The sequence below is a fragment of the Elgaria multicarinata genome, chromosome 8, assembly GCF_023053635.1.
Source record: "Elgaria multicarinata webbii isolate HBS135686 ecotype San Diego chromosome 8, rElgMul1.1.pri, whole genome shotgun sequence".
NCBI lineage: Eukaryota > Metazoa > Chordata > Lepidosauria > Squamata > Anguidae > Elgaria > Elgaria multicarinata.
Window position 1 is genome coordinate 17,937 of NC_086178.1, and position 69,532 is coordinate 87,468.

The following is a 69,532-nucleotide window of genomic DNA, read 5'->3' on the forward strand; positions in this document are numbered from 1 at the left end:
CACGGCCAGTTAGAGTTTAATTCTTCAATCTTGACTGTTTTATTGTATTTTGCTGTAAATCTATTGTTATGCAAACCGCTTGGATCTTTTTATTGGAAAGCGGTATAAACATCTGCATAATAAATAAGAAATTAATATATTGTCTCCTCTCTTTAGCCAAACAGCCAGTAGAGAAGAGCCACTGACCTCATTTTCCTCCACCCAAGTCCCTTCAGACGAAGTCCATTTATTCTGTGAAGCAAAGAAGAGCAACCATTAAATCCATAGGGTTTACATTCACATCCACCGTGAATTCACCACCCATTTTGATTTGCATCTTGAGGAAAAGCCCCCCCTCCCTGGGGAAAAAGGGGTCTCTGGGCTGCTGCTAGCACTAAGAAATGGAAGGAGGCACTTCTTCAGCCTCTGCCTTCGTCGGCTGCCTGCCACGCCACCCCTCCCCGCCCCGCCCCTGCTCGTGGCACTGCGTGAGCTTCTTTGTAACCTGGTTGCACCCAAAGGAGCTGGGCCCAGTGGCGGAGGGTTGTCAGGGGAGAGTCCTCTGGACTCCCGGACCCAGTCCGACACTCGTAACATCCTACACTAGATCGCCCCCATTCAAGGCCTTCCTCCATGGCCCTTCGCTGACTCCCTCCTCCACCATCCACCAGCAATGTTAGAGCTGAAGAAAACTTACTTGCAAGGCTCTCAGGGCCGCTGCAACTGCCTGGGTTTGTTCACTGCTCGGGACAGATGTTTCCTGGAACAAGTCAGTCAACAGATCAATCCTGCATGAAATTTCCTAACCAAAGAGCCTGATTCATCATGCAAACTTTCCAGTTATACTTTTAGTGATCAACAATGGTTTTTTTAATTGCATTCCAATGTAATACTATTACTCTGTCAACTGATCTGATAATTCTACTAGAAAGTGGTATACAAATCTGCATACTAAACATCCATAAAGAAATGAATCCCCCCTCCCTTTAACACCACCCTGCAGCAAACACAACCTGCGCTGGCCACTGACCTTGTTTCCCAAGCAGGTTGCTTGCTGGGGAGGGGAGGAGACCGATGGTTGTGCCTGAAGGAAAGGGAAGAATAGGGAGTACAGTAAGCTACAGTGAATCCTCCTCTGATTTGACTTCCCCAATCTGATGCCCTCCCGATGTCCTGGATTACAACTGCCAGCAAGACCCAGGCGCCTGGAGAAAGCTGCATCGCACGTAAAGACTCTAGTCGGGATTTGGTGGTTTCTCAGAGGGAGGGACAGTCCTGAGCCTCCCCCTCTGCTGAGCTGGGCCTCCTTGTTCCCAGAACAGAAACCTGGAGTTATTCCGAGCGCTCTGCTCTGATGACAGAGGGAGCTGAGAACCCTCCCAGGAGTTTGGTCCTTGGGGAGAGTCCCGCTCCCCTCCGGAAGTTACATTGGACCTGAAGAAGAGTTGCGTGCAGAGCTTCCATCATTAGGGGCCTCTGCTGATACACAGGGCTTCTCCTTACTGGGTGGCCTTGTCCTTGCCTGGCTCACATGCCCTTGGATGACCTCAGTGACCAGGCAGGTTGATGGGGAGAAGGTGCTCTCTCACGTATCTTGGTCCCAAGTTATTTAAGGCTTTGTACACTAGTACACAAACCTTATACCTGGCCTGAATAGGTAGCCAGTGCAGTTCCTTCAGCATGGAGTTACATGCTGGAAGGCATCAGCTCTGGACAGCAGCTGAGTTCCGGAGAAACTTTAAGGGCAGCTCCACATAGAGCACATTGCAGTAATCCAGTCTTGAGGTTACCTATGCCTGTACCACCGTGGCCAAGCTATCCCTGTCCAGGACAGGCTGTAGCTGGTGATCCAGCTGAAGCTGGTAAAAAGCACTCTGAGCCTGCAGCGACAGAGATGGACATAAGAGTACCCCCAAACGAGGAACTTGATCTCTCAGAGGGAGTGCGACCCCATCCAGTGTCTCCTGTTTGGCTGTTGCTTCTGAAAGAGGCACAGAGTCAGATTTTCTCTCTCTCTCTCTCTCTCTCTCTCTCTCTCTCTCTCTCTCTCTCTCTCTCTCTCTCTCTCTCCCTCCCTCCCTCCCTCTCCCTCTCTCTTCTGGGATTTGGGACTTCCTACCTGATTTTTCCTCCCACCTCTACAAGAAAGTTCAGAATTTGGGGAGACTTACAGGCAAATTATGTTCCTGTGGTTCTGTCTCCTCCAACCGCCTCCGCTTCGCAGGGACACCCTGGGCCTGCAATAGAAAGGTTCACCAACAGGTCAACAACTGGCAGATCAAATCCAGGATGACTGAGAACGTGTCAACATTTTAGGGGAGATACAGAGTGGGCAGAATGGAAGAGCACTGGCCAATTTCTCCCCCTGCGGGAGCACTGGCTAATTTCTCCTGAGGCACCTAGAGCACACCATGGTAATTGATCACCTTACCTCTTCGTCTGTTATTGGGTCTCCTCTCCGTTTCCTCGACCCCCTTGATTTAATGTCGGGGAGGTTCCCTTCAGTCTAAAGCGAAGGAAATAATGAGATCAGGCAGGCAGTCCGCATTCCCCTCGACTGTCCCTTCATGCTATTTCCTATCTTCGTTCCTCTCCTCTCCTCTCCCTCTGAACTGCCTGTGTTCCCTCTCATTTAATGACTCTGGGGAAGATGGAGGTGGGAAAGGAGATGGCAGAGAAGGTGATCTTACCTGTGAGGACTCTGCCCCAGTAGCCTCGCCTGATGTTTCCAGACTTGGTGGTGGAGACGGCCTTGCAGAAGGAGATGATGATCCCGAGTCCTGTGAATATACCAGTGCAGAAACTTTACTTTGGTCTAGTGTATAATCGATCACTTCCCAACTTTCACCACTCAAGCTCCACTACCTGTATGTTCATTTGGCTTAGGGGCTGCCCTTGGGAAAGTCAGGGAACACATTTGGCCAACACATTCATCAATCCCCCGCCCCCCTGGAAATCCCTCAGCTTCCTTCTGAGCCATAATGACCAGGGAGAGGGGAGGAAACACCCGCCCTCCCACCCACAGACCCCATAGCTTATGCAGGAGTACACATTTCCCCTATCCCACATTGTCAGACAGGTGACGTAGATGTCAGTGGCATAAAGGTTCTAATTCTCGACCCAAAAGCCTGATGAATAATGAAAACCTGCCACAAAATAGAGCAGCCAAAAACATCACTTTGCTAATTTCTGCTTCCTGCTCATCTCCAAACCACAGCCAGTTAGAGTTTCATTGTTCAATCTTGACTGTTTTATTGTATATTGTTGTAAATCTATTATTATGCAAACCGCTTGGATCTTTTTATTGGAAAGCGGTATAAACATCTGCATAATAAACAAGAAATTATTATATTGTCTCCTCTCTTTAGCCAAACAGCCATTAGAGAAGAGCCACTGACCTCACTTTCCTCCACCACCGTGGCCCAAGTTCCTTCATATGATGTCCATTTATTCTGTGAAGCAAAGAAGAGCAACCATTAAATCCCAAGGGTTTACATTCACATCCACCGTGAATTCACATCCACCGTGAATTCACCACCCATTTTGATTTGCATCTTGAGGAAAAGCCCCCCCTCCCTGGGGAAAAAGGGGTCTCTGGGCTGCTGCTAGCACTAAGAAATGGAAGGAGGCACTTCTTCAGCCTCTGCCTTCGTCGGCTGCCTGCCACGCCACCCCTCCCCGCCCCTGCTCACGGCACTGCGCAAGCTTATTGTAACCTGGTTGCACCCAAAGGAGCTGGGCCCAGTGGCGGAGGGTTGTCAGGGGAGAGTCCTCTGGACTCCCGGACCCAGTCTGACACCCGTAACATCCTACACTAGAACGCCCCCATTCAAGGCCTTGCTCCTTGGCTCTTCGCTGACCCCCTCCTCCACCATCCACCAGCAATGTTAGAGCTGAAGAAGACTTACTTGCAAGGCTCTCAGGGCTGCTGCAACGGACTGAGTTTGCTCACTGCTTGGGACAGATGTTTCCTGGAACAAGTCAGTCAACAGATCAATGCAGCATGAAATTTCCTAACCAAAGAGCCTGATTCATCATGCAAACTTGCCAGTTATATGAATCCCCCCTCTCTTTAACACCACCCTGCAACAAACACAACCTGCGCTGGCCACTGACCTTGTTTCCCAAGCAGGCTGCTTGCTGTGGAGGGGAGGAGATCGATGGTTGTGCCTGAAGGAAAGGGAAGAATAGGGGGTACAGTAAGCTGCAGTGAATCCTCCTCTGATTTGACTTCCCCAATCTGATGCCCTCCCGATGTCCTGGATTACAACTGCCAGCAAGACCCAGGCGCCTGGAGAAAGCTGCATCGCACGTAAGGCGAAGCACTGAAAGACTCTAGTCGGGATTGGGTGGTTTCTCAGAGGGAGGGACAGTCCTGAGCCTCCCCCTCTGCTGAGCTGGGCCTCCTTGTTCCCAGAACAGAAACCTGGAGTTATTCCGAGCGCTCTGCTCTGATGACAGGGGAGCTGAGAACCCTCCCAGGAGTTTGGTCCTTGGGGAGAGTCCCGCTCCCCTCCGGAAGTTACATTGGACCTGAAGAAGAGTTGCGTGCAGAGCTTCCATCATTAGGGGCCTCTGCTGATACACAGGGCTTCTCCTTACTGTGTGGCCTTGTCCTTGCCTGGCTCACATGCCCTTGGATGACCTCAGTGACCAGGCAGGTTGATGGGGAGAAGGCGCTCTCTCAGGTATCTTGGTCCCAAGTTATTTAAGGCTTTGTACACTAGTACACAAACCTTATACCTGGCCTGAATAGGTAGCCAGTGCAGTTCCTTCAGCATGGAGTTACATGCTGGAAGGCATCAGCTCTGGACAGCAGCTGAGTTCCGGAGAAACTTTAAGGGCAGCTCCACATAGAGCACATTGCAGTAATCCAGTCTTGAGGTTACCTATGCCTGTACCACCGTGGCCAAGCTATCCCTGTCCAGGACAGGCTGTAGCTGGTGATCCAGCTGAAGCTGGTAAAAAGCACTCTGAGCCTGCAGCGACAGAGATGGACATAAGAGTACCCCCAAACGAGGAACTTGATCTCTCAGAGGGAGTGCAACCCCATCCAGTGTCTCCTGTTTGGCTGTTGCATCTGAAAGAGGCACAGAGTCAGTTTATGTCTCTTTCGTGTGTGTGTGTGTGTGTGTGAATATGCGTTTATGTTTTCTGTGTCTATGCACTGCATATTGTAAAAGGAGAAGGTTGTGTTTGTACTTGAGTTTTCTACCATGGAAGAGATTTCAGTCTTTTGATTGCAGGAAAGCAAAGAAGATGATTTCCATTCAAATATGTGGTGAAATATGTTTTTGCATTATTATTGTACATTATTGACTCTCTGTGTGTGTGTGTGTGTGTGTGTGTGTGCGCGCGCGCGCGCGTAATGTGTGAGTGTTCAGTATTGGGGGCCGAGTAGGAGGCTGACTACCGACCGTTACTTTGGGGCTTAGCCTGGCCTTCAGCTGGCTTTGCTGTGTGGCTCTGAGGAGAGCCTCATTAGCAGGGGAAGCATCATGATTTTGTGGTGTGTGGCGCACCTGCACACCCCATCCCACTGTTCACTCATGATTCTCTGTGGAATGGAAGTTGTCCCTGGGACAAGAGAATGTGGGTGCAGAGAAGTGTATTTGTGAGGCTACAATGTCCCCACACTGTCCTTTGTCTGTGCAATCTTAATGTTCATGTGCCTCAGTTCTCCCTTTCTGTGGTCTGCATTGATTGCTGTCGGGGATTCAAAGATTGTTCCGCCTCCAGGACCCCTTAGTTCCGCCTCTGTTGACCTGTCTTAACCTCAAAACTCAAGTTAGCCAACAGGCTCCACTACTCAGGCACAAATGTGAATTCTGGGGAAGACACTGAATCATCAACCCCAAAAATAAACTCAGTGCTGGGGTCAGAATGCAGCATTCCATGACTCTGCCACAGCTAGATGCCTGGGTGGTGTTTATCCTAAACCCTGATACTGGTGTGAACTTAGTATTGCAAGCCTATCGGGATATATGTTCCACACTAGACTTTTTATTTTAACAACTGGTGTAAGTTTCAATAATAGAAAGGCAATACTGTGAGTATTATTTTAATATCATTTCACAGATAAAATCTCTCGGATAAGAGCCAATTTAGATGCCGTCGTTATAACAGAAGCTGAAGCCGAAGTGTCCAGCAACTCTGTGAGTAGGATTACACGGGATCAGTTCCAGTTGGTGAGTACTGAGAATGTGGACAAGCTGCTTGGACGAGTAAGGAAGACCACTTGTCCTCTCGATCCCTGTCCTTTTGCACTGGTCGCCCAGGGAGGAGATGCAGTTAGATTATATCTACAACATATTATTAATGCATCTCTCAGGGAGGGGAGTTTTCCACCATGTTTAAAAGAAGCAGTGGTATGGCCGCTTTAAAAAAAAAACACTCCCTGGACCCCTGGACCTTAATAATTACAGACTGGTATTAAACCTCCAATTCTGGGCAAGGTGATTGAGAGGGCAGTTGCCTTCCAAATCCAAGCAGTTTTGGATGATACAGATTTTCTAGACCCATTTCAAACCGGCTTTAGAGTGGGATATGGAGTTGAGACCGCTATGGTCGCCTTAGTGGATGATCTCCGCCTGAGTATTGACAGGGGGAGTATGTCCCTGCTGGTACTTCTGGACCTTTCAGTGGCTTCCAATACCATTGACCATTGTATCCTTCTGGAACGCCTGAGGGGTTTAGGGATCGAGGGCCCTGTGCTCCAATGGTTCCGGTCCTACCTCTCAGGTAGATTCCAGATGGTGATGCTTGGGGTAGTTGCTCCTCAAAAAAGGAGCTATTGTCTGGCGTACCACAAGGTGCCATCCTAACCCCAAGGCTGTTTAACATCTACATGAAACCGCTGACTGAGATCATCCAGAGGCATGGGGTGGGGTGTTATCAGTATGCTGATGACACCCAAATATATTTCTCTATGCCTTCAATAACAGCATCAGCTAAGGATAGTGTGTCTCCTCTGAATGAATGCTTGGAGGTGGTAATGGGCTGGATGAGGAAAAGCAAACTGAAGCTGAATCCAGACAAAACAGAGGTGCTTGCTGTAAAGGGCTCTGACCTAAGTTTAGAGGTGTGGCAACCACTTCTGGATGGGGCTACACTCCCCCTTAAAAACTGTGTTTGCAGTTTGGGGCTGCTCCTGGATCCATCACTGCAAATGACAGTCCAGATAGATGCGAAGTTCAGAATTTGGGGAGACTTACAGGCAAATTATGTTCCTGTGGTTCTTTCTCCTCTAAACGCCTCCGCTTCGCAGGGACACCCTGGGTCTGCAATAGAAAGGTTCACCAAAATAGAAAGGTGTCAACATTTTAGGGGAGATACAGGGTGGGCAGAATGGAAGAGCACTGGCCAATTTCTCCCCCTGCGGGAGCACTGGCCAGTTTCTCCTCAGGCACCTAGTGCACACCATGGTAATTGATCACCTTACCTCTTCCTCTGTTAATGGCTCTCCTCTGCGCTTTCTTGACTCCCTGGATTTTATGAAAGGGAGGTTCCCTTCAGTCTAAAGAGAAGGAAATAATGAGATCAGGCAGGCAGTCCGCATTCCCCTCGACTGTCCCTTCATGCTATTTCCTATCTTCGTTCCTCCATCTCTATCACCGCCCCCTCCCCACCAGTCTGCAGATCCATGCAACCTTATTTACTTCACATAAATTTTTCTAAACTTGCCTTTTTGGTCTTCGCTCCTGACCTGGGGCCAGTCATCCACCCTGTCCAACTAACCTACTTCAGGGGCTGGTCTGAGACTCAATTAGAAAGTTGGAGGGGATGGAGAGAACCATCTATGCCTCAACAAGATATTTGGAAGAAAGACTGAGGCCTTAGCTAGACCTAAGGTTTATCCCAGGATCGTCCCGGGGTCATCCCTGTTCATGTCAATGACGCAGAGGGGATCCCGGGAGCAGGCAGGGACGACTCCGGGATGATCCTGAGATAAACCTTAGGTCTAGCTAAGGCCTGAATGTGAATGTAGTAAATAAATGTGGAAAATAAGATACAGACATTTTTAACCTTATTTGGAGGATTCATTGGCCATCTTTCTCTTATTGGTCAAATGGCCAACTCTTCAGCTACATGTTTGTAAAACTGGAATTCAAACTGAAAACAAGAATGGACTACTCAACACAGCCCACTTGTGTCCTCGAGAAATGGGAGAGGGGGAGGTAGATCATGGTCTGCCTGGGGGAGACTGGCCCATTTCCAGTGGACCACCTAGGGCCTGGCTGTGCTTCTGACTCCTGCAATTCACAGGGCCCAGGGATGAACAGATTTTGTCCAATCTTTCTGCCTACATTTTGTGGATGGTCAGGGCCGGATCTACACTACTGCTTTAAAGCGCTTTATAACAGTTTTATAGCACTTTAAAGCAGTTAAAGCGCTGTATAACTGTTATAAAGCGCTTTAAAGTAGGGGTGTGCACGGACCCCCCCGATCCACTTCTCTTCCAGATCCGGAACTTCCGGATCGGGTCTGCTTCGCTCCGCCTATAGTCCGCTCCGGTTTGCTGCGAAGCTCCGGATCCGGATCGGAGCTCCACTTCCCCCCCCCCTTGGGCTTGCATTGAAATCCAAAAAAACCTACAACTTTTTTTCTGTTAAAGTTAGAAACCTCAAATTCAGCACCATGATACCTCATGCACGTATACACACACATGCCAAGACTCAAGCCAATCCAAGCCTCCCCTGATTTGGGGGCAATTTTTGAAAATCGGACACCCCATTTTCAGACATGGACTGTTCTCTGACATTTTGACAGATAAAAACTTGGAAGCAGGCACATCCATATTCATGGCAAGTTTCAAGCAGATTCCATCATCCCCTGATTTTGGGGGGGCTTTAACCTCCAACGCAGCACCCCTAACCCCAATTCAAACACCCCTTTCTATATCTCTATCAATTTTCATGTTAGAAACCTCAAGTTAGGCACCACGACACCTCATGCAGGTATACACACGCATGCCAAGACTCAAGCCAATCCAAGCCTCCCCTGATTTTTAGGGATTTTTTGAAAATCGGACACCCCATTTTCAGACATGGACTGTTCTCCGACATTTTGACAGATAAAAACTTGGAAGCAGGCACATCCGCATTCATGGCAAGTTTCAAGCAGATTCCATCATCCCCTGATTTTGGGGGTGGGGCTTTAACCTCCAACGCAGCACCCCTAACCCCAATTCAAACACCCCTTTCTATATCTCCATCAATTTTCATGTTAGAAACCTCAAGTTAGGCACCATGACACCTCATGCATGTATACACACGCATGCCAAGACTCAAGCCAATCCAAGCCTCCCCTGATTTTGGGGGAATTTTTGAAAATCGGACACCCCAGTATCTCTAGGATTTAAAGCTGCAGACAGCTCAATGGGGCCATTTCAAAGGAAATCCCAACACGCCATGAACTGGGGAGTAGATATACCTAAATATGAATCTTCTTCCACACTTGAAAAATTTATTTGGAACTTCAAAAAGTCTAAGAGAGCGCAGGAAGGACTTATCCCATGAGTCAAAGCAAGACACACACAAACCATCCCTACGAGGCGGGCAGGGGAGGAGGGAGGGAAGGCAGGCAGGCAGCAGACATTTCTGGAGGCACAAGGAAGTGCGGCAAGGATGGCTTGTTTCTAAGCCAGCAGTAACGAATTGCAAACCAACCCTCCGAGGCGGGTGCAAGGAGTGAGCAAAGGATGGCTTGTTTCTTTCTAAGCCAGCAGTAACGCATTGCAAACCAACCCTCCGAGGCGGGCGCAAGGAGTGAGCAAAGGATGACTTGTTTCTTTCTAAGCCAGCAGTAATGCATTGCAAACCATCCTTGCAAGGCGGGCGCAAGGAGTGAGCAAAGGATGGCTTGTTTCTTTCTAAGTCAGCAGTAACGCATTGCAAACCATCCCTGTGGGGCGGGCGCAAGGAGTGAGCAAAGGATGGCTTGTTTCTTTCTAAGCCAGCAGTAACGCATTGCAAACCAACCCTGCGAGGCGGGCGCAAGGAGTGAGCAAAGGATGGCTTGTTTCTTTCTAAGCCAGCAGTAATGCATTGCAAACCAACCCTGTGAGGTGGGTGCAAGGAGTGAGCAAAGGATGACTTGTTTCTTTCTAAGCCAGCAGTAACGCATTGCAAACCATCCCTGTGAGGCGGTCACAGAGGAGGAGGACAGGCAGGCAGAGAGCCAGGCAGAGATATGCTATAGATCTAGTATGGGGGAATCAGTCCCGGCAGATGCCCCACCACAGCAGCACCCCGGGGGGAAGGCAGGCAGGCAGCAGACATTTCTGGGGGCACAAGGAAGTGAGCCAAGGATAGTTTCAAAGCCAGTAATGCAAACCATCCCTGTGAGGCGGGAGCAGCACAGAGAGATACCTTTTCTTTTGCATCGCATAACTAGGAGGCTAGGAGGATAAGAGTAAAGCTTTGTGATCCTTGCTTCAGAGTTGATTGACTGCACTGTGATCACAGCCATTATTAAACAACAATAGTAACGTTAATAATAGCAGTACTAATTAATATTAATAGCAATAATAATAATAACAACAACAACAACAATAAGGAGTTGAACCACAATGAAAGCCTGCCTGACTTCACTGAAGAGGAAAAGCCAGGAGAGCTTGGGCTATGGGGTGTAAATATAAAATGGAATAAATAAATAAACAAAGGAGGGGTGGAATTAAAAGCAGCAGTGTTGCTGAATAAACAACAAGAAGAATTTTTTTTAAAAAGGCTATGTCTGTCTTTTACCAGTAAGAGGAACGTGGATGTGCCCAGGGGGAGTGGAATATGCCAATTTTTGACTGGCCCTAAGTAAGTACCAGTCTTAAGAAGCTACCTGTCACTTCAACTCATGACAGGCATTAGCTTCAGTCTCTCCACTGGGCTACTCTTTGGAGGGCTCTGATGACACTCCAGGGTGGAAGAGTGTGTGCACTGGGCACGTCCACATGCCTTAGGGGACCTCATCCCCTTGCACCACATCTATTCAGTTGTTCACCAAGGTTAGGGTGGGTAACAGTGCTGCGCTTCCTATCTGTTATTTATTTGCTTAGTATATGATTTCAGGTTGTGTTTGTGCATTTGGTGGGGATACAGTTTGAAAAAAACATTGGAAAAAGTCCGTTCAGACTAAGAAAGAGAAGTTTCCCAGTATCCCAAGTTACTAAGTATCCCATTTTTCCTATCCCCTCCTCCAACTTTGGGATCATGTGATCATGACTGGGAGTTGAATCTGCCTCTCAGCACTTCAAAAAGGTACCTCTCCCGCTTTTTTTACTCGCTTTTAAAAAAAAATAGCAAGCGAACTGCACCCCGCAGAGCGCTGAGAGTAGGCTCAAAATGACCCCCAGCCACAACTCTCTAAGCACAAGAAATTTCAGAAAGATAGCTTTAAAAACAACACAGTTATGCCTTAATCTTTTCCGCAATGCAATCCTATGGGCGAAATTATCCAAAATGGCAGGCGGATCGCTCTGCAAAAAGAGAAGCGCTTCTCCTATGGCCGCTTCTCTTCGCCATGCTTCTAAGGGTCCCCGGTTCGCTTCTACTCCGCCTCTGGGCAAGGCGGAGCAGGCCAATTCGCTTCTGATTCTTCGATTCTAAGGGGAGCGGAGCACATCCCTACTTTAAAGCAGGAGTGTAGATCTTGCCCAGGTGTCTTTTGTTCCGTTATCCATTCACTGAAAGAACTACAAGAATTTCATCCCATTTTCACTAATGCACATTAGCATAGATCTAATTATGGGCATCAGTACGGCCCGTTCGTGGAAGTGCGGTTTAGCGCCAATCCCCCTGAAAAGTAAAAAAAGAAAAAAGTCCATGGAATCCACATGGTTTTTAAAAGTTAGTCCTCTGTGGAATTCGCAAGTCAGTTTCCTAGAAATCCCAACTCATTTGATTCTCCTTCATTCCTGGCTGGGCCTTCCTGTGGCCCATTGGGACAGTTTGGCATCGTATCTCGGCATGTCTTTCAGATATCTCAGCTTGGCTGCTTCATCGTCGCTTGAAGCTTAACATGGCAAAGACTGAATTGCTTGTTTTTCCTCCTAAACCTTCTCCTCATCTCTCATTCTCTCTTACTGTCAATGATGTTACGCTTACTCCGGTCAAGGAAGCTCGTAGCCTTGGCTTTATCTTCGACTCCTCGCTCTCCTTTATTCCTCATATTGAGGCAGTAGCTAAATCTTGTCGATTTTTCCTGTATAATATTGCCAGGATTGGATCATTTTTGTCTGTCTCTTCTGCCAAGACTCTTGTTCATGCACTGGTTATTTCACGGTTGGACTACTGCAACCTTCTTCTCTCTGGCCTTCCTTCTTCTCACATCAGTCCGTTGGTTTCTGTTCACCACTCTGCCGCAAAGATCATCTTCTTGGCTCGCCGCTCCGACCATGTTACTCCGCTTCTGAAATCTCTTCATTGGCTTCCAATTCACTTCAGAATCCAATATAAACTTCTCCTGTTAACCTTCAAAGCTTTTCACGGTCTAGCTCCTTCCTATCTCTCCTCTCTCATCTCACACTATTGCCCCGCTCGTGCTCTTCGCTCCTCTGATGCCATGTTTCTCGCCTGCCCAAGGGCCTCTACTTCCCCTGCTCGGCTTCGTCCATTTTCGTCTGCTGCCCCTTACGCCTGGAACGCTCTTCCAGAACATTTGAGAACTACAAGTTCAACCACAGCTTTTAAAGCTCAACTAAAAACTTTTCTTTTTCCTAAAGCTTTTAAAACTTGATGTTGTGCAGACTTCTACTGTTACTTTCTACTGTTACTTTCTACTGTTAGTTTTTCCCTACCCAGTGCCTGCTTACCCTACCCTGTACCTGTTTGCATTCTCTTCCCCTCCTTCTTGTTTTACTATGATTTTATTAGATTGTAAGCCTATGCGGCAGGGTCTTGCTATTTACTGTTTTACTCTGTACAGCACCATGTACATTGATGGTGCTATATAAATAAATAATAATAATAATAATAATAATAATAATAATAATAATAGCCAATCAACTCTGAAGCAAGGAGCACAAGGCTTTACTGTTGTCCTGCTAGCCTCCTATTGTTTATGGGATGAAAAGGCATCTCTCTGCGCTGTTCCCGCCTCACAGGGCCAGTTTGTGTTTCTGCCTTTGAATGGCCTGGAAAACAATCCCTGGCTCACTGACTTTTACCTGCAGAGTTGTCTGCTGCTGCCTCTCCTCCTCTGTGCCCGCCTCAGAGGGCCGGTTTGTGCGCGTCTTGCTTTGACTCAGGGCAATTGTCCTTCTTTGTTTTTACAATTATTGGCAGGGCATATCCTGGAGTGTGTGAATTGTGGCGGAGCCTGAAAGGATCGTCTATTCAATGGCATCTCTGTTTGATGTGTGTGCATTGCAGCGTCTTGAAAAGCAACGTGTTATAGCACTTTGGAATGAGTGGATGGCATGAAAGAAATGTACTTTTTAGAAGTATTGCGACTCAAGCGGGGCAACGCAAGGTCTGAGATGATTATCCCATGAACAGTATGCTGTACGCTCACCCAGTTTAATAATTTTCTATTTTGAAGTTCCCTGTGTTAATTTTTAAAGTGGTTAACCTGAGAGGAAGATTCTGATTTAGGTTTAACTTTAAAAATTCACCAAAAATCAGGGCATGATCTGATTTCTTTCAAAGTGGCCATGACTAAGGACCTATGTGGAAGCTCTCATGGTGCCCACTTGCATGTGTGTATCTGGAAAAATGATGGCGATAACTGCATTTCTGTAAATCGGGGAATCTTTTAAATATTCCCCAAAAATGAGGGCACGATCCAATTTCCTTCAAAGTGGCCATGACTAAGGATCTATTTAGAAGCTCTCCTGGTGCCCAGTTGCATGTGTGTATCTGGAAAAATGATGGAGATAACTGCATTTCTGTAAATGGGGGGGGATCTTTTAAATATTCCCAAAAAATCAGGGCATGATGTGATTTTCTTCAAAATGGTCATGACTAAGGATCTATTTAAAAGCTATCATGATTCCCATTTTGATGTTTCTAACTTGAAAAATGGTGTGGATGTATGCAGTTTTGTACATTGGGGTTATAGTTGACGGTTAAGACGTTAAAAAATCGCTAAAAATCAGGGCATCATTCAAAATGGGCATGACTAAGAATCTATTTCTGTAAATGGGGGGGGGATCTTTTAAATATTCCCAAAAAATCAGGGCATGATGTGAATTTCTTCAAAATAGTCATGACTAAGGATCTATTTAGAAACTCTCCTGGTGCCCATTTTCATGTTCCTAACTTGAAAACTAAAAAAGTTATAGTTGTTTGACATTTTCAATGCAAGTCTATGGGGGGGGGGGAAGCGGAGCTCCGGATCTGGATCTGCCACTGAGTGGAGCAGAGGCAGATCATCCCAAAGCAGAGTGTATCCAATCTGAAAGTTGCGGATTGGGATCCCGAGTGCATTGGGGGGTTCGTGCACAGCCCTCTTCAAAACAACATCCACAAGAATAAAAGAAGGCACTTTAAAATGAATCCAGTAAAGGTATTGGACACCAGTTAGGCTGGCAAAAATTAACAAGACCTCGATACCTTCCTGCTGGAGAGGATGTAAGGAGAATGGAACTCAAATACATATGTGGTGGGACTGTGAGAAAATAAAGAAATTTGGGGACAGGTTCTTTAGAGGAATTGCGGGGGGAAATACTGCATATATATATATATATATATATATATATATATGGCATTATTGAATTATTTTATCAAAGAAAATAAAGAGATAAAAGAAAAACCATTTATTGGATGTATGCTGACAGCTGCAAGGCAATTAAGAGCAAGTAACTAGAAAACAGCAAAGATGCTAACAGTAGATATATGGAAAAGGAAAATTTGGGAAATACCAATTAGTGAAAAATGGACACAGAAATTACCATTACAAAGAGGAATAAAACAAAAAGATATATTTAAGAGAGATTGGCAAAAATATATAGAATATATGACGAAAGAAATGAACAGAACAACTCTGGCAGAGGCCTATAGGACACTCTGTGACTCCTGAAAAGAAGTAATGTTAGTAAATAAATATCAATACAATAAAGGAAGAGATAAACAGAAGTGATATAACATCCCAGAAAAAGAAATGGGACAATTTATGAGAAATGTACCAGGCTGGGGGGAGGGAACAGGCTAAAAGGGCTAAAAGGGCTAAAAGATAAAACCTGAAATGGAAAGTAATTATGCTTATAACTTTGGGTGGTAAAAAGGTTACTGTATAATGCACATTCATTTATTTATGAACATTTGTTTATATATATACTGGAAAAATAACTAAAATTATTTCCCCCCCCCCCAAAAAAAAATCCAATGCCTGTGGGAGAAGCAAAGCCCCGATTCCCTGCTGGCTCTCTCTCTCCAGGGCCACCAGCTGACACTTCCCAAGATGGGACCCTAAATTGTTGTTACGATATGAGACTGAAGATGAACAAGTAAAAGACTGTATGACAAAATGGGCACAAAATATTGGGCATAATATCTTAATGGAAGAATGGGAAAATATGTGGAGAAAGTGCAAATCTTAAAGAGAATTTTTATAAGATGATGTACAGATGGTATATGTCACCTGTAAAATTAGCTAAAATGTTTATAGAGGCTTCAAGTAAATGTTGGAAATGTAAAAAAGACGAAGGAACCTTTTATCATCTTTGGTGGACTTGTAAAAAAGCCAAGACTCAAATACACTCCTTAATCCAAAAAATATTAAAGACAAACATAGAAATGAAACCGGAAACTTTCTAACAAATAAAAGAGAAGGGGGGAATGTTGTTTTTGTATATGGTGACGGCAGCAAGATTGCTATTCACACAGAACTGGAAAAATGAAATAACACCAACAATGAATGAATGGATGTTGAAGATGTTGGAACTTGCAGAGATGGAAAAACTTACAGCAATAATGAGAGAAAGGCAACAGCTATGTTTACGTTGGAATGGAAACCTTTGATAGAATATTTGAAAGAGACTGAGAAAAAGGATGCATTTGTTTGTGGATTTTAGTATTAAGGTGGGGAAAGGGAGGAAAGTGTTGGAAAATCACAGACCGAACCAGTGACTAGTAGTAGCAGCGGCTCTCAGTTTAGGACGCAGCAAAGACCAATGAGGCAAAGGATTCCTTGTAAGTTAAAAGCAAATCCTTTACTGACACTTGTAATAATTTTGTTATGGCAGCACATATACAAATACCCACAGACGGTCAATCAATACAGCATACATCAAGTTGGGGTAAGATGAGGGAATAACAAACATGCAAAACACAGCTACTTCTATAGGCAGACCTGTACACTGATGCAATCACTAATTGATTAATTACTGAAAACACATTCCCCACAATAATTCCACAACTCAATAAGTGTCCAGCTGAAATGTTGACCTTTAAGTGATTATGTTCTGCTGACTCCTCACTTCTTCCAGGTCCTCAGGTAATTGTAAAAACAGTGGAAAAATAAAAACCAGGATCCAATCCAGGATCCAACAGAAAGAAGCATGACTCTGTGAATCCAATGTAGGAGATTCAGATAAATTATAAGATTATAAGAAAAATTGAATTGGATCTATAAAGGGTAATGAAGAAATTAATCCGCATTTTTGGCATGAACAGGGCAACATAAAAAAATATACTTTACCCTCACCCTTACGTGTTTTTAGTGTAATTGTAGTTGTGATATGTATACCCTTGTTTGTATGCACCATGTGTGATGTTTGCTTGGATGTTGTTGGGGGGAAATAAAAAACTTAAACCACCAAGATGGGACCCTTCTTACCTTGTGCCGCGCTGGGTTGTTGTTGCTGCTCATTGTGGACAGCGGTGGGTGGAAGACGGTGTGGGGAGGGGGAAGGGGGTCGGCTCTCTGGGATGGGGGGAGGGGAGGGCAGGGAAGGGAAGGCTAAACTATTAAACTATGAAGTCCTCAACTATTAACCTATTAAAATATTAAACTTTAACTTTAGAATTAGTAAGAAAAATGAACAATAAATACTGCTAGCGCTAAACAACCACACTCCCACGCCAATCCGCCGCACTCCCACACTGCTCTCAAGAAACCAACGGTCTCTCGGGGTTGGAATCCTGCGTCACCACGGCTGCTAGAACTCCGGCATTGTGGAGAATCCGGCTCTGGACTGGATGGGATTGTGATATAGGCAGTGAACACCATGGGCAACCACAGGGGGGTGAAGGGGGCCTTCTTCCCCACCCTCACTCCCCCATGAGCCATAATCTTAGCTGTCTATATGTCTTCTTTGCCCTGTAGTGGCTGTGCAGTGGTGCTGCATTGATTATTCAACGCAGTCACCGACATCACAAGCACAGCAACCCTTCGCAACAGCAGTAATTGGTGATCATTTATTCAGCACTGCTAAGATGATGGTGTTCATATCTGCAGGAGTCCCTATGCAGACCTGAATGAATGGAATTCAGCTGCCTGATGAGTGAGTCCAGGAACTGCTATCTGAGGGTGACACTTCATTCAGCTGATGACGTGCATCCGGAAGCCCACGTTTCTTATGCTATACAACACTTGTTACTCTTTCAGGGGGCCCAAGACTCCTTACGACAGGAATCTGGTTGATCGTGAGCCTGTACCTTCCCTTTCATACAATTTTACGACTTTTTACTTATTTACATTTTCAAATTCTGAGTTATTTATCATTAAACACCTGTCATTTGCATTTCATCATAAGACCTCTTACATTGTCTTAAGACAGATGGCTTGGTCTTGTCAGAATCAGCTGTTTCCAACAAATCCAGGAGACTAGGTCTATAGCCAGCTGGATTTTCTCTTCTCCCCCCATTTTATATATGGGGACCAATATTGCCCCCTCCACTCTGTTGGGACTTTTCAGGAACACTTCAGTATAAATAAAGTGTGATGCCAGTACTGGTGCCCACCATTCAACAACGGCCTTTAATTAATGCGGGGGGGGGGGGGATATGCTGGGCTGCGTTGCTTTTCACTGGCACAATGAGTGACTTAATTCCATCTGCTATCACAGACGGCCATTGGCCAGCAATGGAGGGAGCAAGTCAGTCCGTTCAAAATCCTTGGACTGTTGCCCCCATAAGTCCTCCCACGTTGTTCGTGTAACACGGCAGTCCAGTTCTTGTGAGGAATGACCCTCCCTATCATTCACCGCCTGATAGTGAGATCACGAGCAATGCTCCTGCTGACTCTATCCAGCCTTCCTTAATAAAAGCCTCCTCCTCATATTTTATCAGTTTATAAATCATTATTACTTATGTCTAAAAGAGGGCAGGGATATTTACTTGATTGGCATTCTGAACCAGCTTAAACCACTTCCAAAGTTTTCTTTTATATTGCATAGAGTTTTATGAAGTATTTCCATGCACAGAATCTACTACTTGCGCTCTGAACACTCAGACAAGGTGTTCACTTCCCCACTAATGCCATGAATGTCTTCCGGATTGCAGAAAGAACGTCTTCCCTCACTGCCATTAAGGCCGGACGTTTCAGCTGAGATTCCAACGTCTTTTCAAGGGGCATTGAGGCAGTGTGGTGTAGCGGCTAGAGTGTTGGGCTGGGACTCAGGAGATCTGGTTTCCCCACTCGGGCATGAAACTCACAGGCTAAGTTTGGGCCAGTCCCTGACTCTCAGCCTGACCTACCTCACAGGGTTGTAGTGAGGATAAAATGGAGAGGAGGAGGAGGACTATGTGAGCTGCCTTGGGTTCTTTGCAAGAGGAAGAAAGGTGGAATAATAGTAATAATAATAATAATAATAATAATAATAATAATAATAATAATAATTTTGCCTGGTTTGAACGGATTCAATTCTATGCCTTTGTTCAGGGGTCCAAAGTCATGCTAAGACACCATCCCATCCGTTCCACCCTCAATGTTCGGAAGCCTCTGAATGTGGAAGCTCACAAGTATCCCATGGAGGGCCAGAGACATGGCGGGAGCAATCTCCGCCTCCCTCTCCTCCCGCTCAGCCCTTTCATGAGATCGGCTTGTTTGCCTGTCTAGCTGGGAAGATTTGGAGGGGGTGGGAAGGAGGCTGGAAAAGCCTCAGGGTAACCCCCATCCTGGCCTCCCCAATTCCCTCCCCTCTGCCCTGCCCACTGGGGGAGTTCCTGACCTCAGAGAGGCATCAGTCATGGTTCTTTCTGTGTTGGCTGCAAGGAGGAGGAAGGCGGCGGGGGGGGGGGGCAGAAGACTGATTCCCAGATCTGTCGAAATGGTTGGCCATGCGCTGAACCACGATGGGCGTAACTCAGGGGAATTGCACACCCACCGTCCCTCTTTCGTGGGGGTTGTAGCTGCATGCTGGTCTCAAAATGATGAGACATCTGACTTTCCCACAAGGCAAAGCCGCAGTTCTAGATGCCGTCACAAACTGCCTGAATGTGACTCAACTGGTGTAGCCTGAACAATTCAGGGGATGAACCCATGTGCTTCAAATTTGGCATACCTAAATCCCTACTTAGGACCTACCATGGTGCTAATTTTTATGTTTGTTTAAGTAATTTCCTTCCCTTTTGGGAAAACTTCTCAAGCCTCTAGTCCTCAACGAGGTTACAGAATTTTTAAAAAAACTGAAAATCTGGGGATGAACCCATACGCTTCAAAGGTGGCATACCTAAAGCCCTGCTTAGGGCCTACCATGGTGCTAATTGTAAGCCTGTGGGCAGGGACTTTTCAAGAAATACTTTTGTAAGCCACCGTGAGAGCCTTTTTTGGCTGAATGGCGGCATAAAAATGCTTAAATAAATAAATATTTTTTATGCCTGTACCTGTAATTTCATTTCTTTTTTGGTACATTTTCAAGCTTCTAGTTCTCAACAAGGGTTGAGAATTTTAAAGAACTCCTAAAAATCAGGCGATGAACCCATCTGCTTCAAACTTGACATACCTAAATCTCTACTTAGGACCTACCATAGTGCCAAGTTACATGTCTGTACCTTTAAAAATGGCAGCGTATTTCTAAAAAAATAAATTTAAAAACTCAAACTTTTAAAAATTCCTAAAAATCAGAGGATGAACAAATAGGCTTCAAACCTGGCATGCCTAAACCCCTACTGAAGCTCTACCATGGTGCTAATTTTTGTGTCTGTATCTGTAATTTCATTTCTTTTTTGGGAAACTTCCTTCTCAAGCTTCTAGTCCTCAACGAGGTTTGAGAATTTTAAAGAACTCCTAAAAATCTGGGGATAAACCAATATGCTTCAAACTTGGTAAACCTAAATCCCTACTAAAGACCTACCATGTTTCCAAGTTACATGTCTTTATCTCTAAAAATAACAGCGTATTTTAAAAAATAATTTTAAAAACTCATTTTTAAAAAAAAAATCCTGAAAATCAGGGGATGAATCCATATGCTTCAAACTTGGCATCCCTAACGCCCTACATAGGACCTACCATAGTGCTAATTTTTATGTCTGTTTCACTAATTTCCTTCCCTTTGGGGGAAACTTCTTAAGCCTCTAGTCCTCAACAAGGTTGGAGAATTTTAAAAAAGTCCTAAAAAACTGGGGATGAACCCATACGCTTCAAACCTGGCATACCTAAAGCCCTGCTAAGGACCTACCATGTTGCCAAGTTACATGTCTTCACCTTTAAAAATGACAGAGTATTTAATATATATATTTTAACAAGAAAAACCTCACTCAAAAAAAAAATCCTAAAAATCAGAGGATGAACTCATAGGCTTCAAAGCTGGCATGCCTAAACCCCTACTGAAGCTCTACCATGGTGCTAATTTTTGTGTCTGTATCTGTAATTTCATTTCTTTTTTTGGGAAACTTCCTTCTCAAGCTTCTAGTCCTCAACGAGGTTTGAGATTTTTAAAAAAAACTCCTAAAAATCAGGCGATGAACCCATATGCTTCAAACTTGGCATGCCTAAACCCCTACTAAGGGCCTACCATGGTGCCAAGCTACATGTCTTTACCTTTAAAAATGACAGCATATTTTAATTTTTTTAAAAAAAACCTCCTGAACATCAGGCGATGAACCCATATGCTTCAAACTTGGCATTATGCAACGTGGTTAGCAGCACTTTTAGTTTTACCCTACCCAGTGCCTGTTTACCCTACCCTGTGCCTGTTTGCATTCTCTTCCCCTCCTTATTGTTTTATTATGATTTTATTAGAATGTAAGCCTATACGGCAGGGTCTTGCTATTTACTCTTTTACTCTGTACAGCACCATGTACATTGATGGTGCTATATCAATTAATAATAATAATAAATAATAAATAATAAAGTAATAATAATAATAATAATAATAATAATAATAATAATAATAATAATCATGGCTAAAAGTGTCTCCTGACACGTGTCTGTGGTTAACATGCTGAAATAATAGAGCCTCAAGTACAGAGTGGCCAGAATTGCCATGGCTGCTCTATACTGCGGGCAATTTCACTGCTCCAGACGGCTGCTTTGCCGAAGCGTCTGCAGAGGCCACCATTTTGCATCGTCGGCAAAGATTTTGATGCTGTTACGTCTGATTTAACAGGCGCGTGTTAAACTCACATTTGCTTCCTCATTGCCCGGCACTTCTTCCCTTTGTTGTCGCTTGTTGATGAGGCGTCCCGTTTGCTTGCTTTGGCCCGCTTATTCCAATGGCCGACACACTCAAAATGGCCGCTGGAGCTGTACTATAAAGAGGAGTCACCAACATGGCGGATGGCATTAGCCGGCACAGCAGACACACTCAAAATGGCCGCGAGCATGACAGGCCATGAACCACGAGACGAACGGAGGATTTCCCCATAGAAACGTAAGTGTACATGCTAGTCCACGCTAAAAGGGCTGGCACTACAGCACGGGCTCCTAATGCACAGACTTCTGGGATATGGGGCGGAGCAGTTGGAGGACTCAGGTGCTCCACTAACCTAGTGTGACCATGTGGAAAGGAGGACCGGGCTCCTGTATCTTTAACAGTTGCATAGAAAAGGGAGTTTCAGCAGGTGTCATTTGTATATATGGAGAACCTGGTGAAATTCCCTCTTCATCACAGCAGTTAAAGCTGCAGGAGCTATACTAGAGTGACCAGATTTAAAAGAGGGCAGGGCACCTGCAGCTTTAACTGTTGTGATCAAGAGGTTCTCCATATATACAAATGACACCTGCTGAAATTCCCTTTTCTATCCAACTGTTAAAGATACAGGAGCCCTGTCCTCCTTTTCATAGGGTCACCCTAACTAACCACTTTGTGGTTAGCGTGTGGTTAACGAAAACTTAACCACAAAAGGGTTAATGTGTCTTCTACTCCCATTTTGCGTGTGGTTAGCGTAAATAGGCAACTGCTATTTTGGGCTGCATTAATAGAAGTATAGCTTTCAAATCACGTGAGGTACTGGTTCCTCTCTCTATTCAGCCCTGGTTAGGTGTCATCTAGAGTATTCTGTCCAGTTCTTGGGCACCACAATTGAAGAAGGATGCAGACAAGCTGGGACGTGTTCAGAGGAGGGCAACCAGGATGATCAGGGGTCTGGAAACAAAGCCCTATGAAGAGAGACTGAAACAACTGGGCATGTTTAGCCTGGAGAAGAGAAGATGGAGGGGAGACATGATAGCACTCTTCAAATACTTAAAAGGTTGTCACACAGAGGAGGGCCAGGATCTCTTCTCAGAGCCCTTCCACACGCTGTAGTGAGGCGCGTGCATGCGCCCCAACTACGGTGCCAAAACGATAGTGTGTACCAGCCTGAAGAGACGGAGGCGGCGGCAGCGGCGGCTGGGGAATCCGGGCGCGTCTGCCGCCGCCGCTGCCGCCCTCCTGCTGCCTGCTGCCTGGGTAAGAGCAACCCGGGTCGAAGAGCTCGGCTTCCGCCTCCGCCGAGCTATCCGACCCGGGTCGCTCTTACCCCGGCAGCGTCTTGGGACCCTGCTGCCGCCGCCCTCCTGCTGCCGGGGTAAGAGCGACCCGGGTCGGAGGGGGGAAAGCCCGCGAGGGTCGGAGAACTCGGTGGAGGCGGAAACCGAGCTCTCCAACCCGGGTCTTACCCAGGCAGCAGGAGGACGGCAGCGGCGGCGGCAGACGCGCCCGGATTCCCCAGCCGCCGCCACCTCCGTCTCTTCAGGCTGGTGCACACTATCGTTTTGGCGCCGTAGTTGGGGCGCATGCATGCGCCTTCACTATGGCGTGTGGAAGGGCCCTCAATCATCCCAGAGTACAGGACACGGAATAATGGTCTCAAGTTACAGGAATCCAGATTCTGGCTGGACATCAGGAAAAACTCCCTAACAGTTAGAGCAGTATGACAATGGAACCAGTTACCTAGGACAATGGAACCGGTTACCAGTTAACAAGAGGCAGCTGGACAACCATCTGGCAGGGATGCTTTAGGGGGGATTCCTGCATTGAGTAGGGGGTTGGACTCGATGGCCTTATAGGCCCCTTCCAACTCTACTATTCTATGATTCTATGATTCTAAACACAGATGGCCATGGTTAAGTTAACCACAAAACCCAGAGTGTTGTCTGAACTGGGCCAATATGATAGAAGCATCCTTGGCTGCAGTGTTTATATACTCTTTGACTGATTTTCTTTTCTTTTTTTAACAATGGGGGGCTCCAGTTTTTATGGAGAGCCCCCACCTGGGAAAGGTGGTCTTCTTAATCCTCTCAGTAACTGTGATTTGCCTCTCAATTCCTCTGCCATTGGAGGTCCCGGTGCTGCATTTGAAGTCTCCTCCTCCGTACACTGGGAGTTGAGATGGTCACTTGCTACCTCGCTTTGCTCCCCCACCCCAGACATCCACGCCGGGTTTCTTTTCCTTTTTGAAATTGCAAAAATTAAGACTGCAAAATGAGGGGCTCGAATGCATTCCATTGAACTCAGTGGGATTGATTTACTGAGTAAGCATGCAAAAGATTTGAGGGCAGTCTTATGCAACGTTCTGCTTTGGTGTTCAGTAACAAGAGAAGCAAATCCCAATCCCTGTTGTCCGAGGGGGAGTTGTCCCCGCTTCAAACAACCAATAAACGGGAGGAGGAGGAGGTACAAAGAAGATCTGGGGGTGGGTGGGGTTAAGAACACGTGTGAGTGAACCTCAACGGATCTCCCCAAATGCGCTACAGCAGAGGTGCAAGTTTACAAGTTTTCATATGCTATGTAAGCGCTATGTAAGAACTATATAAGTGAAATGAGCTAATTCGAGGGTAAACCAGAACAAAAGTGTACGTGGGATGAGGCTTTCAGCCTCAGAACAGGGGTTCTCTCCAGAGGTGATGCAGTTCCTGTACTCAGCTGTTCTATAAGATTGCCAGAGTAGGGCCCACCCAACCAGAGTCTGACAGGGGCTGGGGCTGGGACCTCCTCTTTGCCTATTCATGACCTTTCGCTGTAGTCATGGCCATTCAAAATATGATCTGAGAAGTGCCCCTAGAAGTGCTCCCTTCCTCCCTTGGAGGTACAAACTCTTTGCACAGACAAGCATTTCAGCGGTTTCCTGGCTTAGCATGGCTCTGGGAATGGCTGTGATTTGTTGCCTCCCAGAGTACATCAACTTCTAGATCAGCTCAAAGGGTCCCTGAGAGACACAGAACTCTGAAGTCCACTTCTCTGAGCACCTTGCAGCAGTGGCGATCACCCACCCCGAAAGAGAGACCAAAATGGGGTGGGGCAGCTGAGAGAAGTAAGAGCCTGAGGAAATATTATAGGCTCTGGTGGTTCAGTCCAATGCCCTGGGGTTAGGTGTGGCTCAGGATTTCATGGACGTCGTGGCAATCATGGGCCAGTAGATGATGGTTGTCACACAGCAGGTGAGGCCCATATTGGACTGCAGGGCAAATGAGTGGAGGAGATTAAGGATACGACTGTATCATTGACAGATCACAACCTGGTTGGATGAGGGTAAATGAGAGGAAATTAAGGACAAGAAATACTTGGTATTTGTTCAGGGATCGGATGTCATCCCCTTCTGGATGAGGTTCCCCTCCCCTTGAACGATCAAAACAGCAGTTTGGGGATACTCCTGGACCATACCTGCTCAGGTGATGGTTGGCCAGGTGTGCTTTTCCTCAGCATAGAACACTGCACCCATAGAACGGTGAGCTCAGCATAGAATGGTGCACCCTTGAAAGATCAGGACAGCAGCTTGGGGATACTCCTGGACCATACCTGCTCAGGTAATAGTTGTGGCCAGGTGTGCTTTTCCCTGGAATGGAATGGTGCACCCATCCCTGGTTCAGTTGGACCTCACCGTAATGCTTTGTGCATGGTGAACATCATGACTAGACTACTGTAACATGTTCGATGTGGGCCTGCCCTTGGAAAGCACTTGGAAATGTCAGCTGGTGCAGAATGTTGCACCAAACGTTTTGATAGGGGTCATATCATGTGACCAGGTTTTTATACCAACTGCACTGGCAAGGAGGCAATTCAATGGCTGAAGATACTTGAAATGCTGTTTCCTCCCAGGTGGACCTGCCTGCCTCTGGAGATCAGCTGAGACACTTCCTACTTTTCAGTACTTTCAACCTTGCCCCATAGTAGCACAGCTTCTGACTGGGTTCATCCCAGGAACTTAAAAGGAGTTTGACTCTGGTTCTAAGCATTTTTGCTTCTAGAGGGAATCTCAATCTTCCATTTTCTTTTTTAGAAAAAGTCAGCTCCATATTGAGAACTTTGAAATAGGTGTCATTTTTTCATTCGCAGCATTTTTATACCACTCTCCAGAAGAAAAGATCTCAGAGAATCAATACTTGATTTTCTTTATTTAAAACATTTCTTGGCTGCCTTTCAGGGCAAAGGCCTTCACAAAGTGGCTTACAACAACAAAATACATACAATATTAAAAGCAATAAAATATTAAAAGCAATAAGAATATGATCATAATAAAATAGTGGGGGAAAACCACAAAACCAACAATAAAGCCAGCAGTAACAACAAAAACAGCAATAACGGTATTCATCATGGGAAGGCCGTGGTTAAATAAAATGTTTTTCAGGCCTCCTGGAAAGCCTGCAAGGATAGTGCATGGTGGACCCCTGATGGAAGTTTGTTCCAGAGGTTTGGGGCCACCCCAGTGAAGGCCCTCTGCCATGTTGAGATGATTTACTTTCTTTAGTTCTTCCTGCAAGGACTGCAAGACCACTGTTGCTAGCACACTCATACCCTGTAGTAAGGGATAAAGAACTTGGATCACTGGGAAGTAAAGGTGGGAGTTGAATCTGCACCAGGCTGTGGCTGTCCCATTTGGGAGCTGTAAAGGGGGACTTTTTCCCTTCCCTTGTGGCCATTGAGAGCGGGGGAGGACACACCCGGAGGTCAGAAACATGGGGAAACAATAGATCATGTATTGCCCCCTCTTTCCCTCCCTCCCCTTTTTGGCTTAAGACAAGGTTGAAACATGAGCTCCAGATAAGAAGGTATTAATATTTGCAAGTTGGCAGAGAACATGGCCCATGAGCGGGAGAGTGTCTTTTGCAGCACAGAATTCAGACTGAGAGCTTGTGCAGCGGCTGGGATGACTCCGGGTTATTTTTCCTTCACTGTGGAAGGGCTTCTCCCTTGTTAATCTTTCTTCTTAAAGTCTTGTTCCTTGCTCTTCACTGGCTTCTTTGCTGCTTCCATGGAGGCTGATGGTCTTGGCAGTTCGGGAGCACGTGGTCATCCTCACTTTGGAGCTGCCCCATGCATCGTGGTTGGAGCTCCCATTGCTTGTTGCTGCGAAGCGACAGGAAGGGAAATCCCCGGGTCTGAGGGAGCCCATCTCTTTCTGTGACTGCTTTGAGTTGCTCGCCATAGAGGACTTTGTTGTCATTGATGGCTCAACAGCTTCAGCTATTGTGCTGTTCAGAAAGGTAATAAATGGAAAGGACAGGACAGGACAGGCAGAGAGACAGGGAGAGCGAGAAAGAGGCTGAAGCCTCAGCTGCTGTGAATGACGCTGCTGCCCGAGATGTGGAGCGGATGAAGCAGGAGGAGAAGCTGCAACTTCCCTTCTGAAACTCACATTAAACTGCGCTCTCCTTCTACTGGCCCTTGGAAAGGGACTTGGTGGGATTCTGATCAACACTCCGCTGTCCTTTGGAAACGACACTCTTAAATTAAACAGTGTCATCAATAAAGCAACAGAAGAGAATGGAAAAGAGAAGACTGAAGTTCTGAAATGTGGTTGCTGTTTGTACCTTAGAAGTCACAACTAAGAAGGTACAACCCCAATTAATCTATGGGGACTTGGGAATAAACTTGCAAGGGCAGGAGTACTGACTAGAAGTGCCGTTCGTCTGTGATCGCTGGCGTTGGAAGAGACTTTATGAAATGGTGCTCTCTGGAAGGGGATATAGGACCCTGAGAATTGCACCTTCTCCAGAGACTATCCCCCCAATGGATGGGGAAATCAAACCAAAATCACACTGTTTTCTTTACAGCAAGGGAGGATGTGGGAAAGGAGGGAGTAGCTGTGCCATCTCAGTTCCTGAATTCTATCTTAGATTGGTCTTTGGACCTTAAAGGAAACTGTAATATATGTTATGTGTTGGCACCTAGTGGCAACGTAGCAAAAGTGTTTGTCTTCGAGTAGTTGGAACTGAGCTTGCTCCAGGCCTGATTTCCTATCTACATGCTGGCAGTAGAAACTAAAGGGAGAGGAGTGTACTTTGGTTCAGTTTAATTTCTGCCTTGACAAATGTGAACCGGTCTTGAGGCAAAACCTCAAAATTTTAATAAGAGACACTCTCCTAGTTACAACTAGGTCTGACCAAGCCTCGGGCCTCAGAATTTGAAATCCAAATTACGATGGTCATTTTGTAAGGGATCTGCCATTTTATGATGGAACCACCTTTTTAATGCACAGCCCTAGGCCTCCGTAAAGAAGAAACAGCCTACAACTTTTGTATATCGTCCAGAGAGCTTCGGCTATGGGGCAGGATATAAATGTAATAAATGAAATAAATAAATAAATAAATAAAATAAAATAAATAAAACTCCCGACATGCATTGCCTGGGAGGGCTGAACCTACCAGAGCCCAGGGTCAGTGGGCACTCGTGTCCTCCCTACTGCTGCTTCAATCCCCACTCACAAACATGACGGCCCACTCCCTGACATGGTCCAGGACACTCCAGTTCCTGGAGGAGTTCTCGTGTGTTCTGCAGGCGCCCCACAGCCAACTGCTTCTCCCAAAAGCTGAAGCAGGCATCTGCGTGGTGCCCGTGGAACACATGAGGACCCCTCCAGGAACTGGAGTATCCTGGACCACGTCAGGGAGTGGACGATCATGCTTGCGAGTGGGCGATCGCAGCGGCAGCAGGGAGGACACGAGTGCCCACTGACCCTGGGATCTGTTAGGTTCAGCCCTCCCAGGCAATGCATGCTGTATAGGTTGTATGTGTTTTCCATTAAAAAAGAAAAAAGGAATGAGAGAGAGAGAGATGAAAAAGAAGGAAAGAAAAAATGAAAGAGAGAGAGAGAGGAAAAGGAAGGGAGGGAGGAAAAGAGGGCAGAAGCGCTACTAGAATGAGGTTCTTTCTATTCTCATTCTGCAAAAACAGAGACATTAGAGGAATTAGTCCAAGTGGTTTCTATGGGGTACGCCACCGCCAGGTGAGCGCCTCCCCCACTTACCTGTGTTCAGAGCTCCAGATGGAGGCGAACCACTTCACCTCGGTCCGCAGCTCCCTTGACCCGATTCGAATCCGCCTTTGGCGAAGACGGACCGGGTCACTACGCCCCGGATTCACGATCCGAAATGGAGCGGAGTACAGCTCTAGTTCCTACTCATCTCTATACATGACCAGGGCATGGTGCCACACCACAGAACCCCATCCCCAATGTTAAATTTCCCACCAGCATTTCTGAAACGTAGAAGCAAAAGAAAATTCCAAAGCTTTTCTTGTTGGGCCCCTCATTTTTTGGCTTCCGAATCTGAAAGAGTGTGTGTGTGTGTGTGTGTGTGTGTGTGTGTGTGTGTGTGTGAGAGAGAGAGAGACTTTTGTAATGGCTGATGAGGGCCTCCGTGGTTTTCTGACTCTTAGGGACCCCCGTGGGAGGGGAGCCCGAGGGGCCAACAATCCCCCTTTCCATGCAACCTCATTTAGTTCATGTAAAGTTTTCTCAACTTGCCTTTTTGGCCTCCCCTCCTCACCTGGGGACAGTCATCCACCCTGTCCGACTAACCTACGTCAGGGGCTGTCTGAGACTCAATTGGGGAGGGCGAGGGGGCTAGGAGAGAACCATCTATGCCCCAACAAGTTATTCGGAGGAAAAACTGAGTCTAAATGTAGTAAATAAACGTGGCAAAGAAGATACAGCCATTTTAAACCCTATTTGGAGGATTCATTGGCCATCTTTCTCTTCCTAGTCAAATGGCTCCCTATGAGCTTGGAGGTTCGTTCTTTGGGGTCCTTCCTACCACGGAACACGCCAGCTGCGGTGAGCCCCTGGTGCCGTGGGAACTGCCCTAACAATGGGCGTCCGCAGGTCTTTTATCTGAATGACCGAAATGATCATTACCGGGGTGCTGGAGCATGGACCGGTGGTTTTCAAAGTGCAGAGCCAGGCCCCTAGCAAAAGCCTCCTCCTTCACAGAGGACAGTCCTCTCCCTGAAGGCCGCCTCTATTGTTAAGGACACCCAGTGCAAGTCTGGTTAAACATAAAGAACTGAAAATAAAGGAGGGGCAGAACTGAGTGGTGTTTCAGCAGGGCTCCGAATGTGGAAGCTCACAAGTATCCCATGGAGAGCCAGAGGCATGGCGGGAGCAATCTCCACCTCCCTCTCCTCCCGCTCTGCCCTTTCATGAGCTCCACTTGTTTGCCCGTCTAGCTGGGATGCTTTGGAGGGGGTGGGAAGGAGGCTGGAAAAGCCTCAGGATAACCCCCATCCTGACCTCCCCAATCCCCTCCCCTCCACCACCACCCCACTGGGGGAGTTCCTGACCTCGGAGAGGCATCAGTCATGGTTCTTTCTGTGTTGGCTGCAAGGAGGAGGGAGGTGGGGGGGGCAGAGGACTGACTCCCAGATCTGAGGTCAGAGTGCTGCCTTCCATGAACCTGGAATCCTCAATCTCCTGTGGCCCCCAGATGCTATCTAGGGAGCATAGAATTGTTCCCTTACACTACTGCTTTGTAACTGTTTAAAACGGTATTGACAACTGATGGGGCCCAGGACACGCTCCATATATCATTTTCAAACCGCTTTCAAAGTGTCATTTCCTGCTCGGGGAAGATCTGGCCCGAGGCTGAAATGGTGATTTACAACAACCCTGCAATGCAGTCCAGGGTTCTAAAGAGTATTCAGAGTCATTAATGGCCAGCAGGCAGTACAGCTGCCACAAATAGCACAGGCGGTAGGAGCCTGCACAAGTTCAGGAGAGGCCCAAGGCCCAGTTATGGCACCCCAGAATCAGGCCAACATTCCTCCCCATCTCTCTCAGGTTGCAGCTTAATCCCGAGGAAACGGAGCTGTGGAACTAGGGGTGATGGGGTTGCGTGGAGATCTTGAGCAGAATGCTAAAGCCCCAAATCCTCATGTCAGACCCCAAGACCAGGCAACCCCAAACTCCGCAGGCTAAAGGCAAAACCCTTCCCAAGTAGGGCTAGTGGGGCTGGTTATGCATCATGGTGCAGACTTTATACTGTTAGTTTTACCCTACCCTGTGCCTGCTTACCCTACCCTGTGCCTGTTTGCATTCTCTTCCCCTCCTTATTGTTTTACTATGATTTTATTAGATTGTAAGCCTATGCGGCAGAGTCTTGCTATTTACTGTTTTACTCTGTACAGCACCATGTACATTGATGGTGCTATATAAATAAATAAATAATAATAATAATAATAATAATAATAATAATAATCATTGACACTGCCTCGTTCTTTAGAGCTGTGCCGTCCTTGTCGAAATGGTTGGCCATGCGCTGAACCACGATGGGCGTAACTCAGTGGAATTGCACTCCCACCGTCCCTCTTTCGTGAGGGTTGTAGCTGCATGCTGGTCGCAAACTGACGAGACGTCTGACTTGTCCAGAAGGCAAAGCCACAGTTCTAGATGCCATCACAAACTGCCTCAAGGTGACTCAACGGGTGTAGCCTGAAAATTCATGTTCCACTTGTGTAAAGAGCCAAGTCGGATAATCTGTGGAGGAAGGAAGGAAGGAAGTGCAGATGGCATAGCCCTGTGGACACGTGTTTCAGCCCTCGGGGTTCATATAGCTTTTTGTTTTCCTTGAGCATGAATGTTTCCCCCATCGACACCACAGGGATGGGAAAGGCCCGTCGCTATTCCAACGTTGCAATGACCATGGGAACCGCCTACCAGCGAAAAGAAGGTCCATCCACTGCTCCACATCCCACCTCCACCATTCTGCATTGTGTGAGCTGTGGCCCCAATTCTTACCCAGACCTGGAAATGCCCAGCGCTGCCCTGTTTTGTGCCCAGATCCAGATCCAGCAAACCCACATGTGGAAAGCCTGCTTTTTCCTGCCGCTCCTCCTTAATGGATCAGGGCAAATCTAAGTAAATATCCGCAATGCTCTTCTACCATCTACTGGACTCTCTCAGAAATTACAATGTGCATCTTTGGAAAATAAAGCGAACACGCACAAGACAATAATAATCATGTGTCTCAGAGATAGCCATGGGATTGATAATTTCAGCAGTTTTGAAAATACATACAATCAAGGGAACATACCATAGCTTGTAAATACTTCAGTTCAGGTAATTTTTTTTCAAAAAAGAAAATATATGTGGGCTGACTCAGTTGATCCCAAATTCAGGGAATATATAAAGATGTCTGTCACTCCCTATAACACGGCGAGTGGTGCCTCCTGGAATGAAATAAGTTTGTAGCTAATATTTTTTATTTTAAAAAACAAGAAAGCCCAGAAGGCGTCTCATCGTTAAGCACAATGCCAAACTTCAAACTGAAACTCTAACTGCTGATATCTACTTACTTAAATCATTGACTGCCCCAACTCCCGTAGGTTCGTAACAAGCATTTGAAAGCCGGTTTGGAGTGGGGCTATTTATAAAGGCATAAAGCTTGAGGCTAATCACCTGTGCTATGGCCCCTTAAGACTAATGTTTGAAAGGAAAAACAGTCCTTCCTGTGACCTCACAGGCACAAGTCATAAATAAAACCATGACGAACATAAAATAGGGAAAGTAGCCATTTAAGCCTGCAGAAACACACATAGAGATAGATCAACACGTTCTAGCATACTCACTGCCAATTGCACTCCTCATTGAGACCCAATGGCATCATTGATTTAAGCGTATCAGACCAAAAGACTTCCCTCCGTTTTAACGTCTTTCCCACCTGATTCAGGAGAACACATGCGCCACCACTATCCCCCGTTGACAATGCCACGGCCTCTGTTCCCTTCCCTCCCCCATCCCGACACACCTGTCCCCTTCCCTCCCACAACCACCTGCTTCCTTCCCTCCCTCCTACCCCTCACCTGCCATGGCTGTCATCCTCCCTTCCCCTCCTCGTCCAATTCAGTCCAGTCCATTCACCCATTTGCTGTTGCATCTCCTTCCCCAGTGTAACTCTTTGAAGAGCTGCGTTAGCCGGAAAAGGCAGCCGCACCTAGTCCTGCTAGGCCTCTGAATCTGGGAGTGCACATGGTGTGTTGGGGAATCCCCTTGTTATCTCCAATTGGAGATTAGAGATAACATGGGGATTCCTCTTCCCTGCTAGGGCCAATGTTATTTAACATCTACATGGACTCATTGTGGTCAGTAAGTCAGAGATTTGGGGTTCAGCAAAAGATACCCAATTCTATTCCTCCTTCCCATCTTGAGGAAGTGCTGAACTGTTGCCAGACTATTGCACACTCACATTTGGCCATGGAGAGTGACTTTGTGCTTCAGCTGTTATCTGTCTCCAAATGGCTATTGTAAAAGGTTTATCCATGAATCAGGACTAGCTACCTGGCAGCCATCTGATTAGCTGGCATGGTTTTCTTTCAGTGGTAATTAAAATGTAATGCCAATAGGGACAGACAGTCATTATCCATCTCGTTTCTTCCTCTTCCGGTAGAAAAAGCATGTTTGCCCATGTTTTTTTCTTTCTTGAGGCATAGCAACACAATCCTGGTGATGCAATCATATTACATGTGGACAGACACTATGATTGGCTCACAAGGCTATTAATATGTGACATGTGATTGAAGAGTGTGGAGAGTTTTGTGTGAAGAGCTATTGTGTAAAGTTCCTCAACTATGTTATGCTCTATGTAAATACTTGTAAAGTAAACTTAGATTAGTAGTTCAAAACGCTACTGTGTCTGAGTATTCCTTCACTTTGTGAACATCTGCCTGTTGCCAGTGACCTCTGTCTCTGCTGACGTTTGCTTGCACTCTGTGCATGCTCTGAGGGAGTGCAATACCTCAGACTCCTAACATGGTGTAGATTTCTTTGAGTATGAATCGCCTTACTTAGCCACAGATGCTCTATTGCCAATGTCTAAAGACTCTTTATACGCAGGTGTAGGTCTTGTTAGAACGTGTGCAAGTTTGTCCACGAGTCTAATGAGAGCACATCACGTAACAAGAGTAAATGTGAGGAAGTTAAGGATGAGATATAGTTTGTATTTGTTCAGGGATAGGATGTCACCCATCCCTGGTTCAGTTGGACCTCGCCATGGTGCTTCATACATGACTGGACTACTATAACATGTTCTATGTTGGAAATCACTTGGAAACGTCAGCTGGTGCAGAATGTTGCACCAAACATTTTGATGGTGGTGTGTGTGTCCTATCACATATAAACAAAAATATCCTCGATCTCCATCCCCCCCCCCGCAGGACCCGATCTCCCCACCCAGGGCCCAAATAACTTCCAGGTTTTCAGAAGGATGCATAGTGTACCTTTTCTATTAGTGATTTACTTTCTTTAGTTCTTCCCTCAAGGGAAGTAAGACCACTGATGCTAGCACACTCATAACCTGTGGTAAGGGATGAACAACTTAGATCACTGGGAAGTAAAGGTGGGAGCTGAATCTGCACCAGGCAGTGGCTGTCCTGTATGGGAGCTGCAGAGGGGGACATCTTCCCTTCTTTTATGGCCATCGAGAGGGTGGGGGGAACATACCCGGAGGCCAGGAACATGGAGAATCAATACATCATGCATTAGCCCCTCTCTCCCTCCCTCCCCCTTTTGGCTTAATACAAGATTGAAACATTATTTCCAGATAAGCAGGTATTAATACTTGCAAGATGGCAGAGAATATGGCCGCGGGGGCCCATAAGTGCAGAGCGTCTTTTTCAGCACAGAATTCAGTCTGAGAGCTTGTGCAACGGCTGGGATGATTCTAGGTTATTCTCCCTTCCCCATGGAAGGGCTTCTCCCTTTGAGTTGCCTGCCTCTGATCTCTGAGAGACTTCCACCTCGGAGTCACGATAGTGCAGCCCTCGAGAGTTTCTCAGCACATGGAAAACTTTCTCTTTAAATTGGTAACAGTCAAAGCAGGGGAGGATGTCACATGGTCTTCCACCATCCCAAGGTTTCTGCCCAAAGGATCGGTGCACGGATTTGCAAGAGTTCTCCTTGGGTCAACTTGCTCTGGCTGCTTGTTCAGAGCAAAGCGTTGTTAGTCAATTCTGTAGCGTTTACATGCTTAGAACCTCCTTCCGCCATTGCAGCAGCCTCAGTGTTTGAGCTGTCAGAGGTGTGAGACCGATGTTTACCACGCAAGAAAGGTTGGGAGCATTTGGTTGGCTCCGTTTGTATTCTTGGTTCATCCCTTTGGTTGTTGTAATTCTCTATCCTCACCATAGAAGACTTTGTTGTTATTGATGGCTCAACAGCTTTGGCTATTGTGCTGTTCAGAAAAGTAGTAAATGGAAAGGACAGGACAGGACAGGACAGGCAGAGAGACAGGGAGAGCAAGAACGAGGCTGAGGCCTCAGCTGCTGTGAATGACGCTGCTGCCTGAGATGTGGAGCGGATGAAGGAGAAGCTGTAACTTCCCTTCTGGACCTCACATTAAGCTGCCCTCTCCTACTGGCTCTTGGGTTCTATACCCATCCGCACCAGATCGCTTATGGATGTTGATTGCGTTTAAATCCACAGATTAGCAATTTTATTATCTATATATCCCTCCCTTTTTCAATATGCTAGGCCCCAATAACCCAATTCTGTTCCCTTTTCAGAAACCAACAAATAACCATCTAGTATCTTTAGTGATTTTGTAACACTCCTTCTTTTTATCCCTACTCTGTATTGTTTTATATAATGGTGTATCTTCTTGTTTTATATTGGTCTGTTGACTGTAAATAAAGAAATACAATACTGGCTCTTGGAAAGGGACTGGGTGGGAGTCTGATCAACGCTCCGCTTTCCTTTGGAAACAACCGTCTTTAGATTTGCTGTTTCTCTATATGCTGATAGCAGAAACTCAGGGGGGAGGTGTGCACTTTGGTTTAGTTTAATTTCTGCTTTGACAAATGTGAGCCGGTCTTGAGGCAAAAGCACAAAAGCTCAAACTTTTAGTAAGAGACACTCTCCTAGTTACAACTAGGCCTGTGCAAGCCTCGGGCCACAGATTTTGAAATCCAAATTACAATGGTCGTTTCATGACAGATCTGCAATTTTAGGGCGGAACCACCGTTTTAATGCAGAGCCCTAGGCCTCCGTCAAGGAGAAACAGCCTACAAAGCGCCCAGAGAACTTCGGCTATGGGGCGGTATATAAATTAATTAAATAAATAAATACAACTCCCAGCATGCATTGCCTGGGGGGCTGAACCTACCAGAGCCCAGAGACAGTTGGCACCGTGTACATCCATTATGGAGAGTGTACATCCATAACAGCTCCCTTCAACACAAAATGTGAAAGGAATACCAAACGAATATTAGAATTACTGCATGTTGGTTTGGCAGGTCCATTTCAGAAAACATTAGGAGGAGCTGAATATTACCTCATAATTGTGGATGATTTTTCCAGGTTTGGGTTTGTTTACTTGTTAAAGCATAAGGGAGAAGCTGAACAGACACTAAAGAATTTTATAAAGTGGGGAGAAACAAAACATGACACCAAAATAGCTGGATTGCAATCAGACAGCGGAGGTGAATTTATTTCTAACACATTTGGAAAAATTTTGTCTGAAAAAGGAATTAAACACAGATTAACAGCACCATATTCACCACAGCAAAATGGCATTGCTTAAAGGAGAAATAGATATTTACAAGATATGGTTAGAACAATGATAAATGATTCCCCACTTCCCACAAAGTTTTGGGGTGAATGCATAACATATGCTAATTACATCCAAAATAGAATTTATTCAAATGCAATAGACTCTACACCATTTGAAAAGTTTCACAAGGCTAAGCCTAAGATTAGCCATATAAAAGCATTTGGATCAGATTGTTGGATACATATTCCAAAGGCACAAAGAAAAGGAAAAATGGGTGCCAGGGCAAAAAAGGGTATCCTAATAGGATTTGAGAATTCAAGTTACAGAGTGTGGTTGCCACAAGAGAGAAGAATAGCAATTAGTAGAAACATAAAAACATTTGAACAGGATTGGAAAACAGTGGGAAAGTTCAGTGAGGTACAATTAGAAATTGAGGAAAAAGAATCGAAGACAGTCAATAATCCTGAAATAGATTATGAATCTGAACAAACTGTTAGACAACCATTTGAGGTTAAGCAAGATGAAACAAATGAAAAATTATCACAGAAAGTACAAAAGGAGGAAGAAGAGGAAACTGAATCAAGCTCACAGTCAGATCCATCTCCAGTAATTTTACGAAGGTCAGAAAGAACTAATTTTGGTAAACCTCCTGAAAGATTTCAAGTAAGTGAAGCAAAAGCATGTTGCGTAAAATTAGAACCTGAAAAGTATGCAGATGTAGAAAAATTACCTCCTGAAATTGCTAAAAAATGGAAAAAAGCCATGCAAGATGAAATAAATGCCGTGGAACATAATTCCACTTGGACATTAACCCAATTGCCCCCAAACAGGAAAGCAATAGGATGCAAATGGATCTATAAGATCAAAAGAAATGCATCAGGTGAGATTGAAAAGTATAGAGCAAGATTAGTTGCAAAAGGCTACAGTCAAAAGTATGGTAAAGATTTTGATGCAGTATTTGCCCCAGTAGTGAGGCATGAAACAATTAGATTACTGCTAAAATTAGCTGCCATGAAAGGTCTACAAGCATTTCATTTAGGTGTTAGAACTGCTTTTCTTTATGGAGATTTAGAAGAAGAATTATTCATGGAACAACCTCCAGGGTTTAACAAAAATCCAAACCTAGTTTGCAAATTAAACAAATCCATCTATGGTTTAAAGCAAACTGCTAAGTGTTGGAATACTAAAATAGACCAAATATTAAAATCCTTAGATTTTAGGCAGGGTATAGCAGATCCTTGTATGTACATAAAAGAAAGTGGACAAAGTATTGTTTATTGTCTATTATACGTTGATGACATTCTCTTAATATGTGAATCAGACAAACAAAGAGAGGAGTTTGAAGGTCAATTAAATCAATATTTTGAATTAAGACGTTTAGGTCATGAAACACATTATTTGGGAATGGAAATAGAAAGAGATGCTGATGGCAGTTTCATCCTTCAACAGAAAAATAAAATAAATCAACTGTTGCAAGAATTTAATATGCTGGACAGTAAATCTGTTAAAACTCCAATGACAGTAGATTTTCAGAGAAGTGATGAAAGTTCACCATTTAAACAAGCTGATGTGTACTGTATATTACCAAGTTAACAAGACCTGATATTAACAATGCTGTAAGTATTTTAAGCAGAAAGGTAGAAAATCCAAGTATAAAGGATTGGAATGGTATTAAAAGAATACTTAGATACCTTAACGGATCTATTGAAAAATGTCTGAAGTTATCAAACACAGGAACAAACGGTTTAGAATGTTATGTTGATGCGGATCATGCAGCTGACGAAGTGTGTAGAAAGTCAATCTCAGGAATGATAATAATGTATCAAAACTCATTCATTGATTGGCACAGTAGAAGACAAGGAATTGTTGCCACATCCAGCACAGAGACAGAATATATAAGTTTATCTTCAGCCTGCAATGAAATTGTATGGTTCAGACAACAATTATCCGATCTCAATGTGAAAATAGTAAAACCTATTAAAGTCTACGAAGATAATCAGGCATGTATTAAACTGGCAAAAGCAGAAAGACATACAAATAGAACCAAACATATTGACATCAGATACCATCATTTAAAAGACAGTATAAAACAATGTTTAATAACACTATGTTATTGTGAAACAAATATGATGCTTGCAGATCTGTTCACAAAACCTCTGATTGCAGAAAAACATGAAAGACTAATAGAGCAATTAGGAATGATTGAGAAAAAAGGTAAACAAAGTCTGAAAAGAACATATGTTAAGGAGGGGTTTGTTGATATTTTGAAACTGTGTAAATAATCAAATGTATATTTTACAAAGAATGGGTGTAGTTAAAGATTGAAAGTAGAGAAATGCAGCAGCAAATTAGGCAAGTGTCTGTAATGAAGGCAAGAAACACCTGAGTTAATTGATGTCCATTTGATAACAGTTTAAAAAGGGAGTGTCTTAAACAGTTGGTAGGAGGGGGTCTGAAGGAGGAAAAGAATTGATGAAAGCAACATTGCTGCAGAAAGGAGTTGGAAGCAAGGTTGCTGATACTGCATCGTTTGGCTGGCACGGGAGGAAAGCTTCAAAGCAAAAGGTCTGGAAACTGAAACTCCCAGAGACTAATTGCTGGTAGGAAAGATTGTTTAAAAGTTCTCAGAAGAAAGGGAGAAGAATGCAATCTGAATATGCAATGAAATGAATTGTGTGTTGTTCTATTGCCAATGCTGAAAAAGTAAAGCTGTACTCCTATTAACCTACTTGGTGTAAGAACTTATCTTTACAGCAGCGTGAGGGAGTAAGCTTGAATCCACTGACTCCTTTCTCTTGGGTGATGAAAGAGTATAAACACAACCCAACACAAGTCTCCCATTAAGGTATTTCCATTGGAGTCCTACTGATAAAAATTCTGACTCATGGCGGTTTTTCTAGATGAACATGACAGGCTTAGCCAAGTCATGCTGTCTTTTACAGATTCAGGAATTTCCTGACAATTGAGCATGTTTTAATTATGGCTGCTTTCTGGATGTTGGTGTGAATGTATTTTGGTAGGCCTAGTTTCTGAAGGTTTTCTGTGAAAATAAAATTTAAAAATGATGTGATGCTGGTGACTGATCTAACTAATGGAATAATTGTAATTTCCCCCTGTTGCCATAGTTCTTTAACTTCCATAGCCAGTGGTGTATATTTTCCTCTCTGTTCTCTTCCTTTTGTGCAACTTTTTTGTCACTAGCTATTGCTATGTCAATGAGGTTGGTCGTCCGCTCGGGAGTAAAGCAGGGTTGCCCTCTCAGCCCACTTCTCTATGTCCTGGCGCTCGATCCAGTTCTGGAAAAAATAGAGAACAATAGGAGGCTAGCGGGGATTGCCCTCAGGTGTTCCTTCCTTCAGACGGGAGGGGGCCGACAGCTTTGACAAAGGATCGAAAGCCTGGTCAAGATGGTGGCCCATGCCGACAACGTCACTGTTTTGGTAGGGGACGATGAAGAGAGGGACAGAGCGATGAGACATTTTGAAAGGTTCGGGAGGGCCACCGGAGCCAGCCTTAACCTCAAGAAAAGCTTTGCCTACAGGTTGAAGGGAAAAGGAGCAAAGATAGAAGAAGTTAGGCTAGACGGGGGAGATGGAGACAAAGAAAGGAGCGAGGAAAAGAGGGAATTGGATAAGGTGAAGCTCCTGGGCATTTATTATTCCCTTTGAGATTCTGGCCAGGATTGTAATTGGGAAATATGGGCAGAGGCCGTGGAGGAAAAAACAAAGAAGTGGGCCAGAGGGGGACTCACGATGTACCGGAAAGCGGTGTATGTGAGAACGTACACCCTTCCGATGGTCAGCAACTTGGCCGCAGTTTATCCGGCCCCAGCTGGGGTAACCGCCAGAGCCAGTGGAGCTACTTTTAAGTTCCTCTGGGGATCCAAATTCTTCCCTACCCCCAGGTCCCTGGCCAGCGCAACGGTGGGACACGGGGGACTTGACCTCCCTGCCCTCGGTCCCCTCTTCCTGGCTACCATCCTGGCCACCAACTGTGTGGTTGAGCAGCTGGGTGGGGGCCGGGGAGCGGGCCCTGAGGTCAGAGGCCAGAACCCAGATGAGAGCTGGGCAAACCTGGTCGTTGTGATGAACCCTGAGAAGGAAAAAAATGTGGAAAGGACAAAAAATGACCCGGTGGAGAAGGATCACCCCACCTGGTTGGTAAGTCTGGGAGCCCAGTGGAGAAACAGCCAATGGGCGGAGAGATGGTGGAAAGAAGGCTCCCTGGGAGGTCCATTGGAGGGTGTATCACCAAGTGCTGAATATCGGGGCCTCCCGCCCCTGGCTCCCACGGGAGAAGCAGATCTGTCCCAGGATTTGCTGCAAACGGGGACCGGGGGAGGGACTCGCACCCAGAGAGACGCACGAGCATTTTTTAAAGAACTGTCCGTCTGCTGCAGATTTCTGGAAGAACCTGGGGAACAGGCTGGAGTGGCCGAATCTGGAGGGGGTCTCTTGGGAGACGGTGGCTTCGGGACTGGAGCCTGCCCCGCCTCTTCGGGGACCGATCGAAAATCAGAGGGGGACATGTCTATCTCGAGTTTTGGGAGGTGCCCTGGTCCACGGTCAGGCTGCTTCTGCTCCTGGCGGTGACGGGGCTGGTGGAAGACCGAGATTGGGAGAACCGTCTCAAACAGCCCGCAGACTCGACTCGTAAGGCGGAACAGGTGGTAAGGAGGTTTTTGGAGTTGGTGAAGTGGGGAAGCGCAGGATGAAAAGCTACCGCTGGCGGAAGCTCTGGACGTGGCTGAAAGTGCCACAGAGGGGGTCACCTGAACTCACAGAGGCTATGTGTCCCAAAATAAAAATAAAAGGATTAAATTTCAGGCGTGTAAGTAATAAAGTATGTGACAGCCCACACAGTCGCATTCTTTCTAGAAGAGGTGAAACCCCTCCGTGTATAAATAGGTTTGTAAATAGAGACAGGGCAACGAGGCTAACGCCATTAAAAAGATTTGCTAAACAGAGGGGGGTACGGCTGGGCCCAGATAAAGGGCCAGCTATAGAGACAGGGCAGCAAAGTAATAGTTTGTATATTGAAATGTGTATGTATATGGTTCTGTATTATTATTTCTGTCAATTGTGTCAGTATTTGTATCTGTATTTTGGTTTGATGTTGTTACTTAATCACCTCTCCTCCACGAAGGCAACTGAGAGAACAAACATTAGTTTCATGTACCGCTTCTGCAGGAGAATGTATCAAAGGACTCACAGCAGGTGGGATGTATCACTCAGGATGGGTTTTTGGGACTTTCTGAGGAGAGCCTCCAATTCGGGGAGATTACTCTGGACTTACGAGACTCCTGAAAGCTGTATATATCAGAAAGATGAGACTCTCAAGCTCTTCTATTGTTGTATTTGTATCTTCTATTTAGTATACTTACCGTATTTCTTCGATTCTAAGACGCCATCGATTCTAAGGCGCACCCCATTTTTATAGATGTTTATTTGAGAAAAGGCATCTTAGAATCGAAGAAATACAAACAAAGACACACACTTTACCAACATAACTGGCTTCCTCCTTAAGCATTCCTCACAGCCACCTCACTATTCTAGCCTTACAGAAAAAGGACGGTAACATACAGCCCAATTTCCCCGCGCTAATCTCTCCCAAAAGCGCCGAGCCCGCCCCTGCCGATTGCGCGCAGGGTGGGGAGAGCGGCTGGAGCGCCAAGCAATAGGCGCCGTCCAAGGACCGTCATGTGCTCAAGACCCTCTCTCGCCCCCTCTCTTGGAAAGAGGCGAGAGCGGCTCCTCATCTCGTGGCCTCCTCCGCTATTTCTACCGAGACAGGATTTGTGTATGTGTGTGTGTGTGTGTGTGTGTGTGTGTGTTTTGTTTTGCGATCCCATCCGATCTCTCTCTCTCTCTCCAATTCTGGGTTGCCGGAGGGTTCGCGCCCCGCCCATTTGGCTGGGGCCTCGCGCCAGGCTTTTGCTCTCTTGCTTCCCGTCTCGCGCCGGCTCCAGTGAGCCGGGAAGGTCAGTGCAACTGCAATTCGCAGGCGAGACAGAGCAGGCAGGGCACAAAGGGCGGTAGATGGTTGCTGCTGCTGTCTCCCCACCCCCCACCCTTTTTCTCCACAGGACGCGGGAAGTGGTGTGTGCTTAACCCCACACCAACAAACTGTTGCTTGCTTGCTGTGATTGCCCTGAGGCGGGGGCTAAGGATTAAGCCGCTCCCCTTTTTTCTTCCTTTTATCTCTCTTGCAAATGTATGTTGCTGTGCGGGGAAGGGTTAGAGGCGATTATTACCATATTTCTTCGATTCTAAGACGCCATCGATTCTAAGGCGCAGCCCATTTTTAGAGCTGCTTATTTAGGGAAAAAAGTGTGTCTTAGAATTGAAGAAATACGGTAATAAACTATAATGTAATGTAATTATACTAAAAAGGAAGAGAAGGAATGGGAAGGAAAAGGAATAGAACTGAGAGTCAGATTAGATATTTGGGAATTAAAATTACAAAAAATTTAGAGAGTTTAGAGAAGGAGAACTTAAATAGTTAAAAAAAGAGATTTTAGTAAAATTGGAAAAATATAAAAGATTAAATTTATCCTGGTTTGGAAGAATAGCATTAATAAAAATGAAGATTTTAGCAAAGATTAATTTTGTGCTCAGGATGTTACCAATAAAAATTTCAGATTCAGAGATAAAAAGTTGGCAAAATATCATAAACAACTATTGTAATGGGGACAAGAAAGCGAGGGTAAATAAAAATAAATGGTATTTAAGTCAAAAAAAGGGAGGATTGGGTCTCCCAAATATTAACCTATATTATATAGCTAATAGGTTAAGGCATATTGTGGAAGTAATTATAGGAGTAGGAGATTTAGATTGGATGGAGGATAAAACCACAAGTAATATTGAGATGAAGTTGGAATATGTATTCTTTAGGGAAGGAGGAAAAAATGGGCTGAAAGTATAGGTAATCTGCTCTTGAGGTTTCACTGATAAATTTGGAGTAAATATAAACTCCAAATTATCACCGGTAATAATGCTAAAGAATTCCCTGGAGGAATTAAAGAGTAGATTAAGTAAAGTTTTAATAGAAAAAAATAAAATGAAATTAAGGGATTGGTTAAGAGAAATGAATACAAGAGAGGATTTGGAAGAGGTTTTAAGAGATAAAAAATTAACTTGGTTAAATTATTGGCAATTAGAACAGTGGACCAAAAAGTGGGTAAGAGAAAATGGAGATTGTAGAGAGTTGACGAAATTTGAGGAATTAATAGTTAAAAAAGAAAATGATAAAGGAAAAAGAATAGCGTCAAAAGGGTTAATGAGTGAAATATATAGAATATTGTCAGAGAAAGTGTCAATGGATAGTTCAGGGAAAATGGTTTGGGAGACAGATTTGAATGCACAAATAGGACAACAGAGCTGGGAGGGACTATGGAAACAAAGAGCGTTGAGAAATATGTCAGTGAGAATAAAAGAGAATTACTTTAAAATTGTATGAAGGTGGTACCTAACCCCGGTTAGATTAAATAAGATAAATAATCAGCATTCAGCAAATTGTTGGAGAGGATGTGGGGGGAAAGGTATGTATTTACATATGTGGTGGGAATGCAAATATGTACAAAAATTATGGAAGATGGTGTTTTTAGAGATTGAAGAAATTGTGGGAATGAAGATAGAACGAACACCAAAAGTTGCATTGCTGTCACTATTTGAAGATTTAAAATGCAAAAAAGAAATTAAGGAACTGATAATGAATTTGCTGACTGCAGCAAGATTGATTGTAGCTAGGAACTGGAAGATTCAAGGAGATTATTGTATTGAAGAATGGTACGAAGAAGTATGGGATATAGCTATTAATGACAAATTGACTTGTAATATTAAATTGAGAAGAGGTATAGCTAAAACAAATGATTTTGAAGGAATCTGGAAACAGTTCCTAATATTCGTGTTTTCTAAGGGAAGTGGGAAAGCACCAGCAGAAGAAAGTATGGGATTTTGGATTCAGGAATGCGATCCCGAGGTGGGGGATGCACTTATATGTTAAGTTTGATTATGTTATATAGATATGATATTAATGTTAATTAACAATTATGTAGTATGTTGTTTTTTAATTGTAATGGTGTATGTTTAAGTATTGTACAAAATAATTTTTTTAAAAAAAGGAACACGTTTTAGTATTTGCTGATGTATATGTTCTTCTAAATTATTTACCTGCTTCCTTAAAGTTAACAAATGGTCAGTGTAAATGGATTTTCCACACCCTTTTGACAGCCAAAAGTCTGATACTACAACACTGGAAGGATAAATACTCACTGAATGAACATATAAATGGATATTTGGTCTGTTTTTATTGAAATTTATGTATAATCCAAATTTTCTTGAATGCTGTCATGTCATAACTGAAATTGAGACATGTAATGCATGTAGTTATATTTCTTTGCTCTTCTGATCTTTTTTTATTTTTGTTAAACTCTACAATAACAAATTAATAAAAACAACACCCAACTTTTCACCAGTTCCCTCATTAGGTTTCCTCTTTTGAAGTCCAAATGTGACTGTGTCAGAGTTCCTTGACTATTTTCCACTTAAACGCAAGGTGTGTCTTCAAGCCTTGTCTGGCCTTGTCAGGAACACATGCAGATGTAACTCCAGCTTCAGCTGGGGAAGTGCCCTCCTGACTACAGCCACCGGAGTATGTAAGTACATCATGCAGAATTGTAGGCTTGGAAGGGGGCTATAAGACCATCAAGTCCAACCCCCTGCTGAATTCAGGAATCTACACTAAAGTATCCATGACAAATGGCTGTCCATCTGCCTCTTGAATGCCTCTAGGGTGGGAGAGCCCACGACCTCCCTAGGTAACTGGTTCCATTGTCATACTGCTCTAACAGAAAGTTTTTCTTGATATCCAGCTCAAATCTGATTTCCTGTAACTTCCTTACTCTGCACTCTGCAATGATCGAGAAGAGATCCTGGCCCTCCTCTGTGTGACAACCTTTTAAGTATTTGAAGAGTGCTATCATGTCTCCCCTCAAACTTCTCTTCTCCAGGCTAAACATGCCCAGTTTTTTCAGTATCCCCTCATAGGGCAATATTCAAGATAAGGCCTAACTAGTGCCAAATCGAGGGGGAACCAGTAACTGTTAATGCATCCCAAAATAGTATTTGCTTTTTCTGCAGCTATATCACACTTTTGGCTTATATTCAGCTTGTGATGAGCTGAGATTAGCGAGGGATGCTAAAAGCAATAAAAAGGCTTTCTTCAGAAAAGTGATTACTAGAAGCCAACATGGATTTGTCAGGAACAAATCCTGTCAGACTAATTTGATCTCATTTTTTGATAGGATAACCTCCCTTGTGGACTGTGGGAATGCTGTGGACGTCATATATCTTGACTTCAGCAAAGCTTTTGACAAAGTACCACATGACATTCTGATTAACAAACTAGCTAAAAGTGGGCTAGATGGAACAACTATTAGGTGGATTCACAGTTGGCTACAGAATCAGACTCAAAGAGTACTTATCAATGGAACCTTCTCAAACTGGGGAGAGGCAACGAGTGGGGTGCCGCAGGGCTCAGTCCTGGGCCCAGTGCTCTTCAACATTTTTATTAATGATTTGTACAAGGAGGTGCAGGGAACGCTGATCAAATTTGCAGGTGACACAAAATTGGGTGGGATAGCTAATACCCTGGAAGACAGAAACAAACTTCAAAGTGATCTTGATAGGCTGGAGTGCTGGGCTGAAAACAACGGGATGAAATTTAATAGGGATAAATGCCAAGTTCTACATTTAGGAAATAGAAACCAAAGGCACAGTTACAAGATGGGGGATACTTGGCTCAGCAACACTACAAACGAGAAGGATCTTGGAATTGTTGTAGATCGAAAGCTGAATATGAGCCAACAGTGCGATATGGCTGCAAGAAAGGCAAATGCTATTTTGGGCTGCATTAATAGAAGTATAGCTTCCAAATCACGTGAGGTACTGGTTCCTCTCTAGTCCACTTGTTACCTCCCCTCAGTTTGAGAAGGGGTCTCTAAACAACGCCCCCTCCGCCCTCCCTGGTGAGCCAGATTCTTTTGGGGAAAATCTAGGCCATCCCAGCCAAGTGGAATTCCTATTCTAGGGTGAATTCTAACAAGCCCTACTTAGAGTAGACCCATTGAAATGAATGGGCAAGTTCGTAATGCTTAAGGGTGCTCTAAGTAGGAGTTGTGTTGGTTTCTGGTCTGGATACTTCCTAGCCCTCCTCCAGTCCATTGCAACTTCTACACAAAGCGACACCTCGATTGAGAGCAGAGAGCTTAATAGGGACTATCGCATTTCGAAGCGCGCTGTAATAACCACCGAGGCCCAGGCGACGCAGGGATCGTGGCAGCTCTCCGGTTTCGCGGGGGCTGTTTGGGCTGGCCCAGCAGCACGAGGGGCCTTTCCGGCCTGTCCGTTTAAGGGGCTTCGCGCCGACGCCCAGGGATCGACGTGCCCGGCCGGGCTCCCGTGCCGGCCGCAGCTCAGTCTCCCTGCGGCCAAGACCCCCAAAGGCCGGGAGTCAGCAAAAAGAGCCAAGATCCCGCCCCGCCGGCCTAAAGGCGGGGCGGGGCGGGGCGGGGCTCTCTCCCGGGGCTCGGGAGGGGCGAAAGGAAGAAGAAGCCGGTTCCGCGGCCCTTCCTCCTCCTCCTCCTCCTCCTCCTCCTCCTCGCCGAGGGACGAAGGCGGCGGCGAGCGAGGCAAAGTCCACGGGGCGCCAGGCAGCGGCTGCGAAGAGAGGCGCGCGAGCAGCGGGAGGCCATGGCGGCGGCGGCGGCGGAGCGAGTCCCGGCGCGGCGTCCCCGGCCGCGGGTGCTGATCGTGGGCGCGGGGCTGGCCGGGCTGGCGGCAGCTCAGCGCCTTCTCCTTCGCGGCTCCGGGCGCTTCGCCGACCTGCGCTTGCTGGAGGCCACAGGCCGAGCGGGAGGCCGCATCCGCTCCGGGGAGCTCCGTAAGGCTGCGTGGCGAGGCGGCGGCGGCGGCCTTGGCCTTTCCACGCCGCTCTGGGGCGCTTCGCAAGCAGCCGGGCGAACTCGCCCGTGGCCCGGCCGGCCCCGCTCTCGGCTGGGCTCCCCTGCGAGGCAGCACCCAGCGCGGGCCAAGGAGGGAAGGAGGGAGGGAGCGCGGAGGGTGGCGGAGCCCTCCGCGAGGGGCTTCTCCGCCCCTGCGCCGCCGCCGCCGCCGCCACTTGTGGGGAAGCCGCGCCTTCCCTGGGCGGCGGCCCCCCCCCCCCCCCGTCCTGTGGGGTTCCCCTATTTAAAAATGGGTTGGAGGGAGAAGCACCAAAAGTGTGCGCAAAAGGAGAGAGACGCTGGCTCTGCTGCTACAATTCTAGAAAGTGCCTGCAAAGATTTAACAACTAGACATTTGCAAGAGCGTGGGACTATTCAGGGAGTAAAAGGCGTGCCAAAAATGACTCCTGCTTTTGGTTCATGTTACAGAAGAAATTTAATGCAAGTCCAATGTTCTAAAAGGGAAACCTGCCATTTCTCCAAAGGACCTTTTTAAGGTGGTTCTTCAGTTTAAAATATGGTAATAATTAGAATAAACAAAATGTCAAAAGATATAAGGTATTTCCTAGTTACAACAAGCCTCGTTTAAAAGTTTAAAAAATAAGATGGAGTTTTTGAAACGATTAAGTTTTTTTGTTTTGTTTTTTAAACCACCCTGCTTTTGAAAGCTAGACTTGTCTCAATATAAATTTCTTCAATGCATTAGATGGTTTCTTTTAGGTCTTTATGTCAATATCCTATAGAGATAACTATCATAATGATCTAACAACTCTTATGTAATGGTATTGTCCCTGTTGTATTTGGTTATGCATATTTATTAGTTTGTAATTAAATACTAATACACATATACATTCTGTGTTAAATACAGCCCTTGAAGGATTGACACCATCTGGAACATTGGGCTATTCGTGAAGTTTTTTAAAATAACCTTTTAAACAAGAAAATTTTTTAAAAATGAATCTTTTCACGTTCCTCTATTTAGGCCAACACTTCCATTTAAGGGCCCCGGGAACGCTCTGCCACGACCACCCGGGGGGCTCCCCGCTGCCGCCCCTTCGCTTAAACCTGCTAGTAGCCGTCAATGGGGACTGAGGCGTTGGGTGGGCCACAGAGAAAGAGATGGACTATTAAACAAGCTATTTGTTACAGGGATATTTTGTTACAGCCCCATCATTTAGGGCTGCTTCGACAACAGGCCACTTAGAACACCTTTTCCCTCAGGCCAAACACCCTAAACCTAGTCAAATACACTCCCAGCCAAGCCAAGCTTCTGGGCACAGTCCTCTGACGGCAAAGCTCCCCCTGTTCGAGGCGTGGGTGGGTGGGGTCCCTCCCTTTTTCCTCCCTCCCTGGGGGCAGCTCAGAGGGGGAAATGGCCACTCTCTCCCTTTCTCTGTCCCTCCCAGGCAACCAGGTGGTGGAACTGGGCGCGCACTGGATCCATGGGCCATCCCCGGAGAACCCCGTCTTCCGGCTGGCCTCGGAGCATGGCCTGCTGGATGAGGCGGCACTAGCCGAGGAGAACCAGAAGGTGGAGGCGGCCGGTCTCCCGCCGGGGCCCTTGGCTTGCTACTCTAGCCGTGGCAGCCTGCTCAGCCTCGATCTGGTGGCCTCCATGTGGAGCCTCTTCTCCACACTGCTGGAGGAGGCGTGCCAGTTTGCACCACGCCTGCAGGAGCAGGGCCCACCACCTGTGCCCAGCCTGGGTCAATACCTGAAGAGCCGGGTCGCCCAGGCAGCCGCCGAAGAATGGCCGGAGGAGGAGGCCGAGGCCCACCTGCAACTGAGGCTGGCCGTGCTCAATGCGTTCTTCAAGCTGGAGTGCTGTGTGTGCGGCTGCCACAGCCTGGATCAGGTGGCGCTGGGGCCCTTCGGCGAGTACACCATGCTGCCGGGCCGCGACTGCACCTTCCCCAAGTGAGCCATTTCTGGAGTTTGTGTAAACCTACTTGACTGGATTTTCCAGAAAGGTGATATAGAAATGTTACCTATAAGTGCCTAGTTGTGTCCTATGGGCCTGGGCTCCAAAACTTCTAAATGCCCAGCAGTGGTGGGTGGGGTAGTTCCAAGTAGAGGCAGATCCCAGACCAGGGGGCCTAATTCTGTCTCTTGCAGTGGATATGAAAGTCTCGTAAACTGCATAATGGCATCGCTGCCCAAAGGGAATTTGCTGTTTGATAAGCCAGTGAAGACTGTTCGTTGGGGGAGCTCGTATTTGGAAGAGGCACCCACAGGCAGATGCTTCAGAGTTCAGGTGGAATGTGAAGATGGCGAGAAGTTCTTGGCAGATCATGTTCTCATCACAGTGCCTCTAGGTGAAGTCTCGTTGGCTTTCTGGTTTTCTCCTTCAGGTTTAAATGGCTTCTGCAGCCAACTTTCCCTCTTTATCCGTTCCTTCCCTTTATAACACAGTAGATCTGACTTTGAACTTTGACCACAGAGTGTGCTGCCATGGTTGGCAGCAGTTGGCTGAGTCAGACATGAGCTGCAGAGGTGGTGGGGCTGTAGAGGAGGGCATCTGGGTGGCAACTGAGCACACACACACCCCCCAAAAAACAACCATTGAGCAGTGTTGGTGCTTCAACTCTTTAGATCTGGGACACCCTCATAAGCTCATATTTCCCTCCAGAGTGTCCAGCTGTTGCATAAATTATGCCTAATCCAAGTGCATCCAAGTCCAATATTGAAACATTCATGAAAGATCACAGGCAAGGCATTGGGCTCCAAACGTTTATTCTTGAGAATAAGGTGACCTCTTGGCGCTCCCGCTGCTAAATCAGTCACACGACGCTGGGGCAAGACAATAGCTTATATACTTCTATGCAGTAGTCAGAAGGAGAATTGCAGCTGAGATTACTCGGCTGCCATTGCCATGTGCTTTACTTCCTTGTTCCCAGGTGTGCTCTGCACCTGTAGCATCTCCCCTATTGGTGATGTGGCATGGGGGCAGTCCTAAGGACTTGGCTGAGTTTAACTGGTCAGTGTCATTTGAAACTGACCTATGGTGTTAAAGTGCACCTAAGCCATGTCTGGGCAGTTAGTCAGTGGGCTGGATTTGGCAGGATTAACTTAATCAGTGTCCCCTGGAGCTTGATGTGTGCCTACATGCTGCTTGCATGGGGGTAAATGGAGTTCTTACTGGGGGCATCTGGCCACTCACCCCCTCCTTGACTTGTGCATCCCTTTACCCTTCCCAGGTGTCCCTGTGCATGTTCCGGGGGGGGGGAGTACATGTATGTGTGCGTGTGAGTGGGTGCTTGCGTGTCTGCGTGTCAGGGAAAAGGAACATTCTAGATTTTACATCACAGCCATGTGCCCATAATCTATTTATCAGGCAAAGGAGTGAAAGATCCAGTGAGGAGCCTGCATCCTACTCCTGCGCACAAGAAACTGCACTGGAATAAAGGAAGCATTAAAGATGATTGTTTTAGCATTACTGCCACCCCTTCCTCCTTGTCACTTGGCTGTTCTAGGCACTGACCTGAAGGAAAGGGGTCTAAGCAGCTCCTTCCTTGAGCCGCAGTTTTTGAGGTTCCTCCTTGAGGTCCCAACGGGTGGGAGAAAGAGAGTTATCCTTGTCATCATGGCTTATCTTCCAGCAGCAGTATGACCAGTCCAGCAGAGATGAAAGGAAGGGGTAGCACTAATACTAAAATACTTATCACACACCCGTCCAGTCCAGAATATTCTCCACTGCTCACTGAAGCATTTGTATGCCCTGCCCAGGAGACAGTTTTCAAAGTACACTCTTGCCCTAATCTGTGTTTTGTTGTGTCCTTCTCACTAGGTTTCCTCAAAGAACATCAGGATACCCTTTTTTGCCCTCCCCTTCCATCCCAGAAGGCGACAGCAATAAGAAATCTGGGCTTTGGGACAAACAATAAAGTATTTTTGGAATTTGATGAGCCATTCTGGAAGCCAGATTGTCAACTGATTAAGGTGGTCTGGGAGGACGAATCACCTCTGGCAGAGCCACCCACACATCTGCAGGCTGCCTGGTTCCAAAAGATTTCCGGCTTCATTGTTCTCCACCCGCCAGAGAGGTAAATGGGAAAGACAGGCTGAAATGTGCGGAAAGGATCTTGGAGTTGTAGTCGGTCACAAGCTGTATACGAGTCAGCGGCATGATTGTGAACCACCCAGGGAGCTTCGGCTGTTGGGCGGTATAAAAATGCAATAAATAATAATAATAATAATAATAATAATAATAATAATAATAATAATGCTGCAAAAAAGACAAATGCAATTTTATGTTGCATCAATACAAGTATAGTTTCTAAATCGTGAAAAGTAATAATTTCACTCTACTCTGGTCAAACCTAACATCAGATACTGTGTCCATGCTTGAAGGATTCAGATAAATTGGAACAAGTTCAGAGAAGGGCAACAAAGATGATCAGGGGACTTGAAACTCAGTCCTGCGAGGAAAGATTGAAGAACTGGATATGTTTAGCCTTGAGAAGAGAAGTCTGGTGGGGTGGGTGGGAGGTGGACAGGATCACAGCACTTTTCAAGTAACTATAGGGTTGTCCCACAGAAGAAGGACGCAACTGTTCTCCATCATCCAAGATGGTAGGGCAGAGTAATGAGCTTAAGTCACAGGAAAGCAGATTTTGGTTGAACATCACAAAAAACTGCCTAATGGTCAGGGCAGTCAGACTACGTACTAACTGCCTAGGTGGAGGTATTGAAGGAGAGACTGCAGAGCCATCAGGGGTGCTTTAAAATAGATTCTTCCACTGAGCAGGGAGTTGCAGTCATTATTCTAAATGGCCCTTCCAACTCTATAATTCCAAGTGTAAAGTGGTGTACACTGATAGCATCCAAATGCTGATAGGTCGGGTATACTTTTGTGTGGATTCCTGCATTGAGCAGGGGGTTGGACTCGATGGCCTTATAGGCCCCTTCCAACTCTACTATTCTATGATTCTATGATTCTAGGTTCTGAGACAGTGGTAGGTGACCAAGAAAGAGATTTTGTCATTGCAGTGGACAGTTCAATGAAAATGTCATCCCAGTATGTGGTTGCTGTGAAAAAGGTAAATCCCGTATTAGGCATAATTAGAAAAGGAATTGAAAATATGGGTGCACCCACACTTGGAATAGTGTGTACATTTCTGTTGGAGGAGGAGGAGGCAGCTACTGATGGCTACTAGCCTTGATGGCTCTGTGCTACCTTCAGTATCAGAGGCAGTCTGCTATGTACACTGGTTGCTGGGGAACATGGGGTGTGGGGAGGGGGCAGTTGTAGTCATATAGTTTATATAGCTTATATATATAGCACCATGTACACTGATGGTGCTATATAAATAAAATAATAATAATAATAATAATAATAATAATAATAATAATAATAATAATAATGTTACTTGTGGGTTTTCTGCAGGCAGCTGGTTGGCCACTGTGTGAACAGAATGCTGGTCTGACCCAGCATCAGGGCTCTTCTTATGACTATCTACCAACTGTGGCCAGGGTCATCACACACATTCTCTCTCCCCCTGTGTCCCCCTTCTCTTACCATATGTTCTTCGGGGAGGTGGGGAGGAACTTTAGTCTTAGACAGGGAGTAGAAAATGGAATCTGTGGTGCAGGATTGTTCCTTCAAGTCCTTGATCAGTTTGTGGAACTGTTTCCCTCCCTTCTCGGGATCTAGCAACCCAGGAAAATACTGATGCCTCTTGTGGAAATTAGCATCTCTTTGACCTGCAGTGGGGGAACTTTTCAGCCCAAGGGCCTCATTGTTCTGGGGCAGAGAGTCAGGAACTCCATGGCAGCTGTGGGCTGGCCCACCTGTACTGCTGCCATGTAGCCTCTGGCCTGCTTGCCATGCACACCCATTCATGCGCACCCCCCACCGCCTAGGAAAGACAGTGAAGTGCCTATGGAGTGAAAGCATGATCTCTTCTTCCATGGAAAGGTCACTGCTTTTCCCTGCTGCACGGTGACAAAGGGAGCCCTTTCTCAGCACAGCACAGAAAAGCTCTTCTGTCAGATCAGCAGCTGATCGGAGATCAGAGCTTTTCCCTGCCTGGGGGAGAAGCCGGTGGCTCAGATGAAGTTGCTCCATGAGCTAGATGTTCCCTTTGCCTCTTTTAGGCTCTTGTGTTGTCGAGGGGGATGGCTCAGCCCTGCTATTCCTTCTTGCCAGGCTTCAGCTGACTAGCAGATGGCCATCCACCTGCTAGTGGGTGTGTTCTTCACCGGCTTACGGTCCAAAGAAGTCCGGGGACAACAGAGCCATTCTCCATTTCAGCCAGTCGAGAAGTTCTTCACATGTTAGTAAAGAATGAAGGCCTTCTGCTCTCTTCACTCCCATTTCCTCAGCCTCCCCCTTCCTGTTAGATAAGGCCCCTCTGTGCTTTGTCCACCTGACTTTAGAGAAGCAACAGTACCAAGCTCTATGCGTAGGCCTCACATTTACATCCAGGTTATTCCACAAGATCCTTGTACCCCAGGTTAGTAATATTGAAGGAGGAGGTTCACGTCTTCCCTTACCTGGATGCTTCTTCTTCAGCTGCTCATTTAAAGAAAAAGGGATCACAGCCCCAGCCAGGGACACGGTTGCTGCCTGCTCAATTGGTCAAAGAGTTCCCCCACCCAAAACATCCACCCTCTGATCTGTCTGGCCATTTTATTAGGCTTGGTGAGTAACTTGTGGCCCTCTGGATGGTTTGGCCTATAGCTCCTCTCAGCTCTAGCCAAAAAAGGCAATGGTGAGGCTCCGTGGTGCTGTAGGCCAAATCATCTGGAGGGCCACAAGTTGGGCCACAACCCCGCCGTCCAATAGATGCTTAGATTCAGTTTGCATTATTCTACCTAAAATTCCCTAATTTGGTAGAAACACATAAGGCATTGATTCCACGTGCCTTCTCATCAAATAACTGGAGAGGACAGTATTCCAAATGGTCTACAGACTTTCTGGATGTGGTGCGTGCCTTGTCAGCCACGTCTGCTTTTTGCTATGCTTTTGCCTTCTAAACGAAACTGATGGAATGTGTGTCTAAGTGTACACAAGTACCCTTACCTCTCTTTAGAGATTAAGCCACCCATGAATTCTCTTCTGGGGAAAGTAAAAATAGATGTATCTCCTAAATTCATCTTATCACAGCTTTAAAGAAAAATTATCCTATTTTATTTAATACAATGGTCGTTTGTTAACATACTATTAATATCACAGGGCTAGACCATCTATGTAGGCTTGAAATAATGCCCTGAATTTATCTATGCAAACGTTCAAAAGAGAAAGTCAATGAAGTTCAGGCTTTTCAAAATCCATATTAAACACGCTGCTCGTATGGCAGGACTAGCCATGACCTCCTACCGGAGATGTTACTATTTGGTCTGCTCCTGGATTTTGCGGTGTTGAGGTGCTTCTGGGGAGAGTCTAGTCTTTGCCCCATGAAGACCCAGACAGCCAGAAGCTGAGTAGACATCAGGCATAGGATGAAGGGGTCTGTCCCTTTATGAAAAGATGGAGGATCTACATATGGGAATACACCTGTGCTAAAGACCATTTTAGGTCCCTCAAAGTCCAGAAACATGGGGTATAAATCTCCTAAGTGGGAACTTTAAGAAATAGCTACTACAGATAAAGCTGTAAAGATAAAAAGCGGAAACCTGTTTGATTAAACACACAGCGTTGTTGAGAAATTGCAGATATGTCAAACAAAATCATTACATCAAAGATGGACAGAGAGATGTTGAGTAGTGCCCACATATGAAAAACTGTGTCCAATAGAGGTGACAAAGCAGGAGGTTTCAAAACCTAATTGATAAAATATTAACAGTTAACTAGGAGCAGTAGCAATCAGGAAAGTCTGAAAGGAATTCCAGGGTAAAGCTACAGAACTGGTAGCAAACATATGTAACATCATTAAAATAAGACTTCAGATTATTTTACTGGAAAATCATAGACTCAAAGAGTTGGAAGGGGCCTACAAGGCCATCGAGTCCAACCCCCTGCTCAATGCAGGAATCCACCCTAAAGCATCCCTGACAGATGGCAAGTACAACCCTGTTATATTCTATCCTATGTAGATTTATAGAAATCCTTATTAAGGATAAAGCTGTTATGATATATAAGACAAGTGTGTGAATGAACATAGCAGAGTGAATGAATTCTGCTAGCCTGTATCTGCCACTATCATCATAAATGGCTTTTTGCAAGGAAGACCCATATGCAGGATGGTTTTTTCCTCCCCTACTGGCCCTATTAGCAAGAGGCACGTACCCTCTGTTTCATGAAATAAGAGTTTCCTCTTGAAAGTCACACACTCTGAAATGCATGGGGTGAGTAACATTGCACGAAATCCCCTGCAGCATTTGGCTGGCCTGGCTGGAAGACAGCTTGGAGCCAGATGGGGCCAGCATGGCCGATATGCAGGCTGCCTTGCTCTGCAGACAAGAGTCTTTCTCCTGTTGCCCTTTCACCATACAGGTATGGGCATGTTCTCTGTGGCTTCATCGCTGGGAGAGAATCTGAATTCATGGAAACCCTCTCAGATGCTGAGGTTCTCACCAGCCTAACACAAGTATTCCGCAGAGTCACAGGTAGGTGTTTGTTCTAAGCTGGTCTGTTTGCAAGTGCCGGATGATGCACGCACATGCTCATCCAGTGTTCTATGAAGACCAGTGGCCTAAATTTCCCGAAATGTTTGTAATTCTGCTGATGCATATGAAGAAGTTGTTCAATATCTTCTCTTAACTTCACTTTATTTGCAAACTAAGAATTTGCAGTCGAGGCCAAATTACCCTTTGCTTTTAACAATGCAGTATGCATGAGAAATGTTTGAGATGAAGATGTGAATTAGTCACCATAGCAAAAGAACAGACAACGTTCCGGTATCCCAATTCTAGGTGGTCCTCAATTGCACTGGGGCATGAAACCAGGCACAGGTGGTTTTCAGTCACAGAACTGTAGGACCGAGCAGTGAAATACAACCCCCTGCTTCATGGCAGGAACCTCTGCATAGTCCCCAGGGCTGCATAGTCCCCTTGGACTCGATGGCCGTAGAATCATAGAATAGTAGAGTTGGAAGGCGCCTAAAAGGCCATCGAGTCCAACCCCCTTCCAACTCTACTATTCTATGATTCTGTGAAATTATCGGAATTCCTGATTAAACCTCAAGTCTGTGGCCCTGTTGTAGCAGAAGTAGCTGGTTCTTATGGGAAGGGGGTTCCGGGGCCTTCCCAAACCAGTTTAGACCAGTTTTGTTGCTCACTGTCCCAGCTTGTCCCAATTATTTTTGGAAAACGACAAGAGCTCCGCGTAACAGAGCTGTTCCATGCTGTTAAAGCACTTTGCTGAATGTCAGAACTGGTAGGCCCAAATGCTCACTGGCTGTGTGCTTGTCTGGACCAGGAAATCCACACCTGAATCCCCCCAAGAGCATCCTGAGATCGAAATGGCACAGCGAACCCTACACCAGAGGCTCCTATAGTTACGTGAGCGTCGGCAGCAGTGGAGAGAACATCGATGCGCTGGCTCAGCCACTACCCGAGGAAGCCTCTTACTCCAAGGTAACTGCACTGGGTTCCTGGAGCCTCTCCCTCAAATCCCGTTGAACATCCACACTCGGCCTCATGGCAGCTGAGCCCTGGCAGGTTTCCCCAAATGGTGGGGGTCAACATTTCTACCCCTCCAGCCATTCCTTAGCTGGGCTTGGAATGGGGCATCTTCCCCAAACTGGGGTGAGTGAATGCCGTCCTTTTTCCTTGCAGCCGCCGCAGGTTCTTTTTGCCGGAGAAGCCACCCACCGCACGTTCTATTCCACCACACATGGAGCCTTGTTGTCTGGCTGGAGAGAAGCAGATCGCCTCCTGCAGCTCTACGACTCCCCGCACGCCATGTTGTAAGCCAGCGGCTGATGGTTTCCTCTTCAGGACGGATTGCAAATGAAGCGATACAACAATATACGTCTCTCCCCACTACATGAGTTTGATAAAAATGCTGGGTTGGTGGGGGGGGGAGGGCTCCTTCTTGTGTTGGCACTGATGGCAGAGCGCAAGGCTATTGACACCTCCATGATATGCAGCAGCCAGCGGCCGCCTCGTCTGGGCCTGGAATGTAACTTCCTGCTCTGCAAGACTCAATATACACAGAACAGAGCTGAACTCACTTGGTCACATAGAGGAAGCGTATTACACACTTAAATTTGAGCTCTTAAATTTGAGCAGAAGCTTGGGAGGGTTTCCCTCTTACTCCCCTCCCAAAACAGGAGCTTTGGCTATGGGGTGGTATATAAACGTAATAAATAAATAAACCAATAAAAGATAGCTGTGACGGTTTTACCAGATTCCCAGCATACTGTGAATTTCAGAGCACCAGAGACAGGGCCTCTTCTCCAGGTGCTGGAGCTCATATTCCCTGAGAACAAGAAACTGCTTGATATGCTGTGGCAAGCTCTTGCAGGGGGTCAGTGGTGCTCAGCTCCAATGCATACGGATGCCCAGGACTGGTGCTTGAGGTTTGCTTCTCTCACCCCCCAACCCCTAAGCCCTTTGCCTTTGGTGTCAGGCCTTTCAGACTGGTAGACTGGGGCAGGGACTGCTGTAGTAACTGCGGTTGTAATCCCAGCCGTTTCCAACAGGAGAGCAGGGTGAAAACGCTGCAAAGTCAAGATGGCATCCTGAGGCACTTCGCAGCAAGACTGACAGGGGGGATGACCTCCAGTCCCCTAATACTATTCTCTGGAATGTACCCTGTAGATAAAAGAGGGGCCACTGCAAGACGGTCCCCCAATCCACAGAGGCCAGCATCAAGAAGATACATGGTGGGTTAACTGGTGCAAGTGTCTTCATAGAATCATAGAATAGCAGAGCTGGAAGGGGCCTACAAGGCCATCGAGTCCAACCCCCTGCTCAATGCAGGAATCCACCCTAAAGCATCTCTGACAGATGGTTCTCCAGCTGCCTCTTGAAGGCCTCTAGTGTGGGAGAGCCCACAACCTCCTTAAGTAACTGGTTCCATTGCCGTACTGCTCTAACAGTCAGGAAGTTTTTCCTGATGTCCAGCTGGAATCTGGCTTCCTTTAACTTGAGCCCGTTATTCCGTGTCCTGCACTCTGGGAGGATTGAGAAGAGATCCTGGCCCTCCTCTGTGTGACAACCTTTTAAGTATTTGAAGACTGCTATCATGTCTCCCCTCAACCTTCTCTTCTCCAGGCTAAACAGGCCCAGTTCTTTCAGTCTCTCTTCATAGGGCTTTGTTTCCAGACCCCTGATCCTCCTGGTTGCCCTCCTCTGAACACGCTCCAGCTTGTCTGCGTCCTTCTTGAATTGTGGAGCCCAGAACTGGACGCAATACTCTAGATGAGGCCTAACCAGGGCCGAATAGAGAGGAAGCAGTACCTCACGGGATTTGGAAGCTATACTTCTATTAATGCAGCCCAAAATAGCATTTGCCTTTCTTGCAGCCATCTCGCACTGTTGGCTCATATTCAGCTTGCGATCTACAACAATTCCAAGATCCTTTTCATTTTTAGTATTGCTGAGCCAAGTATACCCCATCTTGTAACTGCATCTGGTTTCTATTTCCTAAATGTAGAACTTGGCATTTATCCCTATTAAATTTCATCCTGTTGTTTTCAGCCCAGCTCTCCAGCCTATCAAGATCACTTTGAAGTTTGTTTCTGTCTTCCAGGGTATTAGCTATCCCACCCAATTTTGTGTCAACTGCAAATTTGATAAGCGTTCCCTGCACCTCCTCATCCAAATCATTAATAAAAATGTTGAAAAGCACTGGGCCCAGGACTGAGCCCTGCGGTACCCCACTCGTTGCCTCTCCCCAGTTTGAGAAGGTTCCATTGATAAGTACTCTTTGAGTCTGATTCTGTAGCCAACTGTGAATCCACCTAATAGTTGTTCCATCTAGCCCACTTTTAGCTAGTTTGTTAATCAGAATATCATGGGGCACTTTGTCAAAAGCTTTGCTGAAGTTAAGATATATGACGTCCACAGCATTCCCGCGGTCCACAAGGGAGGTTATCTTATCAAAAAATGAGATCAAATTTGTCTGATAGGACTTGTTCTTGACAAATCCATGTTGGCTTCTAGTGATCACCGCATTGATTTCAAGGTGTTTACAGATTGACTTCTTTATAAGTCTTGTCCATGTCCTCAGGCCACAGACGGTGAAACTAGTCCCACAAAACTGGGCAAGATAGTAAACTGGACACCTCAGCTGGACCTGTTAGAACGGCAGTGTTATGATCATTATGAAGGCGAACAATTTTTTCCTCAAACATTGCTGGAACTCAACCATTTCTCAGCAGATGGTTATACAGTGCAGCCAGTTCATACCACATCCTACATAGCTTCTCTATGCCAAATTAAATATTGACACAGTAAATCACTTTCATTTTATAAGGAATCGTTTCAGACTGTAAAATAAGAATGTTGTAAAGGTCATCAGATGGGATGCTCGTAGGTGGTTCTGCATGGACCTTTGTCCTGCTTGGAATCTACCCAGAGTAGAGCCTTCTGGAGTGCTGGCTCCTGTTCTGTGGGACCACTACCTCTGGAAACCAGGCAGGCATCAACATTGTGTTGTGTTTGGTGCTTGCTGAAAGAATCTTTATTTCAAGAAGGCTTCTTTGACCAGCCATGGTTTTTATTGGTATTCAAGAGGCAGCTGAACAACCATCTGTCAGGGATGCTTTAAGGTAGATTCCTGCATTGAGCAGGGGGTTGGACTCGATGGCCTTGTAGGCCCCTTCCAACTCTACGATTCTATGATTCTATGTATTGTGGGGTGTTGTTTTTTTAAAAAAATGAATAAGTTGTTTAATTCTTTCCATCTTTTATTGTTCACTACTCTGGAATCTGTTTAGATGTGGAGCAGCATATAAATGTAAATAATAAGTAATAATAAATAAACATAAATATTGTGCTAGTAAAAGAAAATAAATACATCTGAAAAGGTTGTTTTAAATAAGAGCCTTCATTGCCTTGAAACATGCTTTCTTTTCTTTTTTTAGAATTTTACAATTTTTATTTTTTATTTAGTTCTGGTTACATATATCAAACAATATCTTGATTCATTAACATTTCAATTTCTACCTTGTATTTAAATATGAATTACTCATTTACTTATTTAATACAAATTAATTCATTACTCACAGATCATAATACCTAGATCACCCGTAAACACAGCAAATTTCATTTGAGATCTATTGAAATAGAAGCCTTGTTTCCTTAAGTCCACACACTCCAGAGCCCTTGTATGCCAACAGGCACGCACCCACATTCTGCTGTATTTGCAAATCAATAAATTTCATCCCTAGTTCTTCATATTTGACTTTCTTTGATTTCCCTAGAGCTATCCTTGATGTCTGTGTCAATTTCTCAAGGGGAGCAATGTCCCATACTCTCTGGGACAATAAATGACTCACTAGCTCTTTTCTTTGCTGATCAATGACTAATGAGAAAAGGAGTCAAAGATAGGTAGGAATATTTTAAAAAGGAAATCTTAAAGGCACAATTACAAACAATTCCAAGAAAGAAAAAAGATCGAAGACAACAGAAGAAACCAATGTGGCTCCACAAAAACCTTAGAGATGACCTGAAAACAAAAAGTATAAATATAGGAAGTAGAAGGAAGGCCAGGCTACAAAAGAAGAGTACAGACAGGTGGCACAGAAGTGCCAAAATGGTGTCAGGAAGGCTAACGCTTAAACTGAGCTTAGGTTAGCAAGGGATGCTAAAAGCAATAAAAAGGCTTCCTTCAGATATCTGCAAAGAAAAAGACAGAGAAAAGTAATGGTGGTTCAGCTGCTTAATGAGGATGGCAAATTCATAACAGGACAAAGAAAAGGTTGAAGTGCTCAATTCCTACTTTGGCTCAGTCTTCTCTCAAAAGCGGGTCTATGACCCCCCCTCGAAAAAATGAAGCACAAGTTGAGGGGGCAGGATTGCAGTTTGGGATTGATAAGCAAATGGTCAAGGAACACCTAACTTCTTTGAATGAATTCAAATCCCCAGGGCCCAATGAACTGCATCCTAGAGTAATGAAGGAGCTAGCGGAAGAACTCTCAGAACCACTGTCTATTATCTTTGCAAAATCATGGAAGACGGTTGAGGTACTGGACAACTGGAGGAGGGCTAACATTGTCCCTATCTTCAAAAAGAGCAAAAAGGAGGAACCTGGGAACTACAGACCAATCAGTCTGACATCCCTCCCTGGGAAAGTTATGGAGCAGATGATAAAGAAGTCAATCTGTAAACACCTTGAAAAATATGCAGTGATTACTAGAAGCCAGCATGGATTTGTCAGGAACAAATCCTGCCAGACTAATTTGATCTCATTTTTTGATCGGTTAACCTCCCTTGTGGACTGTGGGAATGCTGTGGACATAATATATATTGACTTCAGCAAACCTTTTGACAAAGTGCCCCATGATATTCTGATTAACAAACTAGCTAAAAGTGGGCTAAATGGAACAACTATTAGGTGGATTCACAGTTGGCTACAGAATCAGACTCAAAGAGTACATATCAATGGAACCTTCTCAAACTGGAGGGAGGCAACAAGTGGGGTAACACAGGGCTCAGTCCTGGGCCCAGTGGGCTTCAACATTTTTATTAATGATTTGGATGAGGAGGTGCAGGGAACGCTGATCAAATTTGCAGATGACACCAAATTGGGTGGGATAGCTAATACCCTGGAAGACAGAAACAAATTTCAAAGTAATCTTGATAGGTTGGAGTGCTGGGCTGAAAACAACAAAATAAAGTTTAATAGGGATAAATGCTAGGGGTGTGCACGGACCCCCCGCTCCGCTTCACTTGCAGATCCGCCATTTTTCGGATCGGGCCGCTCCGCCCCGCCCCCGCTCCGCCCACTTCCGCTCCGCTCCGCTCGGAGCTCCGGATCCGGATCCGGAGCTCCGTTTTTGCCCCCCATAGGGTTGCATTGAAAGCTAAAAAAGTATACAACTTTTTTTCTGTTCAAGTTAGAAACCTCACGTTTGGCACCATGACACCTCATGGGGGTATACACACGCACGCCAAGTTTCAAAGCAATCCCATCATCCCCTGATTTTTGGGGAATTTTTGAAAATCGGGCACCCCATTCAGACCCCTTGGGATAGCTCCGTCAATTTGCATGTTAGAAACCTCAAACTCGGCACCATGAAAGCTTATCCATGTGTCCTCATGGACGCCCAGACTCAAAGCAATCCCATCATCCCCTGTTTTTTGGCGCGGCTCTAACCTCTAACGCACCACCCATAACCCTAATTCACACCCCTTTCGATAGCTCCGTCAATTTGCACGTTAGAAACCTCAAACTCGGCACCATGATAGCTTATCCACATGTCCACATGGACGCCAAGTTTCAAGCAAATCCCATCATCCCCTGATTTTTGGGGATTTTTTGAAAATCGGGCACCTCATTCACACCCCTTGGGATAGCTCCGTCAATTTGCATGTTAGAAACCTCAAACTCAGCACCATGAAAGCTTATCCATGTGTCCACATGGACGCCCAGACTCAAGGCAATCCCATCATCCCCTGATTTTTGGCGCGGCTTAACTCACCCCAAATTGTCCCATTCTACAACTACGTCAATTTGCATGTTAGAAACCTCAAACTCGGCACCATGATAGCTTATCCACGTGTCCACATGGACGCCAAGTTTCAAGGCAATCCCATCATCCCCTGATTTTTGGGGAATTTATGAAAATCGGGCACCCCATTCACACCCCTTGGGATAGCTCCGTCAATTTGCATGTTAGAAACCTCAAACTCGGCACCATGATAGCTTATCCATGTGTCCACATGGACGCCCAGACTCAAGGCAATCCCATCATCCCCTGATTTTTGGCGCGGCTTAAACTTTTTAACTCACCCCAAATCAAGTCCCATTCTACAACTACGTCAATTTGCACATCAGAAACCTATCCTTTGGTCCCATGACAGCTTACCCATGTGTCCCCATGGACACCAAGTTTCAAGGCAATCCCATCATCCCCTGATGTTAGGGGAACTTTTGAAAATCGGGCACTCCAGTATGTCAGGGATTTAAAGTTGCAATGCAGACAGCTCAATGGGGCCAGTTCCAAGGAAATCCCAACATGCCACGAGATAACCCTAAATCTTCTGGCACATTTGAAAAAGGGATTATTGAACTTGATAAAGTCTAAGTGAGCGCAGGAAGGACTTCTCCCCTGAGTCAAAGCAAGACACATACACCATCCCTGCAAGGCGGGAAGGGGAGAAGGGAGGGAAGGCAGGCAGGCAGGCAGGCAGGCAGGCAGCATGCATTGTAGTGCCGCAAGGATGGCTTGAGCACTAACGCATAGCAAACCAACCCGTAAGCGGGCGCAAGGAGCAAGTGAGGCAAAGATGGCTGGTTCTTTCTTTCTAAGCCAGCAGTTACGCCTTGAGGGGCACAGAGGAGGACGATTGGGAGCAAACCAGGCACCAGGCGGGCAGAGAGGCAGGCAGAGTAGGCGAGGAGTCAGTCCTGGCAGATGCCCCACCACAGCAGCACCCCAGGGGAGGCGGGCAAACAGGCAGGCAGGCATGGGTTGGCGGGCCCAGAAAAGCTGGTACCTTGCACAAGTAAGCCATAGATCTGCGGGGGAGTCAGTCCCAGCAGATCCAGCTACCTCACAAGGACGGCTCCCAGGCAGGCGGGCAGGCGCCTCCACTGTAGTGGCTGTGCTCAACTCGGCGGGCGCACTACAAGACGAGTTGAAGTGAGAGCTCACTTCTCAGGAAACGTAGTGGCTGTGCTACGGGAGATCGGTCGACTGCTGGAGCTTAGCTTTTTCTCTGAGGGGAAGTCCATGAGTTGAAGTGACAGCTTGCTTCTTAAAGACAGGGTTACAGCGGAAGAGGGGTGGGACGAGACCGGGGAGAGAAGCTGGACCAGCTTCTGCTACTAATCCTCACCCACATCCTGGAGGACCACAGCATCCCACACAAAGTGGCTGTGGTGAAGTCAATGGCTGTCATGAGTTGAAGTGAGTGCTCACTTCTCAGAAAAATTAAACTGTCCGTACACACTAAGTGGCTGTGCTATGGGCGATCGGTCGACTGCTGGAGCTTGGCTCGCGCACATAGGGGAGAGGAGCTCGACCAGCTGCTGCTACACATCCTGGCAAACAAGAGCATCCACAGGAGTGGCTGTGGTGAAGTCAATGACTCTCATGAGTTGAAGTGAGAGCTCACTTCTCAGAAAACTTTGCTCCATATGAGACTGGGGAGAGAAGCTCGACCAGCTGCTGCGACTAATCCTCCTCACCCACATCCTGGAGGACCAGAGCATCCACCGGAGTGGATGTGCTCAACTCGGCGCACTACAAAACGAGAAGTGGCTGTGGTGAAGTCAATGGCTGTCATGAGTCAAAGTGAAAGTTCACTTCTCAGGAGGAAACTTAAACTGTCCCTATGCAGTCAGTGGTTGGGGAGAGAGGCACGGCCAGCTGTGCCTCCACCGTAGGGGCTGTGCTCAAGTGTCTGAACTTGAAGTTGAAGTGAGAGCTCACTTCTCAGATACCTTTAATTGCTCCATATGAGACTGGGGAGAGAAGCTCGACCAGCTGCTGCGACTAATCCTCCTCACCCACATCCTGGAGGAACACAGCATCCAACACGAAGTGGCTGTGGTGAAGTCAATGGCTGTCATGAGTCGAAGTGAGAGCTCACTTCTCAGGAAACTTAAACTGTCCCTATGCACTAAGTGGCTGTGCTATGGGAGTTCGGTGGACTGCTGGAGTACCAGCCGCAATTGGGTAAGTCCATGAGTTGAAGTGACAGCTTGCTTCTCAAAAAATCACCAGACTGGATCACGAATAGTGCATCTGATCCCTGAGCTCTCCAAAGGGCGACCCGTGGACTGCTGGAGTTAACCTCCCTCAATTGGGGAGTGACGGGCAGGCGGGCAGGCTTGGGCCGGTGGGCACAAAGGAGCTGGTACCTTGCACAGGTATGCCATAGATCTCTGGGGGCAGGCAGGCAGGCAGGCAAAAAGGAGCTACTAGTTATTGAAGCAGTTACTTTGAGTATGGAAGATTTGTGTGCATGCTTGGAGGATTAATGTTGCTGCTGAGCCCTCCAAAGGGCGACCCGTGGACTGCTGGACTTTACCTCCCTCAATTGGGGAAATGAATGATGAGTTTAAGTGAAAGCTTGCTTCTCAAAGAGGGGTTACAGCAGAAGGGGAAGAGGAAGAGGGGTTGGATGAGACTGAGGAGAGAGAGAGAGGAGAGCATCCACTGTAGTGGCTTTGCTAGTGGCTGTGCTACGGGCGATCGGTGGACTGCTGGAGTACCTCCCGCACATAGGGGAAGTGAATGAGTTTCAGTGAAAGGTTGCTTCTCAAAATCAGCACACAGATCAAGGACTCCATTTGATCCCCGAGCTATCTAAAGGGTGACCCGTGGACTGCTGGAGTTTTCCTCCGGTTCCCGGTGGCTGGGATGGGTCTCGGCTTCTCAAAGCCATAGCACTGCTGCATATGCAGTGCAGCTTCTCATAAGAGAGCTGTCCCACGGACAAACGGTGCATTACTGGAGCTTAGCTTTTTCTCAAAGGGGAAGTCAATGAGTTGAAGTGAAAGGTTGCTTTGGAAGTCTATGGCTTTCATGAGTTGAAGTGACAGCTTGCTTCTCAAAGAGGGCGTTACAGCGGAAGAGGGGTGGGACGAGACCAGGGAGAGAAGCTGGACCAGCTTCTGCGACTAATCCTCACCCACATCCTGGAGGACCACAGCATCCACAGTAGTGGCTGTGGTGAAGTCAATGGCTGTCATGAGTTGAAGTGAGTGCTCACTTCTCAGAAAAATTAAACTGTCCGTACACACTAAGTGGCTGTGCTATGGGCAATCGGTGGACGCCTGGAGTACCACCCGCACATAGGGGAAGTCCATGAGTTGAAGTGACAGCTTGCTTCTCAAAGACAGGGTTACAGCGGAAGAGGGGTGGGACGAGACCGGGGAGAGAAGCTGGACCAGCTTCTGCTACTAATCCTCACCCACATCCTGGAGGACCACAGCATCCCACACAAAGTGGCTGTGGTGAAGTCAATGGCTGTCATGAGTTGAAGTGAGTGCTCACTTCTCAGAAAAATTAAACTGTCCGTACACACTAAGTGGCTGTGCTATGGGCGATCGGTGGACGCCTGGAGTACCACCCGCACATAGGGGAAGTCCATGAGTTGAAGTGACAGCTTGCTTCTCAAAGACAGGGTTACAGCGGAAGAGGGGTGGGACGAGACCGGGGAGAGAAGCTGGACCAGCTTCTGCTACTAATCCTCACCCACATCCTGGAGGACCACAGCATCCCACACAAAGTGGCTGTGGTGAAGTCAATGGCTGTCATGAGTTGAAGTGAGTGCTCACTTCTCAGATAACTTAAACTGTCCGTACACACTAAGTGGCTGTGCTACGGGCGATCGGTCGACTGCTGGAGCTTGGCTCGCACACATAGGGGAGAGGAGCTCGACCAGCTGCTGCTACACATCCTGGCAAACAAGAGCATCCACAGGAGTGGCTGTGGTGAAGTCAATGACTCTCATGAGTTGAAGTGAGAGCTCACTTCTCAGAAAACTTTGCTCCATATGAGACTGGGGAGAGAAGCTCGACCAGCTGCTGCGACTAATCCTCCTCACCCACATCCTGGAGGACCAGAGCATCCACCGGAGTGGATGTGCTCAACTCGGCGCACTACAAAACGAGAAGTGGCTGTGGTGAAGTCAATGGCTGTCATGAGTCGAAGTGAAAGTTCACTTCTCAGGAGGAAACTTAAACTGTCCCTATGCAGTCAGTGGTTGGGGAGAGAGGCACGGCCAGCTGTGCCTCCACCGTAGGGGCTGTGCTCAAGTTTCTGAACTTTAAGTTGAAGTGAGAGCTCACTTCTCAGATACCTTTAATTGCTCCATATGAGACTGGGGAGAGAAGCTTGACCAGCTGCTGCGACTAATCCTCCTCACCCACATCCTGGAGGAACACAGCATCCAACACAAAGTGGCTGTGGTGAAGTCAATGGCTGTCATGAGTCGAAGTGAGAGCTCACTTCTCAGGAAACTTAAACTGTCCCTATGCACTAAGTGGCTGTGCTATGGGAGTTCGGTGGACTGTTGGAGTACCAGCCGCAATTGGGGAAGTCCATGAGTTGAAGTGACAGCTTGCTTCTCAAAAAATCACCAGACTGGATCACGAATAGTGCATCTGATCCCTGAGCTCTCCAAAGGGCGACCCGTGGACTGCTGGAGTTAATCTCCCTCAATTGGGGAGTGACGGGCAGGCGGGCATGGGCAGGCAGGCAGGCAGGCAGGCCCAAAGGAGCTGGTACCTTGCACAGGTATGCCATAGATCTCTGGGGGAGTGAGTCCCAGCAGATCCAGCTACCTCACAAGGACGGCTCCCAGGCAGGCGGGCAGGCAGGCAGGCAAAAAGGAGCTACTAGTTATTGAAGCAGTTACTTTGAGTATGGAAGATTTGTGTGCATGCTTGGAGGATTAATGTTGCTGCTGAGCCCTCCAAAGGGCAACCCTTGGACTGCTGGCCTTTACCTCCCTCAGTTGGGGAAGTGAATGATGAGTTTAAGTGAAAGCTTGCTTCTCAAAGAGGGGTTACAGCAGAAGGGGAAGAGGAAGAGGGGTTGGATGAGACTGAGGAGAGAGAGAGAAGAGAGCATCCACTGTAGTGGCTTTGCTAGTGGCTGTGCTACGGGCGATCGGTGGACTGCTGGAGTACCTCCCGCACATAGGGGAAGTCCATGAGTTGAAGTGAAAAGTTGCCTCTCAAAATCAGCAGACTGGTCGAGTAGTCCACTTGATCCCTGAGCTTTCCAAAGGGCGACCCGTGGACTGCTGGAGTTTAACCTCCCTCACCCTCAATTGGGGAAGTGAATTAGTTTCAGTGAAAGGTTGCTTCTCAAAATCAGCACACTGATCGAGTCACCCAGAGGACCACAGCCTCTACGTAGTGGCTGTGCTGAAGTCAATGACTTCCATGAGTTCAAGTGAAAGGTTGCTTCTCAAAGGCGAGGACTTGCCTGTTTCATTTTCGCAGCGAGACAGGCAGCTGCAGTAACACTCACAACCACACACACAATGACAGCTTTTGCACAGAGGCTCATAAGTTCAAGTGACAGCTTACTTCTCAAAACCATACTTCTGGATCAGGGAGTACGTCTTCCACTCCAAGCCAAGGGCACTCCAAAGGGCGACCCGTGGACTGCTGGAGAGAGGCAGCCTGGCTAGTGGTGGTGGTGCCAGGCATTGCCTTGCCCCCTGCTTGCACCTCACCTAAACACGTGCAGTCAATCATGGAGTCTTTTGGAACTGGGTGGAAAACTATCCGGATGAGTTGACTAAGCTGTACCGGACGCCACAGAAATGAAATGAACTCAAGTGCGGTGCTTTGCCCTCACAGTCAGTCACACACACGCACGGTGACAAACTCTGCCTAGTGCCTACAGAGACGAATGTAATGATTCAGAGTTGATGTTGTGAACTGTAACACAGCCACTAAATAAGAAGAAGAAGAAGAAGAAGAAGAAGAAGAAGAAGAAGAAGAAGAAGAAGAAAAATATAATAAAAATAATAATAAAAAGAAAAAACCAGCCTGCCTGAACTGTAGTGTGCCTGCCAACCAAAGGAGGGGTGGAATTAAAGGGAGGGGAGCCTGCCTGTCACTCCCACGAGGGCTTGAGGGTGGGGTATCCCAGCAGGGGGAGATTGCCCTTCAGAAAGACCAGCTGCTCCACCAAGTCCGGCTCCAAGCGAGAGCGGTGAGGGGTCACTATGTCGCCCGCCATAGAGAACACCCTCTCGCTTGGAACACTGGTGGGTGGGCAGCTTAGTCGATCCATGGCCACCCGCGACAGGTCCGGCCAAATCTGAAAGCGGGATGACCAGTAGGCCAGGGGGTCCATGGAGCAGTCCTCCATGGGCTCTGACAGGTAACGCTGCACGGTGGTTGCAGCGTCATCCTGGCCGGTGGCTGGGGAGGGTCTCTGCCCAACCACGGCGTGCAGAGCCTCTTCCCAATACCCCTCGCCTGTGCTGCTGCTGGGAGGGATGCAGGTGAGGCTGCTGCTGGTGCTGCTGGTGCTGCTGCTGCTGTGGGGAGGGGTGGCCTGCTCCTCTGCCTCACTCTGCCCCACCCTCTTGGCCCATGCCGCCCGCACTTCGCCCACCAGCGTTTCCACCCAGTGCTGCCTGCTATTTGGCCCACAAAGCCCATCCTTCACACGAGGGTCGCACATGGCTGCCAACATGTGGACCCTGTCGGTTTGGATGGGCTCCAGCCTCCGCGTCAGGCCGTCCCTCAGCCTAGTCACCGCTTCGCGGACCTCGGGCTCGAAGCGCCTGCCGGTGACGGGATCCCTGTACTCCAGAAAGTCGCCTATCTGTTTCTGGAGATGCCTGCATACAGGGATCACCTGGCTGAGGAGGGCAGAGCTTTTGCTCAGGGTCTCGGTGGCGTTCAGGAACGGCTTGAGGACCGCCACCAGCTGGGACATGGCGTCCCACTGCTGCTTG

General features: G+C 46.5%; 1 protein-coding gene across 1 annotated transcript; it reads left to right on the top strand.

Annotated features, from left to right (window-relative positions):
- The first annotated feature begins 46,787 nt into the window (after positions 1-46,787).
- Positions 46,788-58,022, top strand: PAOX (polyamine oxidase). Its single transcript, XM_063131711.1, has 7 exons — positions 46,788-46,977; positions 48,445-48,955; positions 49,154-49,353; positions 50,826-51,081; positions 55,476-55,588; positions 56,400-56,557; positions 56,759-58,022. The coding sequence occupies exons 1-7, from the start codon at positions 46,788-46,790 to the stop codon at positions 56,891-56,893; spliced, it is 1,563 nt and encodes a 520-aa protein (XP_062987781.1). The 3' UTR covers positions 56,894-58,022.
- Positions 58,023-69,532: the final 11,510 nt, after the last annotated feature.

Bases quoted from the DNA above. Each gene is read 5' to 3' on its own strand.
- PAOX (XM_063131711.1), top strand. From the start codon at position 46,788: ATGGCGGCGGCGGCGGCGGAGCGAGTCCCGGCGCGGCGTCCCCGGCCG. The intron at 48,956-49,153 runs GTGAGCCATTTC...TGTCTCTTGCAG, and splicing joins CGCGACTGCACCTTCCCCAA to TGGATATGAAAGTCTCGTAA. The intron at 51,082-55,475 runs GTAAATGGGAAA...TTCACCATACAG, and splicing joins GTTCTCCACCCGCCAGAGAG to GTATGGGCATGTTCTCTGTG.